This window comes from Leptosomus discolor, chromosome 12 (assembly GCF_034619465.1).
Source record: "Leptosomus discolor isolate bLepDis1 chromosome 12, bLepDis1.hap2, whole genome shotgun sequence".
NCBI classification, from domain to species: Eukaryota; Metazoa; Chordata; class Aves; order Leptosomiformes; family Leptosomidae; genus Leptosomus; species Leptosomus discolor.
In genome coordinates, this window is record NC_141402.1 from 1,627,564 (window position 1) to 1,695,976 (window position 68,413).

At 57.7% G+C, this 68,413-nt stretch overlaps 4 protein-coding genes across 4 annotated transcripts; 2 read left to right on the forward strand and 2 right to left on the reverse strand.

Moving 5' to 3' along the window:
• The first annotated feature begins 304 nt into the window (after positions 1–304).
• Positions 305–1,258, forward strand: LOC104349808 (olfactory receptor 8I2). Its single transcript, XM_009955450.2, has one exon. The coding sequence runs from the start codon at positions 305–307 to the stop codon at positions 1,256–1,258; it is 954 nt and encodes a 317-aa protein (XP_009953752.2).
• A 5,699-nt stretch (positions 1,259–6,957) lies between these two features.
• FEN1 (flap structure-specific endonuclease 1) lies at positions 6,958–10,034 on the reverse strand. Its single transcript, XM_086472258.1, has 2 exons — positions 10,002–10,034; positions 6,958–9,058 (listed from the first exon to the last, which is right to left on the reverse strand). The coding sequence occupies exon 2, from the start codon at positions 9,055–9,057 to the stop codon at positions 7,915–7,917; it is 1,143 nt and encodes a 380-aa protein (XP_086328384.1). The 5' UTR covers position 9,058; positions 10,002–10,034; the 3' UTR covers positions 6,958–7,914.
• Positions 10,035–10,939: 905 nt separating this feature from the next.
• TMEM258 (transmembrane protein 258) lies at positions 10,940–11,671 on the forward strand. The gene is made up of 3 exons (XM_086472292.1): positions 10,940–11,092; positions 11,199–11,372; positions 11,510–11,671. Exons 1-2 carry the CDS (start codon positions 10,995–10,997, stop codon positions 11,323–11,325), a joined length of 225 nt encoding a protein of 74 aa, XP_086328418.1. The 5' UTR covers positions 10,940–10,994; the 3' UTR covers positions 11,326–11,372; positions 11,510–11,671.
• Positions 11,672–19,293: 7,622 nt separating this feature from the next.
• MYRF (myelin regulatory factor) lies at positions 19,294–56,056 on the reverse strand. The gene is made up of 28 exons (XM_086472379.1): positions 56,039–56,056; positions 54,237–54,306; positions 53,992–54,079; positions 52,846–53,172; positions 49,153–49,214; positions 43,909–44,215; positions 43,260–43,432; positions 42,801–42,924; positions 33,500–33,695; positions 32,980–33,056; positions 32,622–32,732; positions 32,184–32,274; positions 30,471–30,671; positions 29,706–29,814; positions 28,960–29,069; positions 27,333–27,493; positions 26,721–26,793; positions 26,337–26,425; positions 26,052–26,120; positions 25,280–25,360; positions 23,851–23,936; positions 23,453–23,614; positions 22,335–22,628; positions 21,666–21,753; positions 21,251–21,325; positions 21,022–21,124; positions 19,659–19,733; positions 19,294–19,380 (listed from the first exon to the last, which is right to left on the reverse strand). Exons 1-28 carry the CDS (start codon positions 56,054–56,056, stop codon positions 19,294–19,296), a joined length of 3,507 nt encoding a protein of 1,168 aa, XP_086328505.1.
• Positions 56,057–68,413: the final 12,357 nt, after the last annotated feature.

Below are 68,413 nucleotides of genomic sequence, written 5' to 3' on the forward strand. Positions count from 1 at the left end.
TTACACTTTGGTAAACATTTTGGTATTTTTTAGCCTATCATTAGCACAGTGCATATAAGTCACGGCAGAATTATTCTGTTTTAATATCCGACTGTGTAATTAGCTCCTTCATCTGTTGGACTCGCAAGCTTGGGCTGCAGGCAGACACAGAGTTGCCTTGGATTTTTCTAAAAAAAAACCCCAAAACCACCATTTTCTATTGCACCTACCTTACGGATTAAACTCCGACGGTTCCACCGCATTACTCTCTTAGGGATTTATTTCACTGATTCATTTTATTTCCATGCAAATTCATCTTACGGAGATGCTGGAGGGGGGAAACCTCACTGTTTTGTCCGGTTTCATCCTCCTGGGCTTCTCTGACGCCCCAGAGCTACAAACCACCATCTTCACCACTTTCTTATCCCTGTACGTTTCAACGGTGCTGGGGAACCTGACGATGATCCTGCTAACCAACGCCGACCCCCAGCTCCACACCCCCGTGTATTTCTTCCTGACCCACTTTTCTTTCATAGGTTTTTGCCTTTCCTCCACTATCGTCCCCAAAGCGCCGGAGACCTTCCTGCTGGGGAGAAGCCACATCTCTTTTTGGGGTTGCTTTGCCCAGATCTATTTTTTCGTTGCTCTGATCGTCTGCGAGTGCTTCCTCCTGGGGGTGACGGCTTACGACCGAGGCACGGCTGTCTGCAAGCCGCTGCTCTACCCCACCACCACGTCCAGGGCGCACCGCAGCGGCGTGACGGCGCTGGTGTACACCACGGGCTTCCTCACCTCCTTGGTGCACACCGTCCTGGCGGGGAAGTTGTCCTTCTGCCGGGACAGGAGCATCAACCACTTCTTCTGCGAGCTGCCCACCCTCCTGCAGCTCTCCTGCTCCGACGCCGGCGCAAACGAGCTCTTGCAGGTTTCCAACGCCGCGTTTAACGTGGCAGGATCCGTCCTGACGGTGCTGGTTTCCTACGCCTACATCCTCTGCACCATCCTGCAGAGCCCTTCGGCCAGGAGGAGGCTTAAAGCTTTCTCTACCTGTGCCTCCCACCTGGCTGCCATCACCGTCTTCTACGTGCCGGGGCTGCTCGCCTACGTCCGGCCTCGCAAGGCGGGCGCGCGGGGTCAGGCGAAGCTGGTTTCAGCGCGTTACACCGTCCTGACCCCCACCCTCAACCCCCTCACCTACAGCCTGAGGAACAAGGAGGTGAAGGGGGCCCCGAGGAGGCTGTGGGTGCGGAAGCTGGTGCCGCATCTCTCCAGGCTTTGACAAGGCGCGTGCACCGCTTTGGTAAGCCGGAGGTGACGAAGGAATATGCGTTATCGGGCATTATTAGGTCTGCTTCCAGCGAAGGGGATCACAGGGCAAGCGCAGGGTATGGAGAACTAGCAATAACGAATCGTCAGCTTCCAACAACTTCAGTTTATCTTAATCGTGGTGCAGGACTTCACTAATTAATCAAAGTAACTGTCTTTGTGTTTTCCTAGCAGAACCGAAAGAGCACCACGAGGTTCTGGGTCGGAACTGTGCTAAACACAAGTATCGCCCACAAAAAGGGTGCTCAAAATTGGAGGTAAACTGTTCCTAATGTTTCCATTGTCTGCTTGATAATCGTTTTTTTCCCAAACGAGCTTGAAAAAGTGAGGATCTGCTTAAGCCGGCGGTAGATGGAGAGCTTCATCAGCAAGCACCAAGCCTCGGGGTTGGCTGCGGGGACCTAGAGCCGTGCCAGCGACTTGTCACGGGCACAGGCACGTTGGCACGCTGCCCGGAGCACGCCCCAACCCAAATCTCTTTTTTTTTTTTTTTGGGGACGTGTTGTCTTTACGTCTGCTAATCTTTTCCTTTTTGGACGATCAGTGACAGGCCCGTGCTTTGTGTGGCAGTTTGAGTTATGACCCTTTCGTATGTCATCGCACGGCCGAGGTGGAAAATGCTCTAAAGAAAACAGCAGACAAAGGGGGTTTTAACATACAGCTGAGACACACCTTTTACACTGAAGGACCTACACAATTTCTAGAAGAACACGTAGCTTGTGTAATGACAGAGGGAATAAATATTACGTTTTAAAATAAGCGTCTTTGTCAACCCTGGTCTTCTTCCTACAAGAACGGCAACGAACAATGAATGGATGCAATGGCAACCAGTTAAAACCAGCTTTAAGCTGGCACGAAGTGAAATGCTATAAAGCCTTCAATCAAAGTTTGTGATGGAGTTTCCGTGAAAAGCAGAAGCATTTGGACAATTTCCCCCAAGAAGCACAGAACGTGACACCTGAAGCAACCTTCTCGGCGTGAGTCAGGAGGGACGAGAATCGTTAACAGGCAGCAAAGCGGCTCATGGCTCCCTTCTGCTCTGCTCTGCCTTCCTCTCTGCAGAGGGGCACATCAGAGCGGGCTGGGGACGGCGCTGTAGCTGTGTTTGGGGCACTGGGTGGGGAAAAAAAAACCCCAGTTCCCCTCTCCTTGAGACATCAAGGAGTGCAACCACCGTAACTGCCGTGGCCAGCACCACCCGGGGCCTCCACCCACACCCTCTGCCCAGGGCTCGGGCCACTATTTAAGCTCAGCCTCAGGTTTTTAACCACTTTTAGTGCTGGGCTTGTCGCTGCGCTGGGTCCTAGGTCTTGGTCTTCAGCTTTCCTGGCTTGAATTTGGCCCTTGGTTTCCCCTGGCCTATCGATGGGAGCTGCTGCCGGGAGGCAGGCGGGTGCTGAAGAGCCGGGAATGAGGACTGTCACCCGAGCGACACAAACCCGTGTGCTGCCACACCGGTAAAAATCTCACCCCTGCAATTCCCCTCCTGCAGCAGGGAGAGGACAAACGATTTCTCTGCAGTAGCGGGACCAAACGCTCAGCTGGCGCCTGATTTTTTTTTTTCCCCAAAGACACTTATCCGTAAAGGCGGGGCTGGGACTTGCTGAAATGGAGCCCGCTGCTGCTCTCGTCCCTCGCGGCACGCCGGCCCGGAGCGTGGCAGGACGCCGCGGGCGATGGCCGGCGGTTCTGGTGACGCACCGGGCGTCGGTGAACGCGTCACCGTGACTCTTGGGTTTGGCGGCTCCCGTCAGGGCGGCCCACTCGCGTTTGGGACCGAGCGCCGCGCTTCGCTTCTCTGGTACCAAGCCAGGATTTTGCAGCTCTGTAACAGAGTTTTCACTTTACAAATGTTTAGGAGGTTCCCACATACCAGAAACGGCTGCCAGGATATTTCTAGGTGTTGGCTGCAGCGTGAAATGTTCATTTCCCTTCCATGAAATGAACATTTTTTTAATTATTTTTTTTTCTGAGAACACTCAAACCTGTTTATACACAAAACCCCAGAACCGACCCACCCAGCCCTGCTGCCGGGACCAAGCTCTCGCCTTCTGCCAAGGAGGAATAATCCTGCAGCACGGGCAGAAGCAGCTTGCTCTAGGCTCTGCAGCCCGTTTTTACGCCTCCTAGAGAAAAATACGGATTTCCTCCTGGGCTGAGCCCTGCCTAACACCCCCAGGCTACAGGGCTTGCTGCACAGCCCTGCTCTCCTCTCCCAGCTGCCTCCCCTGTTCGGTTTATAGACATTCAGGGCACAAGAGCAGCTTTTTGAATGTTTTCTCAGAGGTTTTACCACCGTAAGATGGTGACACGTGCCTAGAGAGCCTGAAGGGAACACCTAGGAATTCAGACACATGGAAATCACACAGTTTGGGTATATTCTGCTCCCGAGGTTTTGCCCTGAATCACTAAACTTGCGAGCCAGAACGCTGCGGGGGGTTTAACCTTACCCTGCCTCTGCAGCCTGTGCCCGCAATCCCGCTTCCCTGCGTAGCACAAAGAACCGGGAGCCGTTTTCCTCCGTTCTTCAAATCCCCCCGCCGCTGCCGGAGGCGGCGGCTTGCGGCCGTGCCCCTGGGAAGCGAGACGGCGTAACCGCAGCAGCTCCGTCAGCGAGAAGCCGCGGTGCGTGCGAGGCACCAGCCTGTCGACCAGCCGTCCCGACGGAGCTTGTGCAGGGGGGGGACGGCTTCAGCCTGTATTTACTTCTTCGGCCGTCGCCGATAAACCCCCCGAAGGCAACCTTAGCTGAGCAAAGAGCTTCACGCCGGCCGCGGAGGGGATCGCTGGAACCTCTCAGGAGAGCCTGGAAGAAGTTTGGCCTCGGGTCCTGTCCCCCAGCTGACCCAGCGAGGCTGGTGAACCTTTCTTTGCTCAGCGCTGACGTGGAGGGGGGGGGGGGGGGGGAAGTTTTCAGCTGTGCTGAGCCACGGGTGGGAAAGCAGCCCAAGGCGTGTGCTAAATCCTGTTTAACGCGCCGCCGGGGTTGGGAATTCGTTCTCCTGTTTGGGCTGTGCAAGTTGAGAGCTTTGCTCAAACCCTGCCGTTCAGCTGAAAGCACAACCCGAGGCAAACGGGGACACAAAGCGCTTTTTTTTCCCCCCCCCCCCCAACACGTGTGAAGTTTTTACAGCTCGGACCCAGAACCCCCGCCCCCCGCCCCGTTTCTCACGCCGAGAGCAGCCCCGCGGCTGCAGCCTCCGCAAGGGCAGCGAGGCGAGGCGCGGGCGCGTCCATCCCCGAGAGCACGGGGCACGTGCCCAAACGCCGAACCGCGTCTCTGTAACGGCGCTGACGATCTCACTCGAGGTTCAGGAACCGTAGCCACTGAAAAGCTGCCTGCTCTGTGCGCCCCCCCCCCTCGCCAGAACGGCAGGCAGCCAGTTCCGTAGAGGAGAGGCGCGTGAAAAGGCAGTTAAAGGTTCCTAGAAATGCTTCACCATCCCCGTCTCATTCCTTGAGCTATTCTCGGCGCCGCGATAACGCGACACGCAACAACGCGACGAACTAAACGCTGCTCAGGTCAGCAAGAAGGGGGAGGGTGAAGCAGGGGCAGGTTGAAGGCAGCAAGTTCTGCAGTTTCTTTTTCCTGCTGCGGACCCAGTTTACTTCCTTGCTATAAGCATTTTCCTGACTTTTACTTCCAAATATATATATATTTAATCACCTTTCTTCCCCTCACCACAAAGCCATTTCGCTGTACCTGTTCCACGTGGTCACAGTGAAGGTATTCCCAGGTAAAACAGGAATATTTCATTAAGACGCTCCTGTTAGAACAAATTATGGCTTTAAGAGAAGACACACCCCGGCTTTTCGTCTTTACTGCATTCTGAAACAAAATAACATAATTAATTCATGAAATCCAAGTGTCAGGTGAGTATCAGTTAACAGAGACCTTGGCCACATCGTAGGAAAACGTATGTCAACCCATTTTCACTGGCAGCTTTCTGCCGCTCATAACGACAGCTCAAAAGATAAGGATCTTTGTCATTTGAAACTTGTAGATAGTCTCGTGTAACCCAAGCGCACGGCCTCCTGCATTCCCTGCTATAAAACACACCACAGAGCCCACCCTGTATCACATCTGTTGTAGCACACCAGTAGTGCAGCCTACTGCGTGCTGGGAAAACTCACTGGTGACCAAGTAGATCTGGAACGGAAGGTCACAGGGGTGGAGGGTACCTGGGAGAGGAAGGAGAGGAAGGAAGGAGAGGAAGGAAGGAGAGGAAGGAAGGAGAGGAAGGAAGGAGAGGAAGGAAGGAGAGGAAGGAAGGAGAGGAAGGAAGGAGAGGAAGGAAGGAGAGGAAGGAAGGAGAGGAAGGAAGGAGAGGAAGGAAGGAGAGGAAGGAAGGAGAGGAAGGAAGGAGAGGAAGGAAGGAGAGGAAGGAAGGAGAGGAAGGAAGGAGAGGAAGGAAGGAGAGGAAGGAAGGAGAGGAAGGAAGGAGAGGAAGGAAGGAGAGGAAGGAAGGAGAGGAAGGAAGGAGAGGAAGGAAGGAGAGGAAGGAAGGAGAGGAAGGAAGGAGAGGAAGGAAGGAGAGGAAGGAAGGAGAGGAAGGAAGGAGAGGAAGGAAGGAGAGGAAGGAAGGAGAGGAAGGAAGGAGAGGAAGGAAGGAGAGGAAGGAAGGAGAGGAAGGAAGGAGAGGAAGGAAGGAGAGGAAGGAAGGAGAGGAAGGAAGGAGAGGAAGGAAGGAGAGGAAGGAAGGAGAGGAAGGAAGGAGAGGAAGGAAGGAGAGGAGGAAGGAGAGGAAGGAAGGAGAGGAAGGAGAGGAGTGTGGTGGGCGCTAAAACACGCCGGCAGAGCCAGGCTTTCAAACCAACCCACCCAGCGTGGCTGTGCCTTAACACCTCCTGGGAAACCCACCCCGAGAGCTCAGCCTGGGCTCTGCTCCTCCGTGACCACCCACCAGCAAGAGGATGTTTTGAAGCGGCTCCAACCGAGCAGGTTGTCCCAGCCGGAGGCAAAAGCTTGTGGCTCAGCCACGAGGTTTGGGGTTGAAAGCACAAGCGCTCGCAGACAGAAGCCTTGTTACACACGCCAACATCCAGCAGGGTGAGAACACGTGGATTTTAAAATCTCCTCTTCCCCTGCAGCACTTCCCTGGCGCAGATTCGGCGGGTGACGTGGCGAGTGACACCCGCATCGGCGCTTGTGGAGAGGGCAGATGCCGATGCCAAAGCACGCTGGCTGCAGCCACCCTTGTGGAAGCATCGAGGCTTCCTCTTCCCAAATTATCTCCAGGTTAGAGCTTGGAATTAAGGTTAAGCCGAGACCCTGGGAAAACCAGCAGATTCGAGCAGACTTGGACGTTTTGGGGGCTGTTCCCACACGCGCGGCAAGTTCAAGCAGCTCCACGCAGAAGCCAGAAGGAGCTGGCTTCAAAATCGGGATTATTTTAGCAATGTTAACGGAATTTCCCTGTGAAACAAGCCCAGCTGCTCATTTTATAACTTGGCAGAGAGTGACCCACCGATCCTTGATGTCTGCAAAGCCACTGTTAACACCAGGAGTAAAACTCAGACTTTCTCTGCTCCCGTGCTTGAGCTGTTGGCCGTTGTCACTGACAGGTTTCCCTCGAAAATGGGGATTTTTCCTTCACCTGAGCAGCCTTCAGCCACAAGGCTGAACCCACCTCTCCAGAGAACGAGAAACGCTGCATTTGTGGATAAATTTTATTCTGAAAACAAACCCCAGCACATCGCTTTGACAAGAGGAAAAGTACGCAAAATACAGAATAGAATAAGGAAAAAAAATAAGAGGCACTATCTTTTTTTTCTTCTTAGCCTGGGACCTGTCTCTGTGTGCACAACGTGGAAGGACGCCTCGTGAAACCAGGGAGGGAACACGCTTCCATTCGAGGTTTACAGACATTTTTTGTTTGGACATAAACAGCAAAATCCAGGCTTGGGGAGCTGCAGCCTCAGCTCAGCTGGTCCTTGGTTTGTGCACTAGGAGCGGGGCAGAACTTTGCTGCAATGGGGCTGAAAACTTTCTTTTTTTTTTTAAAAAATTTAACCAAGTGACTACAACAAGGGAAGGAAGACTCTACACCCAATCCTCATTAAAGGGAGAAGTTTCCCCCGTTATTTCAAGTCTCCTTCCCAACTCCAGCCCGCCTTCCGTTCACATCTCCCCAGTTTCTCCTTCAGCCTCTGCCGCTCGCACCTACCTCTGGGTGGATGGGTTGTGTCGGGCAGAAATCTCGCCCTCTCGTTCGTAGCCGCTTCGCTCTCTCAACGCTCAACATTTTTACGTCTTACACCGGAGGCGTTGGCGATCAGGAGCACTTCACCCCACAGCCTGCAGCTACGGTCCCGGTAGCTTCCTCCTCAAAAAGTCTCAAACTGCCGAGCGCCGCTCCCCGGTTCCTCACCCCCCAAGCCCCCACGCTGCGGTTGTTCCAGCTCTCTTCTCTCCCAGCCTCGCACGTTACTACCGCTGCACAGGAAGACGCCGATCCGATTCACTAGCCTAGCCTGGTTGGGAAGTGCTGTAGCAGCATCCTTCCTAGCACTAACACGCAGGACAGAAAGACAACTGTTTGTTACGAACCTAAAAGTCCCGGTTGAGCACAAAAACCAGTCGCGGGGGGTTGCGGGCGGCCAGTCTGGCTACTTTCCCTTTTTGGTCTTTGCGGCGCTGTTGGTCTTGGCTTTCTTCTTTGCTGCCCCCTTGGCCTCCGGTTCTTTGCGCTTGGCTGACGTGATGGAGCCCGTCACCTTGAAGAAGTCGTCCAGCCGGCCCTGCGTGCTGCCCTGCCGGCTTTTGCTCAGCCTCTTGACCCCGTGGCGGATCCGCTCTTCGTTGAACTGCTTCTCCACGCACATGAACTGGACGAGCTGCTCTTCGTTCGGCTCGGTCCACTTCAGCTCTACGGTGTCGGGGTCGATCACGTCAGGCTCTAGGAAGAGCTTCTGGGCTTCTTTGTGCAACCAGTTCTCAGGCAGAGGGTACTTCTTGGTGTCTATCTGCTGAACGATCTTCTCAATGGTTTTGTGCTCCCTGATGAGCTCCACCGCACGCTTGGGCCCGATGCCGCGGATGCTCTCGCAGTAGTCGCAGCCCAGGAGGATACACAGATCCACAAACTGCTCCCAGGTCAGGTCTAGATCCTGCAGAATACGGTTCAGGTGAAACTCCTGGATGGGCAGCTTCTTCGTCTCGCTGGCAGTAAGATGCCGCATCAGGACGGGACTGCCGAAGGTCAGGCAATCCATATCTTCCGTGGCAGCCGCATAAACCTTCCCAGCCTTCACCAGGGTGGCGCAGCTGGCTTCGGCCTCCCCCGGCGCCTCCACGTAGGGGATGCCCATCAGCGTTAGTAACTTCTTGCACTCGTTGGTGTGCTGCTGGGTCACCTTGACCAGCCTCTTGCTGTACTTCTCAATGTTGTTCTCCTCTCCGGCCTCCTGAGCCTCCTGCAGGTGTTTCTCGGCCTCAGCCCGCCGCTCAGTCCGCTTTGCCAGTTCCCCCGATTTCAGCTGCGGGGGTTTGCCGTCGAAGACGTAAACGGGCTTGATGCCGTTCTCCACCATGCGGATGGTCCGGTAGAACATGCCCATCAGGTGGCTGGTGGTCTCGCCCTCCTCGTTCTGCAGGACCTCAGCTCCCTGCCGCACGGCGATCAGGAACTGGTAGATGCTCATGGAGGCATCGATAGCGACCTTCCGGCCAAAGTAAGACTTGATGTCATTCTCCCGGATGGCGCTAGGAGCCACGTCGGCAATAAGCTTGGCCAGGCCGTGGATTCCCATCCTGGGGAACAGAAAAGGGGACGCGGGGATCAGCCTCTGCACCCCCGTGGCACCAGGGGTGGTGTACCACCTAAGGCAGGTGGCTGCCTCCCCTGCAAACCACTACCCCTCGAGCTGCAGCCTCCACTGGCTGCCACTACCCCACTTCCAGCCTCAGCCCACCGTTATCACCCTGTTCACCATTACGCCCCCAGTGCACCATTATCCACCCTGCCTGGGCCCATCATTACCCCCAGTTCCTACCTCAGCCTCTCCCAGCCCCACCATTATAACCATCCAGGCCCCATTACCCCCCTGTTCCTCCCTTCCTGCTTCCCAGTCTCACCATTACCCCCCTACCGACCATTACCTCCCCTTGCCGCAGCCTCCTCAGACCTGCCATTAACCCCTCTTCCCACTTCCCCCTCCCCCAGTCCCACCGTTACCTGCCCACCCTCCCATTATCCCCCCCAGGCCCACCTCAGCCTCCCCCAGACGTCATAATCCCCCCCACCCTCTCCAGTCACCATCATCCCTTCCCCAGGCCCGCCTCAGCCTCTCCAGTCGCCATCATCCCCCCCACGCCCGCCTCAGCCTCTCCAGCCACCATTATCCGCCCCCCCCCCCCCCCCCAGGCCCGCCTCAGCCTCCCCCAGCCGCCATCATCCCCCCCCGGCCCGCCTCAGCCTCTCCAGCCGCCATTATCCGCCCCCCCCCCCCCCCCCCGGCCCGCCTCAGCCTCCCCCAGCCGCCATCATCCCCCCCCGGCCCGCCTCAGCCTCTCCAGCCGCCATTATCCCCCGCTAGGCCCGCTCCAACCTCCCCCAGCCGCCATTAACCACCCCCCGGCCCGCCTCAGCCTCCCGCAGACACCATCATCCCCCGCCCCAGGCCCGCCTCAGCCTCCCGCAGACACCATCATCCCCCGCCCCAGGCCCGCCTCAGCCTCCTCCCGCCACCGTTACCCGGCAGCTCGATCCCGCCACCGCTCCCGCGCTCCGCCGCAATGCCTGCCGGGAGCCGGCGGAGCCAATAGCGAGCTGCTCCCACTCACACCCCCCCCCGTCCCGGCATGCCCTGCGACCGATCGCCTCTTCCGCTTCCGGGGGTGGTGGGGGGTGTGTGTATAGCGGCGGGAGCGGAGGCGACGTGTCGTGAGCGGAGCGGGACTCGGGCGACATGGTGAGGGCCGGGAACCGGGACGGGAGCCAGGACCGGAACCGGAACCGGGACTCGGGGCCGGGACGGGACGGAAGCCAGGACCGGGACCGGAGGCCGGGACCGGGACTCGGGGCCGGGACGGGAGCCAGGACCGGGACCGGGACTCGGGGCCGGGACGGGGAGCCGGGACTCGGGGCCGGGACTCGGGACCGGGACGGGACGGGAGCCAGGACCGGGACCGGAGGCCGGGACCGGGACTCGGGGCCGGGACGGGAGCCAGGACCGGGACCGGGCCTCGGGGCCGGGACGGGGAGCCGGGCCTCGGGGCCGGGACGGGGAGCCGGGCCTCGGGGCCGGGACGGGGAGCCGGGCCTCGGGGCCGGGACGGGGAGCCGGGCCTCGGGGCCGGGACGGGGAGCCGGGCCTCGGGGCCGGGACGGGGAGCCGGGCCTCGGGGCCGGGACGGGGAGCCGGGCCTCGGGGCCGGGACGGGGAGCCGGGCCTCGGGGCCGGGACGGGGAGCCGGGCCTCGGGGCCGGGACGGGGAGCCGGGCCTCGGGGCCGGGACGGGGAGCCGGGCCTCGGGGCCGGGACGGGGAGCCGGGCCTCGGGGCCGGGACGGGGAGCCGGGCCTCGGGGCCGGGACGGGGAGCCGGGCCTCGGGGCCGGGACGGGGAGCCGGGCCTCGGGGCCGGGACGGGGAGCCGGGCCTCGGGGCCGGGACGGGGAGCCGGGACTCGGGGCCGGCACCGACATTGCCGCTCACCTTGGCCGTGTCCCCGCAGGAGCTGGAGGCGATGAGCAGATACACCAGCCCGGTGAACCCGGCCGTTTTCCCGCACCTCACCGTGGTGCTGCTGGCCATCGGCATGTTCTTCACCGCCTGGTTCTTCGTGTATCCCCGATCGGGGGGAGCGGGCGGGCGGGCGGGCGGCGGGGGGGGGGGAATCCCGGGGTCCCCTCACCTCGCTCCGTTATCGCCTTAACCCCCGGGCTCGCAGCTACGAGGTGACTTCTACCAAGTACACGCGGGACATCTACAAGGAGCTGCTGATCTCGCTGGTGGCTTCGCTCTTCATGGGCTTCGGCGTCCTCTTCCTGCTGCTGTGGGTCGGTATCTACGTCTGAGGCCCGGGCCGAGGCGCACCGGTACCGCCGGGGGAAGCCCCATGGCTGTAAGCTCCCCGGGGTCTGCCCGCTCCGCGTGTGCCTGGGGGGGTGTGGGGCGGGGGGGATCCTGGCAATGGCCCCCTGTGACCCCCTGTGACCCCTGATCTTCCCCAAAAGCCACTTCTCTTCTGTTCGCTTGTAGGTGGGAAGCCCTGCAGAAGCTTTTTTTTTTATATTTCTTTTCTACTTCAACCCCAAAGCCCGCAGCAGGCACGGACTGTGCTCCTGTCGAGCAGCTTCTGGCAGCCCAACGAAGCAAACCCGAATAAAACCGGCTCTGGCACACACCTGCCTTTGGACTCAAGGCTTGTTCTTCTTTTTTTTTTCCCGCTTGGAGTGTGTGGAAGATCATTTCCTGACACAGCTGGTCAGGGGGAGGTGCCTCGCTTGACCTGCCCTTTACGGAGAGGGAGATGTGGTGGTTGGAGGCCAGCGTGGGCTTAGGGACCACGAAATGAGAGCTCTCAACTCTTGGCGAAGTAAGGAGTTCGGGGGGGTGTCAGCAAATCCACCCCCATGGACGTGCAGAGTTTGGGCTGTTCAGGACACGGGTTGAGAGAGTCCCTTGGGAGACAGTCCTGAAGGGCACAGGGGTTCAGGAAGGCTGGATGTTCCTCCCTGGAAAAGGAAGCCGTAACGGCGCCGGAGCAGGCTGTCCCCGTGTGCCGCAAGACGAACCGATGGGGAAGACGACCGGCCTGACTGAACAGAGAGCTTTTGTTGGAACTTGGAGGGGGGGGGGGGGGGGGGGAGGAGGGTTTACCACTTTTGGAAGGGGCAGGCAACTCGGGGAAGAGTACAGGGATCTCGTTAGGTCACACAGAGAGAAAATTAGAGAAGCAAAAGCCCAACTAGAACTCGGTCTGGCCACTCTCGTGAGAGATAACAAAAAGAGAGCCGAGGAGAATCTCCATCCTTTATTGGATGTGGAGGGAAATGTTGCCACCAAGGGCAAGGAAAAGGCTGAGGTACTCGATGCCTTTTTTGCCTCAGTCTTTAGCAGCCAGAGCAGCTTTCCTCAAGGTAACTGGCCCCCTGAGCTGGCAGATGGGGACAGAGAGCAGAATAAACCCCCTGTAACTATGGAGGAAGCTTTGCCACCTGGGCACTCACAAGTCGATGGGGCTGGAGGGGATCCACCCGAGAGTGCTGAGGGAGCTGGTGGAGGAGCTGACCGAACCCCCCATCACCATTATTCCCCCCCTGCCCACCTCAGCCTCCCCCAGACACCATTATTCTGCCCCTCAGGCCCACCTCAGCCTCTCCACCCACCATTATCCTCCCCCCGCCCCCCCGGCTTTTCTCAGCCTCTCCAGCCACTAACCCCCCGAGACCTTCCTCAGCCTCTCCATCTGCCATTAACCCCCCCAGGCCTTCCTCAGCCTCTCCAGCTGCCATTACCCTCCCCCAGACCCACCTCAGCCTCTCCAGCCGCCACTAACCCCCCCAGACCTTCCTCAGCCTCTCCAGCCGCCATTAAACCCCTCCCCGACCAGCCTCAGCCTCTCCAGCTGCCATTACCCTCTCCAGACCTTCCTCAGCCTCTCCAGCTGCCATTAACCCCCCCAGGCCTTCCTCAGCCTCTCTAGCTGCCATTAACCTCCCCCCCCCCCCCGACTTTCCTCAGCCTCTCCAGCCGCCATTAACCCCCCCCCCGACCCGCCTCAGCCTCTCCAGCCGCCATTAACCCCCCCCGAGACCTTCCTCAGCCTCTCCAGCCGCCACTAACCCCCCCCCCCCCGGCCTTCTTCAGCCTCTCCAGCCGCCATTAAACCCCCCAGACTTTCCTCGGCCTCTCCAGCCGCCATTACCCTCCCCCAGACCCACCTCAGCCTCTCCAGCCGCCATTACCCTCCCCCAGACCCACCTCAGCCTCTCCAACCACCATTAACCCCCCCCAGACCTTCCTCAGCCTCTCCAGCCGCCATTAACCCCCCCCAGACCTTCCTCAGCCTCTCCAGCCGCCATTAACCCCCCCCAGACCTTCCTCAGCCTCTCCAGCCGCCATTACTCTCCCCGAGACCCGCCTCAGCCTCTCCAGCCGCCATTACCCCCCCCCCAGGCCTTCCTCAGCCTCTCCAGCCGCCATTAAACCCCCCAGACCCACCTCAGCCTCTCCAGCCGCCATCACCCTCCCCCCGACCCGCCTCAGCCCCTCCAGCCGCCATGACACCGCTCCCGCGCTCCGCCGCAATGCCCGCCGGGAGCCAGCGGAGCCAATAGCGAACGGCTGCCCCTCCCCCCCCCCCCCAATCCCAGCATGCCCCGCTCCCGCCCTCCTCTTCCGCTGGCCGCGATCGCGCAGGCGCCGCGCGGTTCCCGCGACCCGCCGGGCCCCGCCGGGCCCCGCCACGGTCGTCGTCGTCGTCGGATTCTTCGCGTTTCCCCGGGCGGGGGGTGCCGGGGAGCGGGCGGGGGTGATCCCGGCATCTCCTCACCTTGTTCTGCCTCTTACGGCCTTAACCCCCGGGCTGCAGGTGCGGGGCCGTCCCCAAGCAGCTGTTGACTTGGCTCTTCATGGGCGTCGGTGCCTCGTTCCTGCTGTGGGCCGAGAGTATCGGCACCTGAGGCACACCGGTGCCACCGGGTGAAGCCCCATGGCTGCAAGATCCCCGGGGTCTTCCCTCTCTGGGTGTGCCTGGGGGGGGGGGATCCTGGAAATGGCGCCCTGTGACCCCCCCCCCGGTCTTCCCAAAAGCCCCCATCCCGGCAGTCAGCCTTCGGGCTTCAGCGTCGGGGCCGTCGGGTGCAGCAGCGGGGGAGCGGGAGCGGGGCAGAGCTGGTGTTGGGCCCCGGCTGAGGCAGGAGGGAATCGCGTGTGCTGCGTGTTGGCCTTTGCTCCGTGGCTTTAGCAGCGGCGTCTGGCCCTGGGGAGCGCTGTCGCACCGACCTCTTCCATCCCTCCTTCGGTTCTAGGTGGGTAAGACCTACAGAAGTTGTTGGTTTTTTTCCCTTTTTAATATTTCTTTTATATTTCAACCACGGACTCCGCTCCTGTCGCGCGACTTTTGCCAGCCCAGCAAACCAAACCTGAATAAAACTGGCTCTGGCACACACCTGCCTTGGGACTCGTGGTTTGTTGTCTTTTTTTTTTTGTTTTTCTTTTCACCTGGCGTTTCCAAACCGCTTTGATTTTGGCACAAGATCCAGGGGGCCGAGGCTTTATCCCAGATTTCCACAGCTTTGTACACCCAGAAGCGTTTCAGTGCCACCTTGTGTCCCAGCACAGCTAGGCTCCAGACAGTAAGTGCTTTCCGCTCCTTCCCGAGCCTGCTTTTCTAGCTCTTCGTTACCATCGCGTCCCCTCACCCTCTTGCTGGAAGGCTGTGCCCGTTGCCATCCCGAGCCGCAGCACCTTCGTGGCTCGGCAGCACTCGTGGCCCCTCGCAAATCGGAGAGGGGCAGGGACCCCGCCCCGTGGTGGGTCACCTCCCGGTGGCAGCGAACGCTGGGGACCTCCTGCGCCGGCTCCTCGGGTGGAAAGCGTGAGTGACGCTGAGCTGGTGGGTGACGTGAGGTGTGTCTGGGGGAAATGAGGTTTTGGGAGGAATGCTGGAGAGGGACAGGGCAGAATAATCGCGTAGCTGGATGCGCCTGTTGGTTAAGGAGGGAATTAACCGCCTCGCCTGTAAGAGGCGTTCCTTCCCAGCGTGCACAACTGTGTTTTTATAGAGAGCTCTGAATTTGTAGCCCAACTTTCCAAAGCAGTTAGATTTCAAAATGAGTAAGCAGGCAGCTTACAGCTGTAAAGCCCTAATTCCCTGTTTGGGAAGGAAGCTTTCCCTCCGTGGGTGCCCTCAGCAGCCTCTGGACCTCCGTGAGCCAGGGGAGCTCTGTTTCATACCTGTTGTAAAGCAGCCCCAGGCTGGGGCTGGGGACTGGGCAGGTCTGGAAACACCCGTTGATTAACGGCACGGGGCTTGGGGGAAGCAGTTTTACAGCTGCCGAACCGAAGGGCTGTCACGTCATAGCGAGGGAGGAACGCGCCAGGAGCCGTCCTTGGATACAAAGCAGTATTTATATATTTATTTATATGGGCATATTTACCTCCAGCGTAAAACAAAGTCTAAATAAGCCAAACAAAAAAAAAAAACCCCAAACAAACAAACAAAAAAAAAAGTGGGGAATCCGGAGACTCGGCACTCAAATTCAGCAAAATATAAATATAAATCAGAAAGAAAGGAGGGAAACCAGGCTTGTTCCCCACAAATAAAAACCGATAATCAATAATACCTGCTAAGAATTCAACTCTACAAACTCGCTGGCAATATACAGTGATTAAAGCTGTGACAGCAACATTTAAAACCAAACAAATTAGTGCTTTTTTTTTTTTTTTTTTTTTTCTTTTCCTTAATTCTCGCAGTGGTGGCATAAGTCTCTATTTACAGGCTTTAAGCTCTAACAGTAGGACAGAACGTTGGTGAATTTGCTTTTGAAACAAACTCCGGAACAGGCAGACTTTGGCAAGCGGCCTCGTTTCCACACTCGTCTCCCTTCCTGCCAAGAGTGTCTAGAGAGATGAAGCGTCTCGTTTCCAGCGGAAAAAAGAGGGTTTTTCCCCGCGCTGGACACATCGGCTCAGAGCTCCCTCCGTCTCACGCAGGGCAAGGCCTGATTGTTAACTCTCTTGTTACTGATTGGGGACGGGGAACACGTCTTCGGTTAGGGCAGATTTGGGGGGAGTCTTTGCCAAGAGCTGTTTCCGCGGGCTCGGGAGCGATCCCGTGACCCTGGAAGAGCGACCGAACCCTTTGGAGCTCGTTTCTCCCTTGGCCGCGCAGCGGCTGGTGGAACCGGCGTGCGCTCGGTGACGGACTTCAAGCCAAAAAGAGACCGTTTGCCCTCAAAACGGCATTCCGACTCCCTCTCCTGATGCCAGGGATTGCTTTGGGCCCGCTGCTGCTCTGCTGTGAAGCAGCTGGACGTGGGTAGGGCCGGCCTTTGCCCTTCGGGGGTCGCCTCGCCGCTCTTCGTAGGCCAACGGGCCGCCGTTTTTGAGGCACGCGGCGTTTTGCGCGCGGGTGGGAAACCGCCGTTCCCTCGTGCAGTCCTGTTCGCAGAAAAAAGGCACTGGGGATGTTGCCGTAGCCCTTAGGCACTTGGTTGGCCAGGGGCCCTCCTCCACCCCGTGGCTAAGCGTCGCGGGGACACCTGAGAGACTCCAGCTCCTCTCGGCCCACCGCTGCCAGCACGTCGCTACAGTCATTGATTGATTCCTGCCCTCCGGGAGCGGCTTTCCCCGCGGCGGGGCGAGCTGGGACGCGTGGGTCTGGGGCTGAGCTCGGCCGGGACCACCAGCGAGGGGGCGGATTGGTGGTGGTGGTGGTGGCAGGCAGCGCCATCAGCTCCGTCCCTCCCGACGCCGGCCTGTACCTCCCCAAGGGCGAAACGAGGGCACAGGCGTTCGGCCCGGCCCGCCAATACCAGGGAAACCAGCAGGGCCGAGAAGGCTGAGCTGGCATCGGGGAGCACGTGGCATCACCCACCCGAAGAAAGACTTGCCGGCCTGGGCCACTGATTGCCAAGTGGAGAATAAAAGCTGCCAAGAAAGTCACTTCCTAGCTTGAGGCCGAGCAAAAAAAAAGCTCGGGGCAGGCGGCGGGAAGAGCGCTGAGCCTCCGGAGAGGGTTTCCTTCCCAGCTGCAGGGAGAAAGGGAGAATCCTGCTGAGCACGGAGCTGACCTGCTTGTACGCCCAAGCCTTGGGACTTCTCACTTTTTTTTTTTTGGGGGGGGGGGTATTCCCCTCGCTTCGCTCCTCTTTGGCCGCCCAGCATTCCCTGCTCAACCCGCTGCTTCCTGCCTGCCTTGGCTTCGGTGCCTTTTAGCATCCAGAGAGCATCGCCGGCGGGTTTGCTGCCTGTAGGAATGAAGACCTGGCCTTGGAAACCGCCCTACAAACCAAGAGCCTTGGGGGGGCAGAGACGCCGACGCCTCGCAAGGAATTGCAGGGCTACGGCCGCTTCGCTGGGCCGAGCTCAGAACGTTCCGGGGTGGGTGACGGGAGATCAGCCTCCTCCCCAGACTAGGGAAGAGAGGGCCGCCTGGGGTCCGGCGAGGTGTCCACGGGAACCGCTTCTCTCTGGGTGAAAATAACCAAACCCGAACCCCAAACGTCTTGGCAGCTTGTTTCTCCGGCGCAGCGGAGCCAGCCCACGCGCTCCTCGGTGCTGGCAACGGCGCGGCCGGCAGAGGGGTTGCCGCCTCTGGCTCCACCAAAAGCCGCGGCACGCAGCAGCCAGAGCTCGATGCAGTTTCCCAAAACCAGTTTGGTTCGAGCTGCCTGGGGCAAGGCGTGCTCTTCTCCGAAGCCGGCTTTAGGGTGTGCTTCAGGAGAGGCGGGCGGCGTTTCCCCCTCCCCGCCCTCCCCCGGCGGCGGCTGCTGTTTCCTTAGAGGAACGTCTCTCAGGAGAGAGACCGTGGGGGTGGCTCAGACACCCCGGGAACGCAGGAGTCTCCTTCTTTAGCCAGACGGGGAGGAGGACGCGCTGGCCGGTCGGTCGGTCTGACGTGTCCCAGCGCGGCTGCAGCAGTCAAGCTTTAACGCGGAGCTTGGCAGTGACCCCCTTGGGTTTCCTATTCGAGACGCACGTAGCTCAACAGGGACAGAATTAAGAGACCCGCTTTGATACGGCTTAAAAAATAAAAATTCAGTAGTTTAGCAAGTTAAGAGCTTGTAACAGTAAAGTACCCCGAATACACTCAACAGAACTGCTTTCGGAGAACGGCGAGGGCCCGCTGGCACTGCCCTTCCCCTCTCTGCAGGAGGGGGATCAGCCTTTTCGCTGCCTGGCAGAGATCTGTTAGCCAGGGGGGTGCGGTGAAGCCACGTCACGCGTCCCCAGCGAGCCAGCCTTGCTCTGCAGGGCGCGCTGGGCTTTGCCAGGGCTTTCTCTCTCCCTTTTCCGCCCATCTGGGCGGAGGTGGCGGTGTTGACTCCAGCGCCGACCAGGCGGCTCCACACGTGCTGTGAGAGGCCACGCGCTGCTGCCAAATTGGGAAAAAAAAAACCAAACCAACCACCCCCACCCCAACCAAGAACGGGTCCCGTGGCACTTAATGCAGGTGACTCGGGGTCATTGTTCTCCGGTGGGTTGATGGGAAGTGTCCCCACGCGTGGTTTGGCCTGGGGACAGCCTCAGCAGCATCTTCAGTGGGGGGTCTTGAGTTTGTCCGTCCAGATACGGTGAAAGTTGCAGAGTACAGCGAGGAGGGGGACAGACAGGGCTAACGTCGAAGCTGCACCTTCTCTTATTGTCCACAGAGGACAGCCTGTTCGCGGGTCCTGGGGTCTCCGGGGTGGGGGGGGGGGGGTGTGTGTCTGTGGAGTGGGGCTGCGGGGGGTGGCCCTGGGGCAACTAGAAGGAACAGCAACTCCAGTGTACGACTTCCAGTACGTCCAGGCACAGCCTGCCTTTCCCAGGCCAAACTCCAGCGTTTTGCTCTTGGAAAGGGCTCCAGTGTCGAGCAATTCCAGTGTTGTGAAGAACCGGTGTGGTACCTCTGGGACCAGTACAGGATGGAGCTCCCACTCTGCGACGTGGCAGACCCATCCACGTTCACTCCAGTGTAATGCTTTCAAATCCAGTGTGGCAAGGGGAGGGAGAAGTGACGGAGGACACAAGCGTCCCCGTAAAGGAAGGACAGAGATGTTCAGGGCGGGGTGGGATGGTGGGAGTCAGTGCAAGGTGAGCCCAGGAGATACCACAGGGCTGGTTGTGTTCCTGTGGCTTAGGTCCTATGTTCTGCGTGTGCTGTGCTTCGGTACCTGCGTCACCAGCCGCAACCAAACCAGCTCCACGCTCCCCCTGGGAGACGGGGGGTAAGGTGGGGCTGGGGGCTAGTGGAGGAGGTTGTACAGGAGTCTCCCCAGTGTCACCAGTCCCCCTTCCTCTCTCCAACCAGAGGGCACTGGTGCTGCCAGGACTCACTCACAGAGCCAGTAAAACTGAAAATAATAGTCAGTGAAAAGGTGTCCCATCTGCTCGGGAGCAGCGCTGCAGTTGGCTCGGCCCTGTGAGAGAGGGAGAAAAGGAGCTTACAGAGAGGGGTAGGGCGCGTGCTCCGAGGAAGGGGGGCGGGATTCTGCCTGAATTCTGTGCTAGGGCAGGGAAAAAATCATCCCCCCACTACCCAGGTAACTGTGGAAGGCAAGAGCCGTGATGGAGAAGGCTCCCAGCGCAAGGGAGAGGGCTGTGGAAGGCTCTCGGCGCGATGCGGCTGCTAAACCTGCCGTTGCTCTCCTGCTCAGCCCTGGACAAGAGGAAAGACCAAGCAGCTGCTGGTACTCACCGGCTGTGCTACTCTGAAGTGGTAGGTGAACTCCCGGAAAGACAGCATCACGAGAGGCCAACGGTGCGTTGTTTCCTGGGGAAGAAAACAGAATATCTGGGATGAGGTCGGGGCTGAGCATCAGGGGATGTTCTCCGGGGCAGGCTGGCAAGCAACCGCACAAGCCCGCGCTGTCGAGTGGAGGAGCAACGTCTCCCAGGTCAGCGATGGAGCTGGACCGCGAGGGGCGAGGAGGCACTCGAGGGTAAAGCAGGGCCTGATGCAGCCTCCGCGCACGCAGACCTCCAAAGTCCCCCTGCAGGGATTTCGTTGGGACACGTTAGGGCAGCTGGCAGCCTGGTCTTTTCCCCGCAAGGGATGGGAGGATTTCAGGAGTGGCTACGTGTGTCGGGTTCACAGACACCTCCCTGCTGGGGTCGCAGGGATGGCTGAGGGTCAGCGACGTTCCCCGGTGCAGATACAGCTCTCTTTGAGCATTAATTCCCTCCAGCAACTCCCGTGCTGCCCTGTCCTGGGTTACAGTGTAAAATGTGCCAAAAGGAAAAAAAAAAATATTCTATGACCATCTTGAGGAGCTGTTGAGGCCAGGCGGGGCGGTGCTCCCTGCCTCCCCCCTCTGGACTATCTCCTGTTCATGGGCACAACAATGCCTTATCGCCTGACCCATCGGTAACTCGCTCCTGGGCTATCTCCTGTTCATGGCCCATCAAGGAACTGCCTCACGACTCCCTATCCCAGTGTGAGATGCTCCGCCCGGGGGGAAGGAGCCAAGCAGTCCATGCCAAATAAAAACGGAGATCTCCAACACCCTAGCAGCCTTCTTCCACTGGATTCCCAGAGGAGTTTCCCCCCCCCCCACTGGAGTTCCAGAGGACATGAGCTACCTGCCGACCACTGGACCTTCGGAGGAAGACCAGACCCTTTTACCTGATCGCTGCTTCCACAGAACTACACCCATCACTTCAGGAGGACTGCAGCCAGCATCTTATCGGACTGCTACTGCCACCCTAACAGGGGGTCAGGTTGTATTCCTGACTCTGTCAGTGTAAACCAGGGGGTTGTTTGTTTTTCCCTGCCTTGTGTTATATCTATATATATATATTAGTAAAGAACTGTTATTCCTATTCCCCATATCTTTGCCTGAAGGCCCGTTGATTTCAAAATTATAATAATTTGGAGGGAAGGGGGTTGCACTTTCCATTTCAAGGGAGGCTCCTGCCTTCCTCCGCAGACACCTGTCTTTCAAACCAAGACATGCCCTAAGCCCTGCAGTCGCTTCTGGAGGGATGGGTGTTGTGCTGGGGTGACACAACACGCGTGGATTTTGCGAGCCGTCCCCTCCCCTCCCTCCCTCCCTCCCTACCTGTGCGTCTGCGGCATCGGCGGAGGTGTTTGTGCTCGCAGCCTCCTGGCAGGGCTCGCTGGAGACAAGGCCACAAAGGGAGATGGACACAGCGGAGGAGGAACTGGGGAGACAAGACACAGTAAGACCCTGCTGTCTCTTCCCCAGGAGACACCGTGGCCACGTGGCACAGTATCCAGCCAAGCTCAGGGGTACCGAAACACCTCAGAGATGAGCCCTGCCCACTCACTTCATCTCCAGGGTCAGGTTGGTGTTCACGGCCGTGAGCTGGCTGACGGGGATGCGGTAGGTGACGTTTCCAGTCCTAAGGACACAGAGAGAGCGTTAGACCTCACCGCAGCGTTTCGGGTGGCTGTGAGACAGCCAGGACGGGACCCAACGTCTCTGTTGGGCTGCGACTTCAAAGGGGAGGGCTTCCCAGGCTAGTTCCCAAGGCCGAGCTCGTCGCCAAGAGCAATCTCCCTGCGCTCCGAGGAAAGGACTCGGAGCCCCGGCTCCTCTGTCCAAGGAGCAGCATGGGCTGCCTTGGGGTGATGGCAGAAAACGGCCTGAGGCTCCAGGAGCTGCCCATCTGCTGCTTCCCCTGGGAGCTCCCGCGGTGCCGCTGTCACCAAAGCGCTGGCAGGCGGCTTTGCCTCGCTCACCTGCAGGCGTCGGTGGCTGCGCAGTACCGGGACTGGATGGCCATGTCGATCTCCACGATGCGGATGGAGCGCAGCACTGGGCTCGGCCCTGCGGGGGGGGGGGGGGGGGGGGAGAACAGGCTGTTTAGGGACAGCAAAGGGCTGGCAGCTGGGGTACCCTGAGTGGGAAGGGCTGGAAGGGATGCCTGGCACTGGAACCACCTTTCCTCGTCGCCCTCTCGTCAGAGAGGGGGACGGATTGCTGCAAGGTTGAGCTAACGCGGCGTCCAGGCACGGAGAGCCAGGAGAAGGGGTGCCCCAGCCTATGCCAGGGGCTGGTCACCGAAACTCCTTTCTCGCTGCTGACAGAATCTGAGCGTTTCTTCCTCTAGATCTGACTTAGAAATGGCTGAGATGGGGGTAAGAACGGAGACGCCGGTACGGCAGCCTCGGAAGGGAACTAGCAACTGGCTAACCAGCATGGAGGAGGAAGGGCAGGGCTGGAGGTTGAATCTGGCTGCGCTGGGAGAGCTGGGGGCAAACAAGCTGCAGCACGGGGGCCCAGCGAGAGCTGGGCAGGACAGATGAGACCCAAGTAGTCGAGGGTACCCAAGTGGTGGAGGATACCCCAGGAGAGAACCCAGGACCACGGTGTCGCTCCAGGGAGGGAAGAAGATAGGGTCCACCTACCACCCGTGCTGGGATCCTCCGTGCGGGGCCACTCGCTCACCGGCTGCTTGATGCTGCGCTGCTGCCGGCTCTGCCCCAGCGGGGAGTTGCTGCGGGAGAGCGAGAGGTTGGAGATGTACTTGGATTTGCCCTGGATGTGGGTGAAGGGGGAGGAGGGGCTGGCATTGGGGCTGCCGAAGCTCTGAGACCTGTCAGGCGTCTTTGGCCATTTGGTGTAGGAGGTCGCTTTCCCGGTGATGCCCCTGGATTTGGCTTTGATATTTGTCACCGGCAGGAGTGAGGTCTGACTTTGGTCTGCGAAGAAAAGGGAGAGGAAGGTTGTGTTGAGAGGCAGAGAGAGGCTGGCAGCACTCCTGACCTCCGAGAACAGCTACCGGCTCTGAGTTCGTCCTGTCCCCGTGTCACCTCCCGCATTACACCTGCCATGAGCAGCTGAGCCTTCCCAGCCTCCGTGCCTGAAGGGGCCGGTGGGATCCTCACGGCAAAGGGAAGCTAGAACAGGCCAGGGCGACAAAACGGGGGCACAGCCCTCTGCTCGGGTAGGGCACAGTGTTGAAGGCAAGGTTAAGGCATGACTGCAGCGGGGGTTACGGCTCTGCAGCGAGTGCCTGAGGCGCCTTCCCTCCCGCAGCAGCGATGATGATGGAGCAAGCGAGTTTGGAAAAGCCCTGCTGGGGCAGCCAAGAGGCAGCAGACCTCCTGGCCTGCCAGAACCCTGCTCAAAGCAACTGGAGGAACCAGGTCGGACCGCAAGCTATGGCTGCTCGGGCCTGCCGGCCAGCCCGGCGTAGCCTCTCGTGACTTCGTGCTGGGCAAGCAGGCAGCTCCAAAGACCTTCCAGCCCCCACTTACCCCTGGCAGCACGATCACGGATGTCTGAACCACGCTGTCCAGCCTGGCAGTCCCGCTTTGCCCCGCAGCTGCCTGCTGGGGCAGGTCTCAACCCGGGCAGCGGGCGTGGAGGAAAGCAGGCACGTTTTTGGCACCAGGCTGCACGGCCCTTTTCGTCACGTGCAGAGGTTAAGGCACGAGGTGAGACGGGGATACGAGGTGATGCAATGGTGAGACAGACCTCGGTGTTGTTCCAGCACCTCCTGGGTGCCTGGGCTGGTACTTACCTGTCCGGTTAGTGGCATGAGTGGGGCTGGTCTCAGAGAGGGCAACAGAGGAGCTATTGGTGGGAGCAGCAGAGCAGCACGTGGAGAAACACGGTGGGCTGAAGCAGGCTAGCACGCTGTGACCATTTAAGCCGAAGACTAAGTCACGTGCGTCCTCCGTGACTGCAGGGCAAACAGCAGGGACGCGCGGAGTAAGTCAAAGGGAAAGGCATCCACCGGGAGCAGCACCAAGTGCCCCCGGCACCCCTTCCACAACACCAGAGCCCCGGGACCTCCCAGCACGAAGACAGCGCAGTGCCAGCAAGCCCCTGGCACGGAGGGGCAGCCACGCTCATCGCCCTGCACCACCGCCCATCACCGTCTGCGTCTGCCAGGCCCTTTGCCCCGCCGCGACCTACCATGGTGCGTGGGGGTCCTGCCGCTGGCTCCCTCCGACGCGGCTGTGGATCGCACCATCTGCGTTTTATCAAAGTTCTGGCTCGACCTGAAAGGCAGGAAGATACAGTGAAAAACTCTACCCCGGGGTACAACAGCGTCACTCGCATGTGAGGAGAGGAGCGGCGGCTGCGGCAGCGAGTAGGGCGATGGGACCAGGTACACGGAGCAAGAGCTGGACGTGGAGGGCGCAAGGGTGAGGAGGAGCAGAGAGTGGAGTGATCTGGGGAAGGAAAGGTGGGAGAGAGGGACGCGAGCCGTGAAGACAGCAAGGAGAGCGAGGAAATGCCGCAGCAGATCGAGTGGCAGTCGCGTGTCTGGCAGGGACGAGTCCCAGCTGGTTCAGAGGACACCAGCGATGCTCCCTGTGGAACAGGGTGTACCCAGCGGGCTTGATTTCCAACAGCGATCTCCAGGGTGGATTTAAGTGCTCTGGTCTCGATGTGTTAAGCCATAACAGGCTCCAAGCACACACCGTTCCCTGAGGGAGGTGCCCCTTATCTCTCAGAGACAGACTGTTCCTCGCTTTGTTTTTCAGAAACACGCACAATCCCACCCAGATTCATCTAATTTCAGTCGTTTCACTGAAGCTACTAAGGTCTGAGCTGAGGACACCACAGGCGCCTCCCGAGGGTAAGGCAGATGTGAAAGGGGAGGAACCGCTGCCTGCTGCTCTTTTTCTCCCATGTCTGCCCAGGAGCCCAGAGCAACACCACTTCTGGGCACCAGCTACCACCTACAGAGATGCGGGATAAAGCCAGGCTCTTGCCTTCACGCGCTGCAGCTGCCCACTGAGCGGACATTTCCACCGAGCTCCTAACAAAGACGTCAAGATTTTACCTGTCCAGACCCTGCCCAGGCACAGGAGCAGTTCGGTTTTACCTGTCCCACGTTTTGCTTGTCCTGTCCCCATGTCTTGCCTGTCCCCTTAGCATCGCTCAAGGTTTCTCAGAGATAGACGGAGCTTTCGCTCGTTTAGAGAAACCAAACTACCGCTTGGTCACCTGCAAGACTTACCTTACTACACCGTTATTTTCCTGGTGAAAGGAGACGCGACACCGGTCTCCTGGAGGGAATATGGGCACCAGCCTCTGGAGCTAACCTTCCTCCCAGCCCAAAACCTCCCCGCCATCCCTCATGTTCCTCCGCTGCCTCGTCAACACTTTCCATGCGTGGCTTTATCTGGCATCCCACAAGCAATTACTTTTTTAATAGCTCCTTGTGCAACACTTCCTTCTGGAGTCTTGCTTGCTGGAGTGTATTCATGTCCCCCTCTTTGCTTTCAATTTTGCTTAAGATTTTTGATCTTCTATGGTGCAGATGGAAGAAAGAAGAGGAATTGAGAGAAGGGATGCAGCAATTAAATAACAGTATAATGAAACAGTAACATACCGTGGACATAGAGCGACCGGGACCCCAGGACCCCTGTGCCGAAAGAGGGCCAGGAGACAGGCAGTGGGCACAGCAAAAGAGCTACAGGACAGTGAAGGGAGAAGGGAAGAAAAGGCAGGTGGGTAGAAGATGAGGAGGATGGGGGGAATGAAAGAGGATATGGAAGATAATGGACATGAAAAGACAAGAATGGGAAGATTAAAGACGAAGTGGAGAGAAAACGGGTTGGATGAGAGATGTAACGAGAACAGGAGGGAGAGAAATAGGACAGGGAGAAGAGAAGGAGAAAAAGAGACTCATTATCTGGTAACACGAGCTCCCAAAGGAGCGAAGCGTGCCAAAACTGAATGCCCAGCACGGGCTGCCCGTATGCACGCTGGCCGGGCTGGGGCCGTTCCCTCCATGCTCTCTCCACACTAAGGACACTGTGGGCAGAGGAGAACTCTTGCCTAGTACAGACTGGTCCAGCCCCAGTGCAATCAGTGGGATGATGCTGGTTTAGTCCAGCTGAAGAGGCACCCAAAGAACATTCAGACCGGCCACGAGTGGGTACGTGAGCAGCCAAACCACAGGGTGTTTTCTTTCTCTTCTCTGTTTCTGACCTCTTGCTCCAGATACTTTAACTGACATCAGACTGGGATGTGCGGACGCGTTTGTTGGCTTTACAGCTTGACTCACTGGAACCGTGCTCAGTAACCCCACGGCGGCCGCTTTTTACGCTTCAGACTCCCCCGGTCACCACATCCCTCCCTCAAAGCCCAGAAGCACCTACCCATCGATATCCACGAGGTCCTCTTCACTGCGCAGGCTCAGCACGTAGAGCGTGGACATGGACACCACGCTGGGGGGAGAGGGAGAGAGAGAGAGAGGTGCAGGCTGAGGACAGGCATGGGGCAAGGGACGCGTCACGGTCCCGAGCTGCTTCCAAGGGATTTCAGCCCATGAAAGAAGCCGTAGGTCCACAGCCCCTCGCTACACACCCCAGGGATGGCACGGGGCAAACCGATGGGCTGGAGAGGGACAGCGGAGAAGCGGCAGCCCGGGCGTGCGGTCTCACCTGAATGCCATGATGATGACCAGGGCAATGATGGTGCCTTGCAGGAAGCGCTGGCTGATGCAGGCCTGTTCTGGGACAACCGACGGTGACTGCAAGAGAAAAAACCCCAAGATCAGCTCAGGACTCCTCGCTATTCTCACGCAGATCCCACCCAGCCCATCCCAAGCTCTCTTCCTGCTCCCCTGCAAGCCCTGAACACCCCTCAGTGCAGAAGCCATATCACGTCTTCGTTAGGGATGGGCAAAAAGGAAGGAGAGATGGTGGAAACGGGAGCAGACCCTCTGCAGCCTGTGTGAGAAGGCACAGGAGGACCATGCAGATGACCGTTCTTGGACAGGCCACCTTCCACCGCACAGCGTTGCCTCTTTGGGAGCGGTCCCTTACCTTGCTGGTCACTTTGTGGGGCCTCTTTTTGTGAGGCACGCTTCCCGCGCGGCTGAACTGGCTTCCAGTTTGACTGCAAGGAAAAAGGAGGAACAGAGCTGAGCTGTGCAGGGACAGCACTTGAAGAGATTCCCAGGGGAAGAAAAAAAAAAAAGGTGTTTCTCTGGTAGGGGAGAAATCTCTGTGTGGCATGACAGTCACAAACCCTTGTCACTTCACCTGCTCGGGGGTAGGTGCAGTGCTGGTCTGTTGCCCAGAGAGCCTGAATTCTGCCCCAAAACCTGCATGAGCTGAGCAGGGGTCAGCATGACAGATCTGGAAGCAGGAGAAACTCTTTGCCCTGAGCAAGCCGCTCGCTCACTCTAGGGAAACGTGGAGACAATTTCATACTGGGGTTTTTTGGGCTGGTCTAAGAGCAGGCTGTTGGTACGTGTATGCCAGACCTGCCTCACCAATCTCAGCTCCTTGAATCTACTCCAGGCCAAATGACAACGGCCAACACCCCACCACTCCGTCCCACCTCCCCTTTCCCAAACCAAGCTGTGACTCCGGGCTGCGTGGGCTCGAAAGGAGACGTCCCTTCTGTCCCCCATGCCCTCAGCGTGCCCGTACCTGAATGCCCCAGAGCTCACGGTTGACTTCATGCTGTCCAGCCTCTTGAGCTTGGCCAGCTTGTGACTCCACCTCTCCAGCTCATCGATGCGGGTCTCCAGGTTGTCTGTCAGTTTGCACAGCTCCTTCACGGCTCCCACGTTCTCCATGAAGATGCGCTCCTGCCAGGGAACAGGCGGTCAGCCTGAGCGGCCTGGCACGTGGAGGCACTCCTGCTTCCATGGATCCGACCACCCTGACTGCTCTCCCGTGCCCTGCCCCAGGGGAAAGGCTACACAACACCCAGCTCTGGGGGTAGGGAATCATCCAACATGGCACAATTAGATCTCTACAGCTCCTGGATGCAAGAACAAGAGATACCTTCTTCAAACCCAACCAAAATGAGCAACGTTGGCGCAGGATCCCTGAGGTCTCCTGCTGGCGCTAATCCAAAGGGTCCTCCTCAGTCACAAAGGACAGACACAAAGTCCCCACCTTCATCAGGAGCCCTTGGTCAAATCACGTGAGCGATGCTCCCCATCTACCCCTCCCCAACCCTCTGGCTCTTGCTCTACGGTGCAAGCTGCTGGAGTTACTCTGCAGCGTTGTCCAACAGCCAGTTGATCCAGACCAACGGAGAGCCCGAGTTCAGAAGCCTCGGGAGAGCAACCTTCCTCCTGCAGCCCCTCTGGTAAAGGCAGGGCGTTCCAGCACAAGCGTCTCCCTCCGGCACAACCGCAGCCACATCCCACGTGGTGCCGTGGTATCACCCCTGCCCCTTATCCACCCTCGGGCTCTGCCACTCGGCTGCTTCCCCACGCGGAGCTCCCCGAGGCAGAACATCTCACTGGTGTGCTGGTCCAGCACTGTCCTCAGAGGACTGTGGACACCATGGAGAATTTGTAGCAGCAGGTAGATGCCTCTTGGAAGAGCTCGGCTGGAGCAGACCAGGCAGCTTGCTATGACAGGCTGCCCTGCCGCGTGCACCAGCTCCTGTTGGAGGGCTGATGCTGAGCTGCGGCCCACGGAGGAGGGCTGCACGCAGAAACAAAGGACAGCAATGGCCTGGCCACGTGCAGGGGGGACGGGAAAGGTCACGCTCCCGGCTACTGCTAGCTGGTGATGTAATTGCAGGGAGAAACAAGGCGCTAAGGTCAGTCCTGGCCATTCCTGCTCTGGACAGACTGATGCAGGAGAGAGCTGGCAGCTTTGGGAGGCTGTCACCTCGACGTGTGCTACGGGAGGCTGTCCCCGTGATGCGCAGAGCAGCAAACAGGCTGCCACAGGTTACGGAGAGGTCAAGCGGCCAGGTGCTCTGGGTTATCTTGACATAACCACCTTATCTTATCTAGAAAGGAGAGATTATGACTAAGAGCCTCCCTACAGGAGGCTGCCAACAAGGAGCCCTTCCTAGGGGAGATGCTGCCAACTTTCCCCAGCATCAGGCTCCTTCCTCCCTGCTGATGTCTGCTGTTCCCCCAGGGCTGCTCCTGACATCTGAAAGACCAGCCAGGTCTGGAACTCGTATGGGTGATGTTGGCCTAGAAGCATTTCCCAGGCATCACAGTTTCCCTCTTTCATTTCCAGCTCCACAACTCCCTGGAGCCACGTTCAACAGCCTCCCCCGTCCCTCCTGGCTGCCACCAACCTTGTTCACCACCAGGAAGTTCTCAAGGGTCTTCCCATTGGAAAAGACCAGGTCCCCCGTGTCCTTCACAGCTTCAGGGAGGATCTCCTTTACCTCCTGAGCAATGACGCCTGCGTGGAAACAGCAGAGTGGGTCAAGGTGATCTGGGCAGCGGTCGTTGGTCAAATCACGTGAGCAACGCTCCCCATCTACCCCTCCTCTGCCTCTCCCCAGCCCTCTGTCTCTTGCTTTACAGTGCCCACGCCGTCTTTGGCAGGAGCCCTGTTCACTGGGGACAACACAAGGCCTGTCCTCCCCTCACCCCAGCCTCTGCAGGGCCAGGCAGAGCACGTTGGAGGCCCTGTGGCCTGGGCAGCCCATACAGGCTCAGCAACAGGAGGGCAGGGGCTGTTCGGACAAGGTTCTGGTTCCCAGATGACGTGGACAGGGGTATTTGCATCACCCCACTGTAGCGTGTGGCTGTACCCCTGGAGAATCCTTATCACAGAAGCCCTATAAGCCCCCTGTGGGAAGTGCCATCTCCTCTCCCGCTTACTAAAGAGGGAATTTCACGAGATGCCTAAATTTCAGGTGCTGAGAAGTGCCCTCTCTCCTACCCCGTGCCTGCGGGGCTGGGTACGGCCGCCAGCAAAAGGCAGGGCAGTGCCGCTCGGCACCACGAACAAACCGCCGCTGTAGGTTGCAGAGCGCGAGGCCCCGCGCTGCAGACGCCGGCAGGTCACCGTGGCGTGACGCCGGAGCCGTACCTGTCTCGGAGGCGTTGTCAATGCCCACCGTGGCCGCGAACTCGGGCTTGTAGTTGTAGTGCACTAGCCGCATCCGGGAGATCCTCTTCAGCTGCTCTGTGGTGTCCACCTGGGACAAAACAGACACTTGCAACTCCTAAGCCGGGTGCTGCTTCTAAAGTTCCCGTAAGGCTGACCCTGAAGCAGCAAAACCCACTATGTGTCATGGTAATACCTTTGTGAGACGGCCCTGAACCCTGCTCAGACCACCCATTGGGACAAACACCATTTGCACTGGGGTTCATCTCCAGTTCTTGTCACTGGACAAGTTCCTTGGATAGTGAAGCCTGGAGGAGAACGAGTCCCACTGCACAACCAGTCGCAGGGCAGAGGCAGTTCCCGTAAGTATGAGATGTGACTGTACCCCGCTTTTCTGGACAGGTACGTCCAGCTGAGAGGACTTCAGAGCAGAGCTGAGCCTCTCACCCAGGCCCTGGCAAGCCCCGGTGTGCTGTCTGATGTAGTCACCCGGTTCCAGGTCTGTAACTTCTGCGTTTGCTAGTTCTGGCTAACAGTGGAAGAGTCAATGTTCCCTAGGACTCGGGGGACAGGCTGTGTTTGGGACAGGCAGACTCCTAAGGCGCTTCCCATCTGGTCAGTAGGAGCTCAGGTTGCCCATAAGGGCCATGCTAAACTCAGCAGCTGAAGCAGGCTCACAAGGACACTCGCGCTTTCTCTTCAGATCCCTGATCACCCCAAGCCTACCCTGGTTTGCCTGGCTCTTACCTCCTGGATGTCCTCCTTCACTCGGACGTCTGAAGGGTGCATCAGCGAACCCATGACCTTCACATTGCCGTGGACCACCAGGGCTTCATCGGGGCGGTCCGTGTTGATGCCAACCCGGCCGTGGTGAAAAACAGTGTCAGGGAGCTGCGCCCGCTGCCAGAGCACGTCGCTGTCGCTCTCAAACTGGCCTGGGTTGGAGGCCTGTGGAGAGGCAGGAGAGCGGGGACTGAAAAGCAGCAAAACCAGGGAGAGAAACGCTGCAGCGCTGCTGGGCAGAGGCTCTCTGAGATGTAAACAGGGTGAGGATGTCAGGGGAGCCCCACGGACCCATCCCTCTACGCCCTTTGCAGAAGGACTCTATAGCAGAAGAGCCCGCGGGCAGCGGATGGGACGTCAGAGAGCCCCAAGCTGCAGCAGCGTGCTGTCCCCTTTAGTGTGGGTGGGACACAGCTGCGAAACTAAGCTTGGCTTAAGCAGGAGCACCCTGATGGCACAGCAGTGTCCTTGCCCCAGGACGCTGGGGACAGGGAAAATCTCGGCTGAAACTGGAGCATGTTCATCCAGGTACCGTAAGAAGTGGGAAGGGGGCTTTTGGGGTGAACAGTCCAGGTCATGAGATCCCGGCACGGGTGCCCTCTCCAGCCCGCAGCGCGTTGAATTACAGCCCTAGGAAGACCTCGAGGCCCAGCTGTGGCAGCCCCAGCCTCACAGGAAGGACAGCGGGACGTCGGACAGCCAGCCGGCAGAGGACAAGCAAGGCCACAGGAGGCGCGAGACAGAGCTTTGCAGCAGCGCGAAGCGAAGGGACAGGGATCCACTGCCAGCCCTGGGAACAGATCCCAGCCTGCCCTTACAGCAGAGACAGCCTTGGTGTCCATCTGCGGGCCCTGTCCAAGCCTCTCTCTGCAGGAACGGAGGCTGTGCCTGCTCTGCTCCTCTCCCTGAAGGAATATCCTCGCTCTCTTGAGCCGTCTGCTATCTCAGCTACCAGAGCTGTTCCAACCAGAACCACGCAGGACAGCGGTCGCTCCTGGGTCCCAAATCCTGGGGTTCTGCCCTGCTGTTGCGGTTCTGCGACCCACTCGCAGGTTGAGATGGGGCGGTCCAGGCTGCCTGCAATTCCCAGCAGCTCCGCGCTGGAGGCGGCATAATTCATCGTGGACTTCTCGTCTGCAGACTCTGAGGTCCCTCTGTTTGCGTTCTACACCCTGCCTTCGTGTGCCGCAGCTGAGCACTCTAACAGAGCCCCGAGAGAGCCTGGGGATGGTGCCTGTCTCCTCCTGCTCCTCTGCATTCCCATTTGAGTGCTAGCACGTGCAAAAGGTGCTGCCCTGGGAAGGTACCCAACCTTCCTGCAACTGGAGGCCTTGTCCCTGCTGCAGAGTCCCAACAATGCTGTTCCCTCACTCCCAACAGCTCTACCCCAGACACTGGTCCAGCCTTGGGAGAATAGGACCCTTTCCCTGTCCTGCAACAGGTTCTTGTGTGCCCTGAGGCTGCTCTGGCTAAGCAGGCATGGAAAGGCTGGAGCCAGAACGCAGGCGTGGATGGGGATAGCTACAAGCAAGTCAGTAAGAGTTTGGAGAAGGTGGGAAGGGTCTGGGTGAGGGGGGAAAGCACTGAAAAGCCAGGGGAAGGTAGGAGGATTGCCCAGGACATCCAGCAAAGGACTGCGGGGCACCCGCAAGGGGCTGAGGGAGGAGGGGGACTTACTCTGACGATGATGCGCTCGGAGATGTGGGCCGCGAGCGTGTAGTTCTGGTTCTGCGCGTGCGCTTGCAAGGCCACCACGAGCATGAAATACCTGCCAAGAGGGGAGAGAGGTCAGGGTGCCATCCTGCACCGGGAACTGCTCAGTCTGCCTCCCGTCTGGAGGCCGAGGCACCGATTTGTCGTGGTGGGCTTGGCACATCCCCTCTTCTAGTGCTGTGGGGCACAGGCGCTGCTGTTCCCAACCCCTCCCGGAGTGGGGGAGACCCTTCTTGTGGCCACAGTAGATGCCTCCTTTCCTCCACACAGCCAAGGACGGCCAATTCAGGACCTGTCCCGCAGGTCCCCCTCCCTCCAGCCACACTCCCCAACCTGGGGACTGCCACATCCACAGGCCTTAAGTGGCCAGAACGGCTTGGAGAAGGCATCTGTGCTCCTCACCTCTGGTCTGGGTTGGGTTTGCCTTTCTTCCGCATGTTGTTGGCTGTGGTCTCGCTGAAGTGCAGCCGCCCCACGGTGACCTTGGTGACCTGCTCTGGAGGCAGGTTGATCCTGGGGAAGGGAAAACAGAGGAGCGAGTGAGGACATCGCTGGAGAGGAGGTTCTTTGGCGAATGGCCATCTCCTGGTCTGCTCCACCGAGGCAGGTCTATGAACTGGGCACAGAGTAGGGAAGGTAAAGAGAGGAAAACTTCGCTGTGGGAAACAGAGGAGGAAACTAGAGCGTGACACCCACAGTACTATCCTGAGACTTCTGACTCGGCCCCTTTCCACATGAACATGCCCCCGGCAATACTCACGTGACAGGGTTGAAGGGCCGTTTGCTGCGGTCAGACTGCGACTGCTCTATATTGATCGACTGGTTCAAGGCCTCTAGCTGGAGAGAAAGATTTGGGCAACGTGACGAAGGGCAGAAAGCTGAGACCTTCCCCTTCCCACCTCCTCCTCCTCCCCAGCACGGGCCAGCTGTCTGCCCAGCCCTCCTATGACTCCTGACTTGCAACGCCCAACTTGAGCGTGGTCATTGTCCAAGCGTGGGCGCCTCCCTTGGCAGTGGGGCGGTTGAGGGTGAAAGGATCTTCCCAAAGTGCCTCTGGAGTCAAAGGTAGAGGGAGAGGCAGCCCTGAAGACACCCAGGCAGTGAATGAGTCCATCTTAGGACTTGTATTTCAAGAGCTGCCTTGCTCTGGCCTTCAGCACTCTCTTACACGCTCCCCTACAACTTGGCGCATGAAGACGTGGTGTTGCCTGACCCCAGCCGTCTGCCAAGCCCCCCTTCTCCCTGCTGGGTTCACTACTGGCCCTTAGGGTCCCGCTTGCCTTCACTCCGTGCAGCTTCAGGTAGAAGCACTCTAAGGGTTTCAGGCCCTCGGGGGTCTTCACATACTTGGGATCTCCAAGCATGCCGATGTAGACCGTGACCTGGAAGTGATTCTTCTTCTGGCACACAAAGGCGTCGTCACCCACGGAGAAGTTGAACCCCTTGTCAGCATCTACGCGGTACGTGAGCATCGGGCTGTGGAAAAGGCAGCAGGCGTTAGACCAGAGCTCCGTCCCGTTAGACGGGCGTCAGACCAGGGCACCACGAGAGGCTCATGCTTGTCAGGGCAAGGATGAGCCGCACACCCAGAAGCAGAGGCCACCAGGGGTGCGCACGGCACAGTACACAGGCACATCCCGGGGTGCAGATGCAGGTGAACCGCCCCACCAAGGGGTGGGAAGGGCTGGGGGGGGACACACAGCTCACCTCCACGTCCCACCACACTTGAAGAGCAACTGGGTCATGAACCGTCCCACCTCACCGCAGCCTGCGAAGGCCGCCTTTACTCACACATACAGCCACAAAATGATCCTGAGGCACCGCAGGCGCGTGGGAGGGGAAGGAGGAGGGTGGTGTCGGGGCGAAAGGAGCAGCCTCTGCTGCTGTCCCTCCTGCCTTGCACTGACGCTGCTCTGGGGCGCTCGCAGGGCTGAGCGGCACCGGCAGGCGCTGCCTGACGTGACCCCAATGCTAAGCCCGCGCAAAAACCCAGCCTGCTCTGTGGGGATGAGAGCGCAGAGAAGGTCCCTACCTCCTCGAAGCAGCAAGCTTTGCTTTAGGTGGGTCTTCAACTGGAAAGGAATAAGGTTCTTGTGACCAGGATTTGATGAGGGTGCTGGGGCAACCACCCCTCTAGATGCTACGCTGTAGTATTAATCCTATAAATGTATTTGCCCTAGGTTACAGTGTAAAATGTGCCAAAAGGAAAAAAAAGTATTCTATGACCATCTTCAGGAGCTGTTGAGACCAGGTGGGGCGGTGCTCCCTGCCTCCCCCCTCTGGACTATCTCCTGTTACTGGGCACAACAATGCCTTATCACCTGACCCATCGATAACTCGCTCCTGGGCTATCTCCTGTTCATGGCCCATCAAGGAACTGCCTCACGGCTCCCCATCCCATGGTGAGATGCTCTGCCCAGGGGGAAGGAGCCAAGCAGTCCATGCCAAATAAAAACTGAGGTCTCCAACACCCTAGCAGCCTTCTTCCACTGGATTCCCAGAGGAGTTTCCCCCCCCCCCCACTGGAGTTCCAGAGGACAAGAGCTACCTGCCGACCACTGGACCTTCGGAGGAAGACCAGACCCTTTTACCTGATTGCTGCTTCCACAGCACTACACCCATCGCTTCAGGAGGACTGCAGCCAGCATCTTATCGGACTGCTGCTGCCCCCCTAACAGGGGGTCAGGTTGTATTCCTGACTCTGTCAGTGTAAACCAGGGGGTTGTTTGTTTTTCCCTCCCTTGTGTTATATATATATATATATATTAGTAAAGAACTGTTATTCCTGTTCCCCATATCTTTGCCTGAAGGCCCGTTAATTTCAAAATTATAATAATTTGGAGGGAAGGGGGTTGCACTTTCCATTTCAAGGGAGGCTCCTGCCTTCCTCCACAGACACCTGTCTTTCAAACCAAGACAGTATTATACTATGAGCCACAGCGGGCTAGCATCTCCTTTCTGAGTGCTGCTCCAGAAAAGTGCAGCTGCTTAGTCCTGGCTCAACACCCCCTGGAGATCCCAAGCTCCACAGCCTGCCCAAAGCCTGGAGCAGACCCTTGCATGCTGCTCGCTGGGAGAAGCAGCTCAGGTTGACCTGAGGGTGGTTTCCACACCTCTGTTCACTTCACCCATCGCATTCCCAACGTCGCCGGTGTGCTGGATTCCTGCCGAAACCACAACCGCCCGCTCTGGCTGCTGCAAAAAACTTCCAGCTCCCAGTGGGCATGGCCAGAGGAGGAGGAGGAGGAGGAGGAGGGGAGCCCTGGCTGCCCGATGAACACACACCAGCTGGGGAAGTTTAATCTACATCTCCTTAATGGGCTGGTTACCATAGGAACGAGGGAAATATGTGGCCTTTGCAGCAAGTCCCCTTTTCTCTCACCATCCAAAAACCCCGGCCTGGGCTGGTGGGCCCCCAGGCACTGCCTGCTCTATGCTGGGGGGAAGGAGATGCCTCTCATCCCCAACTCCCCGTCAAGCAGTTGTAGCAGAATACCAAAATCCCATCGTTTTTAATTAAAGAGCTGTGGATGAGGTAAAGGGGAGCTCAGCCTGGGCTTTGACATCAGGCTTAAAAATTATGGAGCCCTCTCCCACAAAAGCAAACCACTTCTGACTTCCACCTTGAGTCCTTAATACAGACAGACGGACGGATAGCGCCCAGAGCAGTGGGAGGGGAGGTGGACAGACTGACAGCGACAGACGAGGCAGCCCTCAGCAGATCCTGGGAAGCAGGAGGTAGGGAAGGGTCACTCTTGCTCCCCTGGTGTCCCTTCCTTTCTTCTGGGAAGAAAGCCATTCTCCACACACACACTTGAGGGGTTAATGTGGGTGAAAGCTCTGGGTATTTCCAGGCAGCCACGACGACTCATTTCTTGCTCCTGAGGGACCTGGGGCTGCCATGCAGTGCCCCGAACACAAACCAGACGGTGGGAGCAGAGCACTACCTTAGCCCAGAAGCATGAGAGGAATTCCCCTCCGCTCTCGCTGTCCTCCCAGCCTCAGCCCTGACTTCTCCTTCTGGCTGTTCTTGATGGGAAGCTGCGGAATGGGCTGGCCTGAGCACCCTCCGCGCTCACCCCAGGGGTGCCAGAGCCCTTCCCGACTGCTTTCACCAAGACCTGCCTCTGCCTGCTGAGCTGCCCCTGTCTGCCCAGGACCCCTGAGACTTCACCGCTCGCCCCACTGGTTTTTAACAGAGAGACAAGGAGAGGGAGGGACTGATCGAACTTCCAAAGCACGGACGCTTCCAAAACACGCTCTGGTTAACATCACTCGAACTGACAGTGGCTAAACACATGTCGACAGAGGGGAGACATCAGGCTCCCCTTCCTCTGTCTTCTAGAAATGCCTGGTCCCTCCGGATTCCCCTTCTCAGAGGCTCCTTTTCTCTAAGTTTTCCTGATGGCTGTGGCCGGTGCAGCCCCCTAAAGCGGGATCTCTGCACTGGGGTAGATCGGAGGCAAGAAGCTGCTTTCAGGGGATCAGAGAAGCCAGGGATCTCCCCAGCCCTCTGCCTTCAGCCCATCACCTCTGGCTGAGCCAAGGAGCTGCTCTCAGATCCCCTCCCACTGCAGAGCGGGTTATCCCCTGGATCTCTTATGCCGGTGCTTTTGTTCTCTCATGTTGTAAATCCCACCTGGAAGCAGCAAACCCACTGCCCTCCTGCCACGTGGTGGGGGGGACATCACTGCCCGAGGCACCATAAGGATTCCAGCGATGCCCTCCTGCCACGTGGTGGGGGGGACATCACTGCCCGAGGCACCATAAGGACTCCAGGGACATTTATAAAAAAACCCCATCCTTCCCTTCATCTTAACCCACGGAGACCTTCCTGTCACCGCCACCCTGCCCCGGTCCTCGGGCAGCAGGCTGGCAGCGTGCCCCTCGCGAGACGTGCTCTCTGGATGGGTGGCTGCTGTGAGTGGGGCGGTAGGAGAAGGAAGGACAGGCGACCCCAAGGCAGAAGAGGTTCGTGGGATTAAGGATGACACCAGCGACTGACAAGTCGACGGCCCGGGGGCAGCCGAAGCCATGCTGGCTTTTCCCAGGGAGAGTGCACGGGTCAGAGGGCAAAGTGTCAGGAATGAAAGGTCTGGGGTCAAATGGATTATTTGAGCCAAAACGCCCCCCCCGCCCCCCCCCCCCCGACAAAAGCAGATTAAGGCAGGACTCAGAAGGCCAGGATCAGAGGAAGGGAGGTTTCTCCCAATCCGAGTGAGGGTGAGAGGTTACCAACTCCCCCCCACCACTTTGAGGAGCAGGGAGCACCGTCGCCCTCGGCATTAAAGTGCAGAGAGAAGGGAAAGGCGCTGCAAGGAGGAACGTGTCTCTGATGTAAAGGGAACTGTGTTGGGATCTGTGGCTGAGAGCAGGACTGTCAGAGGGATGCTCACGTGCCTCAAATGTTTCCTCTCTGGAAGAAAAATCTCTCTCATTTCTCTCTTCCTTCCTGCCAGGTTCCCCCAATATCTCAACCACTCCTAAGACGCAATGTCTGGAGACCCCCTAATTCAAGGACCACTCAACTAATTCCACGCAGTCCCTGCTTTGTTTCTCTTCCAGGATACAAACACGGGGATGGAGGAACCTACAGTTGAGCAGCACGATGCTGCCGTCTCACCCAGTCCCCGTTAGACTGGCACAGCCCCACCGGGGTGTCCATGGCTCAGCACCGTACGTGGTCCCTTCAGCTGCCCGAGGTACACTCGCAGCACGAGAGAGAGCGAGACCTCAGTGATCCATCACCATGGGGTTAGCCAGGCTGGTCAACAGGGCCAACCCACGGCGTCACCTAACCCAAGCACACCCAGCAGGGCTGGACCATGTCACGCTGGTCTCCATCCCCTTGGCGAGACCCAGGATCTGCAGCGAGGTCAGGGGTGGTGCTGTTCGTAAGGACTTTTCCTCCAACCAAGGAGCGCAAAGCCTGAAAGCTCCGGTTTAGCCCTCAGCCCTGAGCTTCATGAGCATGGAGGGCGCCAGTTTGCTTGATGGGAAGAGCACGGCACCAGCCCAGTTCCCAGGATCAGAGCGGAGAGGCTCTGGCCTCAGCATGGAAAGGTTTCTGTTGAGCGCTGCACTACCCTTCGCCAGCTGCCTTACCTCAAACTGTAAACAAGCAGGGAGAGGGAGGAGGGAGCCTGCTGGCATTTATCAGAGCGCGCTGTCAGGGAGATGAATTACTCCTGCTCCCAGGAGTAAATTAGTGAACCGCCTGGTTCCAGGCCTCTTCGGCACCACTGCTGGAAAAGCAGCTCACCCTTTTGAAGGTTCAGCGAGTCTGAAACCACAAAACCAGTGCAAAAGGCCAAGAAGAAATATATTATCAATAAAACTAACCCAGAGACTTTGGTCTCCTTCAACCAGCACGGATTCCTCAGCCCACATAAGCAAAGCCTGAGACGCAAGCCAAGACACAGATTTCCAGGCACCTCCACTCGAATCCATGCAGCCACCCCTCCTTCTTTTCCTCCATTTCCTTAATCCAGCCTCCTTCTAGGAAGTCTGTGTCAAAACTAAACCTGTGTAGCTCGTATGAGCCTGGCTTCCCATCGCTTTTCTCCCGGCAGAGGGCTGCTGCAGGGCCACTCCACTTCTCCATGCCTGCCTGGGGACGGGGAAGCTGTTGCCATTCACACGACAAAATCCAGGTCTCTTAGGAGGCAGAAGCAGCTACTTAGGAAGCACAGGGTTAGTTCAGATCCCCCCCTGTGCTGTCCCCATCTCATCAAGCCACAGCAATGGCTGGGAAGGAGCCTGGCCCCAAGCTACAGCCCAGACCAGCAGAAAAAAGAGAAATGGTTGAAGGGCCCCAACTCTGTAGCTTTCTGCCAGGAGAACGAGTGACCAGAGATGAAATTTTTCCACCTATTCCCAGACACGAGATACAAACATGATCCGATGTGACAGCTACGCTCCCTGCGTAAGAAGAGAGCGCTGTTAAATGGGCTTGAACGGTGCTGATACGAGCTGGAACAAATTCTCACGGGGCTACGGATCATCACAAACCATGGCAGGAAACTCTTCTGAGGAAGAAAAAACTTTCAGCAACAGGTACCAGTGGACTCTGCGATCTTAAGGGTCTTTTCCAACCTAAATGGTTCTATACCAAGGGACCTAATTTGGTGTGTGCAAGAGGAGGAGCATGTGGGATATCATTTAATTGTACTTTTTGCCCTCTAAGATTGCACTTAGCACGGAATGTTACACATAAACCCACAGGCACCAGCATAAACTCTTCTGTATAGGTTCAAAAATGTATTAAAGTACTGATAAAGCAATTATTCCACTAGCCCAACAGAAAGTGTCATGCCTAGGTGCCGAAGCGGAGTTGGATCTCTCCCGTGCAGCAGTAACCTCCTGCTTTCTCTGAGGCAGAACAGGAGGAAGCACGACAAAGCTGAGAAATTCCCCTCCGTGGAGGCTGCGAGCACTTGCTCTGCTTAGTGGAAACACCACGGGCTGGATGCAGGTTCTTCTGCCTTGGACAGAGACGGGTGGACCTGCAGGGATGGCTTTTGAGAAGGCAATCTGCATGCTCCAGGGCACAGAGCCGCTCTTTGTGAGCAGCAATCGCTACCAAACCACTGACAAGCTCTTGACTACCATGCTGGGGTCAGAACCTGAACAGCTTCCGCTGGCATCCCTCCTTAACCGACCTTCCTGGTCTCTTTTCTTAAGAACAAGAGTAGGAAAGATCAGATGATTCAGATGATTCAAATTCCTGGGGCTGTGAATAGGTTGCGGGCACCTGGATCACAGGGGAAAAAATATGTTCCCTCCAGGAAACTCTAACAGCACGTACAGGAGTCCGCTGGGGTAGTGTGTACCTAAAAATTAATCGATCAACCCTTGACCTTAACCCTTAATTCTGGTCAAATCCAGCACCACAACAAACTGCACGTGGGTTCCTAAAATCTACATGAAGTCAGTTAAAAGGAATTTATTCATTACACAACGGGATGATGACCTAAATGCCACAGAAGTAGGTTTGCTCTGGCTGTCGCCCTAAATCCTAAAAGCAGGTATTAAGCAAGTGATCCCAAGCACAGACCCGAAGAACATGGCAGAGCAGGGCTGGGTTTGCAGAAGTTCAGAGCTGAGCTTCGCAGCCCTTCAGCCCTTTCTCAGTGCCCAGCAGAAAACATCGCGTAGTTTGCCTCTGCCAGTCGGCCTGTATGACACCGGGGTGCACGGCAAACCTCTGGCACAGGGTCTGTAACACCTGCAAACGGCCCGTGACAAGCTGAAAGGGTGGTGACGTGTTTCGGATGAGAAACCATTTACCCAGAGCAGGTAAACAGTGAGGTGGGAGGAAAAGGGGGGCCTCACTACGTGGGAGAGAAAAGCGAGGCCGTGCGAAAGGTCCGCTCCTACGCTGCGCAGGGCTCTTTGGACCCCGCTGACTACACAAGGTGCGTTTGTGCTTCTGCCACAGAGTGAAAGCCCCGCGGAGATTGATGGTGGAAGAGAGGCCGCTCCAGGGACCGACAATCCAGGCTGTGACCAAGCATTGCCCGAGCTTGAGAAGAGGCGTTTGCTTCTCCTGGCGCCTCCACTTCTCAGAAGCCTTTTGACACGGGGCAAAGATACCGAGGGTCACAAGCTGGAGGTGGGACTGGCACAAAAACGGGGTCTGGGAGATGCCAGAACAACATCAAAAATGAAAGGTGGCTTCATCAGGTAGGAAAACAGCGGTGCCACAGCTGCCCGGTGACACCCAGGCCCTGGTTGGAAACCAAACGATGGAGATGACGTGTCCAGGCAGTGCTCGGAGGAGGTGGGAGCTGAAGGCAAACACTGCCCTGGGCGGGAAAGCCGGGATTGGGGACTGTGGTGTGTGTGCACTCAGCGAGGAACGGTCAGCTTCCCCCGTCCCCCAGTCTACAGAGCAGGAAACTGGTGGTGGAGAGCAGGGGCAGGGCTGCAGGACTGGGTTTTGGAGCGGCTCACAAGTTCCCAGAAGTAGCTGATATTCCACCTGAAGGTGGGAGATGCTTCCTTTATGGAAACAGTTTAGTAAACCAGAATTAACCACCTCCCCGAACGTCCCCTCTTCCCGCTGTGGTTGGGGAAGGAGCCACAAACGCAGCCCTTGCGAATGACAGAACGTCACCAAAGAAGTAACCGACTCCAGCAGCCACTTCTCCGCAAGGGAACGAGCCATAGTCACCACCAGGTCTGTGTTAAAGATGGTACAAGGACTAGGGCTGGCGGAGCGGGAGGTCTGTGTGCAGGAGGGCTGGGGCTTGCAGCGGCAGCTTCCCTGCACGTCACAGATCCTGCTCTGCCTCCACGACTGGCCTCGCTCGGGGGACCTTGGCGCCCACCCTGAGCACCATCCAGGCACGGTGTGATACTAGCCTTGGGTTACTTGGTATCGTAGAGAACAGAGCACCCCTTCCTCTGTGACCCCTGAGAGGACCCTCACCAGCGGTGCAGAAAGAGGAGGAGGGGAAAGGGGGGGTTCGTTTGCTCGGCGAGCGGTTCCTGGAACCCAGCCTGCAGCTTGCCAGCTCTCTGTCACCCCCAAGGAATGCAGGGAGGATCCCGAGCGGTTTCCTCCTGAGCACTCCTCTCGCCCTGTGCAGCTTGCCCATGCACTGCCTCCACCCTCCTCTGCCCCAGCCTCTCCTTCCAGCTCCCAGCCCCACACAGCACTGCAAACCCCCCAGCCCCCCTTCCCACCCAGCCGCTCTCTGCTCCCCCACCTGCCTTGGCCACCCCAGCTCGCCTCTCCCACCCACTCCCCTTGCCTCTCTGCCCCTCCTGGCTTCCCAGCTTTCCTCAACCCCTTCCCTTTTCCTTTCTTTCTCTCCTCCTTTCCTCCTCTGCCCATCAACCACTCCCACTCCTCCTCAGGCTCCTTCCACGCTGCTCTCAAGCTGGGCTGAAGTGGCTCTAGATCACCTCCAGTCATCCGTGCTATGCATTGTCTAGGAAATTCTAATACTTATTTTAAAATCCATGGCCTTGGTGAGCATGGGCAGGAGGAAAGGGCACTGCTGGTCCAAACCACGCTCAGGGCGAGGCTGTATTTGCCAATACAACCCTCCACAGCAGACCGAGGTCTGAGCGGCCGCTGAACTGCCACCAAAGCTGCCGAACTGCCACCAAAGCTGCCAAACTGCCACCAAAGCTGCTGAACTGCTTTCTTCCTGCTCCTACAGAGCCAGCCCCATTTCTTAATCCTCCATCGGCCCTGCAGAAGTGCAGAGAAGTAACTTTCCCAACGGCGAAGGTAGAGTGGGGAGAGTATCTCCCACCACAGCACAGGCAAGCAGAGATGGTGACAAGGACAAGAAGTCCAGGACAATCCTTGTCCCATCTTGTGAGTGTGATGCCCCCAACCCCAGTATCTTGCCACCCGTCCCTGGAAACATTCAAGGTCAGGTTGGACGGGGCTCCGAGCAACCTGGTGTAGCTAAAGGTGTCCCTGCTCATTGCAGGGGGGTTGGGCCAGATGGCCTTGGAAGGTCCTTCCAGCCCAAACTACTCTACGATTTTATGATACATGAATTATACATGAATCTGTGATATATGAGTATGACTTTCTCCAAAGGCGGATGAGTTACTCACAGTTCTTTGTAGTTGGCATCGTACAGAGTTGCCCACTTGTTCTGCTGATGCGGCTGCCACTTTATAGACTGGTAGTTGGGATCCAAGTAGGAGCCGTTCAAGCTGTCGTTATCTTGAATCAGGCCTGCGGTGAGGGGCAAATACCTGCTTCAGTCGCTCGGACAGACTGTCCAGCTGGGGAAGAGCCCAAGGGAGCGACTGGCACTGCCTGTGCGGCCAGCCTGAAGCGGGCCTCCTGACTGCCGCGGGCACGAGATCTGAGCCGGCACCAACTCGCCGCCCTGCTCTCCTCCTGGGAGCCCAACCGGGGTGAGCCCCACTGGTTGGCACCCTGCAGTGCCCCCGTGCCCTCCCTCCCGAGCACCCTGGCCCCGCGGGATGCCCGGGTTGGCAGCAGGGGTTGGTATGCTGGGGTGGTATTAAGGGGTGGGGGACTGGGGGGGAGCAAAAACCACGTACCTGGTGAAAGCGCTCCCGGCTGGTGCCAGGGAGGCGTTTGGACTCTGTCAGGGTTGAGTGGCACGGACTCCATACCTGGCTCCTGCTTTATCAGCCCGTTGAGCATCTGTGCATTGAGGGTGTTGGGGGGTGACTCGGAGTGTTTCCGCTTCTTGGCGGGGTGCACCGGGAGGCTGCCGAGACCCACGGGAAAGCAAAGGCTGAGCAAGGAAGCAAGAGGTGGGGAGGTAACAGCCCCGCAGCCCCGTGGACCAGGAAAAAGCTGGGATCTCGCATCAAAAAACCCCCAAACCTTCACGCAGGGAGCCCCAGGCTCTTTCAGCACCATCACCGCTCTGCCCGCCCACCCCGTGACGGCCGAGCGCTGCGCCATCCGTGCACCGAGCCGCAGCTTTGCTTTCCTCTTGTCTGCCCCCACCTCCCAGCTCCCAGCCAGGCACTGCAAACCCCTGCCCCACACTTGGGGTCGTCTCCACCTCGATCCCGCAGAACCAGGCAACGCTCCTTAACTTGCAGTTAAACCCAGTAATTTGGCTCATGCCTTCTGCAAGCCTCCAGCCCCGACTCCCTCACACACACACACCCCCCCACCTTCCCCCCAAAATCACACAAATCACGCTGAAAAGCCCCCAGCGCCCTGAGGTCTTACTCTGCTCCGTGTTGCTGGAGTAGCTGGTGCAGCATCTGCGACTGCTGGGCATGGTGGAGGTCGGGGGGTGCCATGCCCTGCCCGATGCCGTACGGTGGCATCAGGGGCTCAGCCTTCACGTACATGTCCCGCTGCAGGCTGGGGTAGTGAGGGTTGTGCTGCTGCTGGTGCGGGTGAGGGGGTGGCGGCGGGGGACCCTGAAGGTGGGGGGGTGGAGGTGGAGGTGGCGGAGGAGGGTGCTCCAGGCGAGAAGGGGGAGTCATGTGGCACATGTTTTCGGGGGTCATGGTCCGGAGGAGGTGAGGATCTTGAAAGAGAGAAAGAGTAATAGCTGTTAGACCAGCAGGTAGGGCCGTGGGCTGAGAGTCCCGAGCCCAGCTCCAGCACAGCCACAGCACTCCTCTCCCCCTGAAGCCGTCCTAGTCCTGCGTATCTCCACAAACCCAGACCTCCCTGCCGCTGCTGCCTGGCCTCAGCACGGCTGCGTCCCCTCAGCCCCCCCCATCTTGCCTTGCAAGGGCCACCTCGCCCTGCACCCACTTCTCCTCCCAGGCTCCTTAACGGCCCCAGCATCCCACAGACGCCTCCAGGGTTCCCCAGCCCGAGAACCAGAGCAGTGCTCCCTTTCTCCTGTCAGCAGCCTTGGCTGTCAACTGCAGACCCAGTCTCTCCAAGTGGTACCTACAGGTCCTGGCTGGCCAGCTGATGACAGGGACACGCAACGCTATGAGACCAGGCGTTTTGAGAAGAGGTATGACTGGGAGGGGTAAGCACAAGGGAAGCAGGCAAGGCTGAGCATCTCGAAGCTCCAAGAACCAAAACTGAAAGGGCCACCCGGCCCTTAGGCCTGGAAGATCCCCACAAGCATTCCTGATATTTGCTAAACCGACGTTATCTCGTGCGGGTGCTCTGCAGCGAAAGCACGTCTTTAGGAGTTAGCGTTTGGGTTGGCTTTGTATTTCCCTTCGAACAGAAAATCCGTCACCCACAATATTCCCCGTAGCAACAAGGAACTTGCATGGACCAAGAAAGAACAGTTAGGGGAAAAGGTGCAACGGTGAGCAACAGGGTCCAACGAGAGCAGAGGCAGGGAGGAGAACAACCAGAACTGAATGACCTGAGCACCTCCAGCTCCTCCGTATCACCAGCGAGGATTTCTGTGTGGGCATTTGCTTGGTTTGTTTTGTTTTAAATTTAAACCAGAAGGAGACTTTGATCTCTAAATTTAAATAAACAAAAAGGGACATTCAAATGTGATCCTACCTTTCCCCTCCTCTATTTGGAACTGGATGCTAAAGCCATGCCATGATTAGGGTCGATTTGACTATATCACCATCAAAAGAAATGCTTGGTGTGTGGAGGGGCATGCAAATCCATCTCCCCTTCTGCAGCTGCTTAGGCCTCCAGCTGGCCATCAGCTCCACGCACAGCAATGCCAGGGCTCAGCTGAGGGCTTCAACTAGGACCAAAACATTTTTGGAGGCTGAGTGAAAAGTAAAATACGTAAAGTAAAGCAACTTGGTTGAATCTCACCCAACGTGCCTCAAGAATGACTAGAAACTAGTGACTTGACCAGAGGCAATAACAGGAATAATTTTACTAAAGAAAACCAGAAGCATTGGTGAGAAAGTTGGTGTGCTGGCAAGGCTTGAACAGGCTCAGTGCTCATCTCAGACGGAGCAGGACGTGGTGTCTGTCTTCTCTGAACTCGGGTGTTTGTATGACACTGCCTGCGGCACTGAAGGACTGGTCGCACCAGTGACCGCACCGGTGATGTTTTACCACCACTTTCATCAAAACTCAGCCATAATGACAGGATTAAGCACCCACTCAAATTTTCTGGGAACAGTCAGCGTAGATGTGGTTTCAGCAGCTTATTTTTAGGTTTTAATGAGCCCTAAAAAGAGACTGAGCTTGTACCATGAGCAAGTGGAAGGCAAAGATCTGAGTCTGATGAATTGCAATGATCTCTTATGCCAGCTTCTCTATCCTCACTGCAGAAGCTGTAAAGAGGAGAAAGAAACTGCAAAGACAAGAAACTTTTCACCTGGAAGAGGCTTCTTTAGCAAAATCAAACCCTTCCACAGCTCGATGCTGCAACGTGGTGAAAAAAATACAGGAAAAGTAAAAGAACAATCACCACCATCAGCGCAGGACCCGTGAGAAATGGGCTGACAAAGACTGCAAGATCTATGCAAGAAAATCTGTGCACAGAAGGACCTCAGTACTCAAGATTTTACACGTGAGAGAAACTTTTCAGAAGAGTGCACACCGAGAAATATATGACCTGAGGGAATTCACAAATTTTCCCATGAAAATCTCCGAGGAAAATGTGAGCGAACTCGGTGTAGATGAGTGGGAATTTGAGGTATTAACAGGCAGCTCCTGGAGAAGCGGGGTCACAGAAGCCTCGTGTGGAAGTTCAGCGTTCGTCCTGCAATGGAGTCCTTCTCTCCCGTCCTAGCGTTAAACCAGAAGATCTCGCTACCACTCCAAAAGCCTGTGCTCGCTAAGGAGCTTGACAGCACCGTCCTTTAAACGGCAGCAAAAAGATCAGCTAAACTCACGTCACCCTCCTGAGCCCTCCCCCGAATCCAGCGCACCAAATCTGCGCCGACAAAGCGCGCTCAGGCAGGTTTGGTCAGAAGCTGGTAGCAAGGCAGGTGCTGATGCCCAGCGGAACCACGTCACCTGAGAGAAACTGGAACTGAAAGGTCCAGGCAGTGACACAACGTGCAGCCAAACCACCGTCTCAGGACAGGAGCGCTTCGCTGCGTTTCCCTGCCTGTGAGAAACACGCAGCCTGGTCCCCAGCCCCACCAAACAAGCTTCCACCCACCTTTTCTTCCACAGGACAAAGCTCATCTGTTTTCACAGCCTTTGCCTAACGGCTGGAGGGGTGTCTGCATCAGTCTGCACGTTCAGGTGTCCCCACAGGGTACCGAGGCCCCTGCAGAAATGAGGGACCGGCTCCTGGGGCATAAGGAAACGAAGGGGTGGGAAGGGACGGTGACTTTGCAGGTGTTTCAAGTGCAAGACAAAGCTTCTTTGCAGCCCGCTGTGGACATCTGATGAAGCACCAGCGAATTGTAGGAGGGAGAAAACACACGCGGGGACTGGCCAAGCCTGCTGCAGACTATGGGGACATGGAGGGGGACAGCAGGGAAGGTATCTTCTGGGTCTTTGCCAGGCTGCTCGCCTAAGCAGGTGCCACCAGCCAGCCTTGAGCCAGACACTGGGCTGGATGGACTTTGGTCTCCGAACAACCAGTCAGTGGCTGACTAATGAGGCCAAAGCACTTGACCAGGAATCAGAAAACTCCTCCCGTTGCAAGGTCTGGAAAAGCGAAATGGATTTACGCCCAGCCCTCCCTACAGAAGGCTGATGGGGCAGGGCCGCTTCCACCCACCCTGCTGCCTTCAAAGGCTTTCTGCGGCCCGCCAAGATCTCTCAGTGCCCTTTTCCAGCACACATCGAACTGGATTCCCCTGCCTATGCTCACAGGCAGGGTCCCAGCTTGCCTTCTGGAGCTGTCTAGGGACAGCCTAGCATAGGGCTGCAGGGAGGAAGGCAGGTCTTCATCCTCAGGAGTTTGGAGATCAGGACCAAAGAGCAGCCTTGCTTTCACGCAATGACCAGGACTGGCAGGTGACCTCCTCGGGGTTAAGTATCTCTCTGCTTTTCAGGCGGGTAGTGATGGTGCCACGACATCCTCCTGACCCGGCTCAGCTCCCGCCATCCTGACAAGCCCACGTAACTTGGAGCAAAGGCTAGCACAGCTCAACAACGCAACCGGCCAGGCAGCTTCGGCACGGCTCAGCCCAGCTGATGGAGCTGCTCCAACAGCCTCGGAACAACCCTCGGAGACCGAACCCGCACGGAAGGACCGCCGCTTCGGGGCTGGGAGAGGAGCCTCGCGTCCTCTCCTGCGCCACGCTGCAAGAAACGCATCTTTACGTCATCTTAAGTGAACGTCCTGACCCTGCGGCGCCGTCAGCCTCGGCACTGGAGGCTCGGCTACAAGCTGGGAGACCTTGGGCAGCTTTCAAGGGGCAGCCCATGTGCACGGGCGTCCGAGGACATGCCCGCGCAGCAGACACCACCTCTTCACCATGTCCGCGCCACCATTTCCACAGGCTTCTACCCAGCGTGGGGACGGGGAGCTGATGCATCTGCCCAACACAGGACCCATCACGCTTTGTGCTCCCAGCTCCAGGGAAAATCCAAGTCCAGGAATCTGACCCTTCCCTGGTGAGGAAGGAGCTGCTTTGTGGGTGCTCTCCGGAGCCTCCTCTCCTCCCCAAGCAGAGGTGCTGCTGCTCTGCCAGCACGTCAAAGCAACTCTCCCTGTGGTGAGCAACCCGGCCTCTTTGTTATATTTAAGGAAGGGCCAGGAGGAATTCCAGGGATTTTTTTAGCAAGATAAACAGAACTCTTGACCTCTTCCATCAGAAAAAAAAAAAAAAAAAAATTAAGAGCAGGCGCTGTTCCTGGTGGGGAGCGGGCTGGAGTCTGGGGAAGAAGGTGCTGCTGCCGAGGGGGAAGGGAGACCAGGAGCAACCTTCCTTCCTTCCTCACCAAGGAGTTTCTTCCACCAAAGAGCAGTGAAGGTCACCAGAGGAACCAAATAACCCTCGGTGGCTTCCCCAGGGGGAGCTACGAGGACCTGGCAGTGACCCTGCCTGCACCTGGAGGGGGGACCCAGCTCTCTCTGCCCTTTGTAGGGGGAGCAGAAGACAGCCCCCCCCCCCCCAGGATCAGCTGGCCCCACTGGAGAGGAGGGAAGGGCTGGGAAGGAACTTACTGCTGAACGGCGGGTTCATTTCTGTCTCCCCGAGCCGGGCTCCATTTCAGGGACGCGCTCACACGCCTTGCCTCTCGCTCACCCGAGGCGGAGGGCAGGACAAGGAGGCTCGCAGGCTCCACATCCCACCCTGCCCGGGGACAAGCCACACCGCCGATCTCTCCCTGTGTAAGTGGGTTCCCACCTTGCCTTCTCTCCCGTTCCCTTTCTCGCTCGCTCTCCCCCCTTGCAAAGACTAGCAGCCGAACAATAGGCGAAAGTCTAGGGATATTTACTAACTGATAATCTCCCCACGTATTGCAGCCGCCTGTTTTCTCCCGACTGATAAAGATTTCAGAGCCAACCACTTTCACAGAACAAAGAGGGGGAGGATGTTGGGTTCAGGGTTTGGATTGTTGTGGGGTTTTTTTCCCCCTCCTCTCTCTCTTTGAAGCACTTACCGTTCACCTGCTGAGGGGAGTAGGCTTCTGATCCAGAGTCCGGGGGAGAGTCAGGTAAAGTGCTGCAGAACAAGAGGGGAAGAGAAGGGAAGGTCATTTTAAACCAGCTTCCAGCACGACCGATAGGTCCAGTTTGATCAAAGCACCCTCCAGGCTCCCGTAGGCAAATCCCAGCTGAGCCCACACCAGATCCCAGTCACCCCAAGCATGTCCAGCTCATGAGCTCGGTACTACCATCGCTGTCACTGCTACCCTGCTCCCCACAGCGGCTCCCTGGCCCTCAGGAGCCGGGACAGACATTTTACGGACCTGCTGGTGGGACCTCGATGAAGCCAAACACAAATTTATCTGTTCCCTGGCAAAAAGACCTTGGGCTTCCCCATGGGTAAACGGGAGGCTCTGAGGGAGCTGGCCTGGGACCTGGGATCTGCAGCACAAAAGCAAAGGTTGGGAAGCCCATGGGATGGATTCTGGCGCGTGACCTGTACGAACCTGAGCACCACCACAGCTGCTGGCTGTATCACCCTGGCTCTACTCCAGCACCGCCAGGAGCAGGATTCGACCCTGACTGCAAAATGCAACCCAAGAAAAGGGGGCAGTTCTCAGCTGCCTTCCCCAGCACACCCACGGCTCGGGGACAGCAGAACTGAGGACCAGCCCTGGTGTGGGTGGCAGCGTAGATGCGCTGCAGGGAGCCACTTGGCTCCTGCGTCCTTCCCTGTTTTACCTCGAGCCAGCACGGACTCCAGGCAGCTGGGCTCTTCAGCCATTGCCAAAGCACCTCCTTGGAAATGCACTTGAACCCATTTTTCTTTTTTATTTTCTTTTCCCAGCCCCTCCTCAACGCGCATCCCACTGCGGCAGAAGCTTGGGCCTCCCACATCTTCAGGCCGGGGTAACGTTTCCACCACCCTGGTGCACAAGGACTTGCCTGTCTCAGACTCTGGTTCTTCTCTAGCAACGTTTTGGAGATCAAGCACATGGAATAAGTTGGGGTCCTGCTCCCAGCTAGACTGAGCCACGGTCACCGCAAGCCGAAGCTGGAGCAGAGGTGGGCAGGGAGGTGGTGGCCGGAGCAGTGGGGGCCTGTGCTCCAGAAGAAGGCTCGTGTCACCTTAGCGTTTGCAGAATGCTCTGTCCTGGGGAGGTCTTTGACAGCAAGATATCATGTCTGCTCATTTATATCCGCTCCACCGCTGGTGACACAGCCGCAGCAAGCCCCAGCAGGTTTCAGCAGCCCAGCACCCTCAGCAAAGTCTGCTCCATCTAAGACAAACACGGCTCTTTTCCTCCCCGCCTCCTGACACCTCGTTCCTCATCACAAGTGGATTTTCAATGGGGCTCCTTTTCCATTCCCCCATCTGACACCATCAGCTTTGTAGCTGCGAAACAATCCCAGACAAACCAGAGCTTCTTGGACGAAAGCTGGCCAAAAAGCAAACACAGCCCCTAGGGCTGCGAGGAGGACACCACGCACATACCTCTCTGAAACCCTGCTCCTGACGGCACCCACAACTACAGCTGCAGACCAAGACACCCACCAGGACCTTCCTGCACCAGAGGAGCCCAAGACCCAGTAAATGGGTTCTCCATGGTCAGCAGTAGACAGCAGTAGCTGGAGAGGGACGAGGTAGGGTAACCCCGACAAAAACCCCTCCCCATACTTCATCCTCCACCTTCGCTTGTAGCACCTTCCCACCACTCCCCTCTCACGCTTGGTCTGGAGCATCTCTCACCAGCCTTATTTCCAGGCTCCTTGCCACACTGGCCATGACTTCATACTCCATCTCCTATGAGTTTATCAGGATTTGTGCCTCAGCAAGCCAAGCTTTGGCCAATAACAAACAGATCCAGGACAATTCAGGGAATCGTGGAGGCTGGAAAAGGCCTTGCAGCAGAAAGGTGGGCACTGCAGAATTCACACAGGGAGGCAGTGTGGCTGTGCCCTGTCCAAGGGAAGGGTTTGTTGGTATCCAGCATGTGAGACATTGCTCCTCCGGGAAAAACCTAGTACAACGGGGAAGAGTCATTCGAGGATGCTGAAGAAATGCTGCCATCAAAGCTGACCCAGAGTTCATCTACATCCAAAGCAAGGTCTTCACCTCTAACAGCAAGCTATGATCCTTCCTCATGACCTCTCACATCCTGGAGAACGCTGGATGCGTGCAGAAGAAAGGGACATGACAAGGCATCAGGTCACGCTTTTGGGCACGGTTCCCTCTAAGCTGCCCGTAGCCTTCTGGGTACAGAGCAAGTGAGAGTTCCCCAGTCTGGGAATAAAATAAAGGTGGATTTTGTTTAGCTTGCCTCTTTCTGGGAGATCTTTCCAAGTTCATCCAAAGGGCCAAACTCATCCCAATGCAGCTGCGCTATGGCCGAATCAGTGGTTCAGTGGGCTGGAGGCTTCCAAACCTGGGAATCGCCACCGCCGTACTTGCTGGCAACACTAGAGGGCACAAGGCAGAGGGAGAAACGCCAGACAGGGGCTTGCAGAGATGAGCAGTCCTGGGGCCATCCTGGCCTCCTTGTCCCTTACTACGTCCACCATCTCCACTGGAGAGGGCGCAGAGGTTGGCTGCGCAGAGAGCGCATCAGGGCCACCCACCACTTGTGCTCCAGAGCCAGGTTGGACCATGGCACAGCTCCTCGTGGTACGGCTGTTGCCAGCTGCCGGGGCCTCCTGCTGATGAATCTGCTGCTGCACGCTCTGATTTTCATCTGCCCAGCTTCAGATCGTCTTCTTGTTTCACTCCCCTACGACTGGGGGAGAGCAGCATGGACCAGAGAGGTGCGTGAGGAGGAAGAAGAGACCAGACGTGTTCTTCCCTTCAGGTCTCCAGGCAGCAAAGCTTTATTCATGCCAGCTCCTACCCCGGACACCACCCTCTCAGCGTGCCATGCCTGCCAAAGCGCTTCCCTACTGACACGGTCTCCGTCTGGCTCCTTTGGCCACTGTGGATGGCAGCTGCCATGGCGCTGCGCTGCCTGTCGCTGCCAGGGTCATTCCCTTCCTGCCTGCTCCAGGCAAGGCCATCCCAGAGAGTAGGAACCACGTCTTTCCTCCTCCCAGGATTCATTGTCCAGTTGAGTCCATCAGCAATACTAAACCCCAGTCACCCTGTTCTTCTTCAGCAGGACTGCATCCAGAGCTTGTTGCAAAGGTGTACAAGCTCAGGTGCTGTCTTTTTCTTCTCTTGAGCGGAGCATCTACAACATCAGGCCAAGAGAAATTCATCTCTCTGCCCAATTTAGTTGACATCTTCCCCTGGGATAGTCATGGGAACATCCTGGAGACTGAACTTTGTCTTGTTCAAAGTTATTCTTCGTCTCTTTGTCCTTAAAAGAAATTACAACGCGACAATATTCTCCCATCACACGCTTGCAGATGTGCAGCAGATACCTTGCTCACCCAGAGCCGATGGCTCTACCCCTGCCTGCAGACACGGGGGATGTTAGTGACCCTCTCTAACTCAACGCATGCAGACAAGATCTACCAAGCAGCCTTTCAGGAAACTTCAGGACCTACACTTGTACAAAAGCATCTCTCTGTGAAGCAAGGGCTTAACGCAGACTGACGCTGCCAGCAGTTAAAGCACCGTGGGACAAACTCCACCAACCCTCCAGGCCCCACCAGCCTGGAGGAGCACTTGTCCCACCATTGGCCCTTGATTCTGCCACCCCAACCCCACTTACCCAGGTGCATAGGAGGCCTTGGGCTCTGATTTGATTGGAGGGACCACGTTGTTTAGGCAGTGGCCACCAAGGTAGCCCTTGGGCACCACCATGCCATTGTTGTTATTGCAGTTGAGGTGAGCACCGTAGCTGGGTCCACAAGGATTGGCCAGAAGAGGACCATGTCGGATTGGGATCTGGCTGCCCGGGGGAGGAAGGTGGAGGGAACCGCTGGAAGTGGGGTTGGTCACATTGGCGATGGAGCTGGCAAGAGGCGCGTTGATGGTGGTTGAGCTGGAGGGCTGGGGGTGTGCATAGCTGGCTGAAGCAGGGATGTCAGGGAAACAGCTGAGAGAGAGAAGGGGAGAACCTCAGCAGAGGTAGACGGTACTTTCTGCCCACCCCTCCCCTCCCCAGCCATGCAGCAATGGGGATGGAGCCACTCGGGTGCTCTGGGACACCCAGGAAAGAGCAGAACAGGCAGCATTGTGGTGGCACCAGCAGGAGCGTACAGGGAGGCAGGTCAGTCACCTGGGTTGGTGGGACCAATGCAACCCCACGGGTGCAAAATCCACCTGTGGAGCTGTAAAGGCCAGAAGGGCCCAGGACACACCAACCTCAAAGCTTATGAAGACAGCAGGATCTGCTCGCCGTGCTTCAGCTTACAGACTAGCCCAGGGAAGCCGCTTTGTCACGTCAGCCCCGAAGATCCTGCTCCCACCCTGCCGCCCAGATCACCTTGGCTGCTATCCGGGTCTGCTCCCCCGCCTCTTTGCCAATGTCGGCACACACGGGGAGACCCCTTCCCTTCTCCCCACTCGTGTTGCGCTGGGGATTCAATCTTTCATGCTGAGCTCCTCGCCGCTTGCTTTCCCATTGCTCAAATGAAGGAAAAGTCTTTTGCAGTGCCCTCAGGAGGGGAAAGAGAGCAGACAGAAGAGACTGGGGAAATTCAGAGGCAAGAAGCCAGGAGAAGCCAGGAGGAAGAACTGGAAATGCGTAAGGGAGCAAAGAGCCACAAAGGAGGACTCTAGGAGGGACAGAGGTGCAGCCAGGGTGCACAGTGATTTCTAAATGATTCCTCGAATTGCAGGGCTGGAAGTTGCTCAGCTTCTCAGAAAACAACAATGAACACTGTTCCTGCCGCGAGGTAAGGGAAGCACTTACATATCTGGTGAGTCCTCCTTGCTGATGTACTCTTCCAGGATGCTTGTGTCGATGTTAGATGGTTCCAGAGCTCCATTAATGTCGTGGCCTGCCAGGGGAGAGGAGGTGGAAGCATGAGCCGTGAGAAGGACACGAAAGACCCTTGCTTCGCAGGTCAGAAACACCACCAGACCTTTGCAGAGTCAAGAAACTGATCGGAGAAGATCAGCAGATCCTTCAGTTGGAGGACTACCGTCTGTCTGTACCCATCTGCATCCCAGTGTAAAACCAGACAGAGAGGGGGGCGCGTGGGACAAGCCAGGGTGGTGACACTACCTGGGGAGATGGACACAGAGGTGGGGTTGGTCTACAGCAAACAGCGTGGGCTCTGGCTGTAGGACACACGGGCTTCCCAGGGCCAGGCTCAGGACACGTGGGAGAAGGGAGATCACGGGGTCAGGCCTGAGCTATGCAAGACAGAGCTCGAGAGCCAGGTCTTGCCCAACCACCACCACCACCACCAACTCGGCGCTGACGTGGCCTGCAACAGCTTGGTGAGCGAAGGCGCAAGAGCCGCTGGTCTCACTGGGACTGATGGAGGGGCTCCCCTTTCCAGGTCACAGGAGAGAGCAATCCCTGGGAGCGTTCTGGGAAAACTGGTTTCTTTCCCTTTGAACCCTTGCCTCTGCTTTGCAGAACGAGCTGGAATTTCTCCGCTGCTGCCATGACAGCTCTGGATCAGCTCCCGACCCCGCAGGAGCCCTCCTCCCTCTCCTCTCCTACGCGGGCAAGCGGTGGACTTTCCTCTCCTTTCTCCTGGAGGGCTCCTCCTCCCCTCTCCTGTTCTGGGGAAGCTGGGCTGGGTTTTGTTGACAGAAAGTGCTTTCTTTATCTGTCTCTGAAGTGGGAGTCTGCAGCCCTCTGGGGTCGGTGCCAGCCCTCGGTGCCAAAGACACTGCCAAGAAAGTGGAAGAGAAGGCCCAGCTCCCCCCCGCCCCCGACCTCCCTGAGCTCAGATAATGAAGATGGCCCTTCCTGAAAGACCCCGCAGCCCCACGTCCCTTGCCCAAGAGAAGACCCCGACCCCCGCCTCCCCCCCGCAGCCCGTGCGCCGGGGAAAGGTCAGCCGTTGAACCACAAAACCCAGAACGGGGGGTTTCAGCCCAACCCCCGGCCAATTGCAGCTCTCCCCTCTGCAAATCCCTTTCATACCAAGACAAGCAAATCGGCAGAAATAAATCCAGCTAGGAATTCTGCCAAACGGACAGGGTGTGTGCACGGACGGAGGGATCCCTGGCTAGAGGAAAAAAATCCTGGGTAGCCGCTCGCTTGCAAGACACCTAACCCTTTGTGCACCACGCGGCGCCACGGCCGAGCCCGGGGGTCTTGGGGGAGAAGGTGGTGATGCTCTCCCACGCGAACTCTTGCTACGAAAGGATGCACCTGGAGCAGGGACGTGCCATCCTGCTGCCAGGCTAACATCGTGGTGAGAAGAAGACAGGGCAAGCAGAGCCTGTGAGGTCCCGAGCTGTGCTCGCACCTCCCTTATACAGTTGCAGACCCCAGGTGAGCACAGGGGTACTCCTTTGGGACAGCCACATCCTCTCCTGAAGTTGCAGTGATGGTGCCGTGGTCCTGCTTTGAGTGTCGGTTGGCTAGAAGAGCTCACAAACGGCCAGCACCACGGCTGCTTGTGCCCCTCGCTCATCCCCAAGGACCTCTGCTATAGCCTGCTCCCGACACTTCACCACACGTGGCTCTGCTGAGGCACCTCTTCTAGAAGCAGCCGTTCCTTGGCCACTGTGACCCCTTCCCATCAGCTGAAGCCCTTCTGCCACGGGCTGAGCACTCCCCCAGCTCGCTCTTGGCCAAAAAAAGACCGCGCTATAAACCACACGATGCGTTTGGTGAACGTTCGCTGCAAAAGTTATCAGAAAACTTGCCTTTATCGCAAGTTCCAGGGTTGGGACCCAAGTTCAAGGAAGCAAAAAAGGCACTTTACCAATTTTGCTGCCTTTCCATAAGCCTGTCCGAGAAAAGGCTGACCCCAGTGGGTTTCCCCTCACACCTCTAGGAGCTTCTCCATGGTAGAGGAGGAGCCCAGGACCTATCCAGAAAGGACAGGAGGCCCTCAATAAACAGCGGTGTGCTGGGCTTTCCTATTTCTTTGCTACCTTGTCTTAAAAGTCACCTTCAGGAGCCCTCAGCTGAGACCCAGGCAAAGGGTGAGATAAGCGCCGTGACGCCAGAGGTGTGTCAGCTGCGCTGCGGTGGAGCTGGGATGCGATAACAGCCGTGGCGGGGTCCGGCCGCGCATGTGCGACGGGAAGGGGCTGCCCGCTGAAAAGAAAGGACTTTCCTCTGCTTGGGGACAAGCGGCGCTTGTGCCAGCCAGGGTGAAACGGGGATGTCGGGGCAGTGGGTCTCGGTGGCAAACCTGCCCAAGGAATGTCCCACCGCCCGTCACTTCCACGCAGGCTGGGCTCTTACCAAAAGCCAGCTTAGGTGATTAATTAAAAGCTAATACTTCTCCATAGAGTCACGAGCTCCTAACGACACCAACAATGCTTCCCTCCCCCTCCACGGTGGGGATTAGGAGGAAGCAGGAAGCCACCAAGGAGGGACCCTGGGAAGCTCAACACCCACACGGCTCCGCACGAGACAGACTCCCACGTCTCCTCGTCCCTGCAAAAGAGAGACGGAGGAGCCCAGGGACGCTCTGAGCTCCCCGGCGCTGCCGGCGTTCACCCTCTCGCTGCGGGAAGAACGGCGGCAATCCCCGCGCAGCGTCTCCGATCTCCAGCCCGGCCTCTGCACCGGCGCCTGCTCCAAAGAGTACGCGAGAGCTCTTGTCACCCGTAATCCCTCCGATGTCCCCGAAGCTCGGCAGGATGAATTCTGCCTGCCACCCCAGAGCAGCGAGGCGGGAGAGGTGCTGCAGGCACCCGCAGAACGGCCCCAAGAGCACCGTCCTGCGAAACAGCTTGTTAGGGCGCTCTGCGCGCAACGAACATCCATCCCAGGGCTGGAGGGTACCAGGACCAAGTAATTCAGCCACTTCTAACACACCGACCTCCCTGGACGGACATGGGCAAACTCTTCGGGGACAACCTTCTATTTCACGACTCCTTCAGCCAGCGCTGCTGCAAAGAAGCTCCCAAACTTGCCAGATTCCCGTGCCCTGTCGTCCTCTTCGCCCCCACTTCGCCACCCCGCTCTCACACCTTGTCACCCCTCCATCTGCTCTGCTTTCGAACCCCTCCCTCACAAAGAAGGAGATCCCCCAAAAGTAAACTTTGCCTGAAGAAGATGTTAAAACTGCAGCACCCTCCTTGTGAGCAGAGCCGGGCGAGCAGAGGCCCCCGTACGTGTGAGAATGTCAGGAATCCCAATGTTTGGACTGGTTTTCTTTGCCTTCCCCAAACCTCCAAACACGATGAGCATCCAAACGGAGGTGCTTGCCGCACCGCTGTCTCCTCCCTGCCCCTGCTCCGACAGTGTGGGTCTGCCAGCTCGACCCTCCTGCTGACATCCTCTTGGTTCAAGAACGTGCTCCCCGTCCCATTTTCAGGTGCTCCGCTGCATCCCGCTTCCCATCAGGGACGGGCACGTGGCCACAGGGCTCTGAAAGAGTTAACGGTGTCTGGCCCCCGTAAGTCCTCATATTTACAGGTCTGAGAGATTAAAACCAGAGTTTACCTCGAGTGATAGGCTGATAAGTTTATGGTATTTCTATTTATAACAGTCCCTCCCCCACCTATTCTTGCTCTGTTGCCTGTCTTCTAATCCTGCCTGGGTCACCTGGGGGTGGGAGAAAGGGAGAGAGCTGAAGAACTTCATCCTGGGATCTGCTAACGAGAACCAGATGTGGGAACCTGGAGATGACAATGAGGTCAAGTGTTTTCAGGGGCTGGGGAACATCAGCGGCCAGGAGGAAGAGAAGAAGCTGTGCCAAGCCCAGAGCCTCCCTGAAGCCACCTAGTTCTGGGTTTCAGGGACCCGCTGGGGGTTCACAGGCTTGAATTACAAAGGAAGCACCGCGCTCCGACCCGAGCGCTGCGAAAGGCGGGCAAAAAGCCACAGACCCCGGTGAGCCTGCCCGCCGTGCATTGCCGTGCCCTGCCACCTCCGCCCGGCCTGCTTCCCCCAAAAAACCGGGAGCGAGTGACAGCCTCCACCGCGGGCCGCTCCTCCAAAACACTTGCCTGAAGCGCGGCGGCCGTCACCGGCTGCAGCGCTGCTCCACGTTCACTTCAGACGGGACAAGGAGGGCTCCAGCGGCACCGGGGCAGCCAAGCCTCCCTCCCCGTTGCATGGCTGCGACGGGGGCGAGCGCCTGCGGTTCCAGGGCTTTGGAGGAGCGCTGCTTGCCCTGCCTGTCGAATCGAGCGACGTGCTGGGCAGCGCCCAGTGTGCAGCGCAGCCAGGAGAGGGGGCAGCCCGCAGGAGGTGGTGGCAGCGGCCCTTTGCTTCGAAGCCCTTGACCTACAGATGGGCCAGGTCCGCGACACCGCTGCGTGCCAACCTTCACCTGAAACCTGGCGCAAAGGGCACGTGGCTCGCTCACGTCCGCAGCGGGCTGGGGAGCCGGCAGGTGCAGTACAGAGGAGACGGGAGGCTGGCGGACGCGGTGCTGGTGGTACCGCACAGGAGGCTGGAGCGTGCTGGAGAGCCCACAGCTTTTGGGATGGTCCTTCAGCTGGTTGCTGGAGAGCCCACAGCTTTTGGGATGGTCCTTCAGCTGGCTTGCTGGAGAGCCCACGGCTTTTGGGATGGTCCTTCAGCTGGCTTGCTGGAGAGCCCATGGCTTTTGGGATGGTCCTTCAACTGGTTGCTGGAGAGCCCACAGCTTTTGGGATGGTCCTTCAGCTGGTTGCTGGAGAGCCCACAGCTTTTGGGATGGTCCTTCAGCTGGTCGCTGCAGCCAGCAAAGCACATCCACCTGCCCAAGGAGCTCCGCTCGGTGCCCTCCCTACACGAAGCACATTCGGGCAGGGTGCTTACAGGGAAAGCGAGGCACCGAGCGCCCTGGTGATAAAACCACTGCTGGACAGGGAGGCAATAACAAAACATCCAGTGGGTGCATGGTAGAGGAGACCCCAGGAGCTCCTGGCTGCTCGTCCCACATGGCAAAGTGCAGCATTCCCTCTCCCAGCAGCTCTCCAGCACGTACTGGAGAGGGTGCTGAGCGTTGGTGGGACACATAACCGAGCAGGACAAATGCAGCCAGCCTCAGCAAACGCTGCCGGGCGCGAAGGCTGATGTGGCACGCTGTGCCGGGGTGGCTGGTGCCACAGCAGGGTGCAGAGCATGGCCCCGAGCACGTTCCTGCGGCCGTGCTCAAGGGGTTGTGCAATCGGCAGGTCGGGCTGCCACATCGGCACATTCCCGGGGCCTTGAGCTGCTCGGCATCCCCTTCTGCTTCCTCCCCTGTTTATCCTTCGGCCCTGGCGGATTGGCTGCCGGCCTGGCCGCGAGCACGAGGAATCCGTGCCGTGGCTAGCTAACCAAACACCGCCTAAGCCCAGGGAGCTGCAGGGCCAGCGCTCGGCTTCGGATCTACTTCCCCATCCGCGGGAGCCCGGCTGGCTGCGCCACGCAGGGCGAAGCCCCAGGAGCACCCAGCACGACAGCCCAGCATCGCTCTGGCTCGGGACGGCAATCCCTCCCGCGCCCGCCCTGCCTGCAGCGGGACACGGTGAGGGGCCACGACAAGCTCCTGGCCCTGCCCGGAGACCTGGGCTACGCGCCTGCCAGCTGGGGAGAGGCAGCCCCGGGGACACGGCTCCTCGTGTAAGGGACAGAGGATCTCCCCATCGCTCCACGCGCCCAACCCTGGGCTGCCCAGAGGGTTCGGAGGGTGGAAACATCCCCTCTGGCGGGGGGGACGGCAACCCCGCAGCCCCTGCCTCCCCCCACCCCCCCCCCCCAGATACCGGCCCAGCATTCCTCCTTAATTAATGCTCTTTATTACCTGACTGTAACGATAACCAGTCGCTCCCAGCAGAAGTGGCTCCTGTAACCCGAGTGGGATGCCAAGCCAGACCACTCCCCCGTCTCCCCCAAAGTGCTCTCAGGACCACCCCAGAGCGAAGCCCCGGCTCTCCGAGGCACTGAAAGGGGCCCCCAGGCCCCACGGTTCCTCCATGGGGTGAGCCCCTCCTCACGCCAACCCCTCTATCGTCATCCTTCAGCCCCCCCAGGACAGCCCGGTGGGGTCTGCACGGGCTGCCAGCGGGGCAAACTTTGACGTGGCGTCAAGGCACGCAGCTGCTTGACTTCAGGGGCCTTCACTCGAGCTGATGGAGCTACGCTGAGCTACACTGGCTGGTTACTCCCTCCTAAATACTCCCCTTGAGCAGTTTCAGTCGCATAAGGGCACCCTTCTCCCGCACACGTGCAAACGCAGCACGTGCCCCTTCCCATCACAAAAGGTAGGGCTGTTCCAGGCAAGGCAGAGGTACAGCCACCACCCTGTGTCCCAGCCTGGGGACATTCCCTTGTCAGCCCATCACCAAGGACAGCCCCGTCCCTCCAAAGCAGTAGGACAGTTCGTGCATCACCTGCTCGTGCCAGAGCAAAAAACCCAAGGTCCAAAGTCACACCAGAAAGACAGCCAAGGCTGAGCGTTGGGAGGCTGTGGGACAAAATCCTGGGGAAAAGACCAAACTCAGGGCTAAAGAGAGAGGGGGGGTCATGAGAATTTGGGCGTTACCCAGAACTTGTGGGCTCCAGGGAGCCTAATTTGCGTGTCACGTATTTGAAATGAACTAATGAACGGCGCGACCGAGACGGGCTTTGAACATACACACTCACACGCCTTTTCCCCCCACATCTTCTCCATGGAGAGGCCAAGACTGGACCCAGCCCGACTGTGCCAGACCCCTTCCTCCCTGGCAGCTCTCTCTTGCTCTCGGTGAGCTCCCGGACAGCATCCCCGCTCCCACGTCTAACCCCACTGCAATCCTCTTGCTGCTGAGAGGAGAAACCACCCCATGCCAGCTAGAGCGTCAGAAGAAATGGAAATACGGGACTGGTGGGATTGAGCCAAGACCCCAGATTTACCATAGTGAGTAAGAAGCGTTACGGGGTCTTCAGCAGCCAGGAAGACCCTGGAGCAACCACCTGGCTGAACAGCCAGCCAGCACCAGCGGCAAAACACTCAGAGTAACGAACCCTGCTGGTATGAGGTACAACCGAACCACCGCCGGCCCGCAGCTCGGTGTCCAGAGTCAGCAGCACCATCCCCAGCAGCATCTCCACGTCCCTTGGGAAGCTCCTTCTGCTCTCACACAGGCCCCCAGTCCCTCTTGAATTTCCCCATCTCCTGTCTCCCCGAGCTGTCATCCCTCCAGACCCTCCCGAGCCCCTTCTCCTTCCGGCTCTCCACCCTTGTCCTGGCCTCTCCCCCGCCCTTGCCAGCTGTGAACCTTGGCATGGATGGAGCCATTGTCCTCCGGGCATCGGGGCCGAGGAGGAGGAGGGGAAGGTGTGAGAGGGGACACAGTGGAGCGTTTGTGTGTGTCCCCGCAGCCGTCAATGCCCTGCTTGTCCATTCATGCACTAAGATGGCAGGAACAGCAGCACCCACACAAGCGTCGCCATTTGGCGGGGTCCAAGGTGCCTGCCCAGGGGGGCACATTGCCCCGTTTGTTTGGAGTCCCGCAGAGGCAGAAGACAACGCCTTTATCTCCCTCTCTGGACTGAGGGCGTTGGAGGGCTGGCAGGGGGGGACAACGAGACCAGAGAAGGCCACTTCATCTAGCATCTCCCCAGTTTGGGACTGGCAGGGAGGTACCGCTGCACGAGGGCGGCTCTGCGACCCTCGCGCCTCCGCTCCCCAGCCCAGGAGGACGAGAGGAACGGGGAAAGGCTTTTCAGCCTCTGGCTCCCTTCTGCTGAGGCTCCTTGGTGCTGGTGGGCTCGCCTGACCAGCTCCTCTGGCCCTGCCACGTGGCCACCCCTGTTCACCACACTTTAGCGGGCTGCAGTTAAAGGACAGGACAGTAAAAAAGGAGACAGAAGCCAAAGCTGCTGCTCTGGTTTGCTCCTCTCTGCAGCCCACTGACTTCACGTAGACTGCAAGTTTTGGGGGACAGGAGTGACCTTTTTCTATAGGGTAACACCTCTGTGCAGGAGCTCCCTGTCACCATCGTGGGAGTGAAGGTCCAGCGCAGCTCATTTTCGCTGTCAGCATCAAGTTTCTTCAGGGTGAATTATTACCAGAGCATATCAGCAATGCAAGAAAAAAAGAAATCATTACCAGCTCCGTGCCAGCGTTTAGCAGAGACTACGACCCAGCTGCCCAGAACCTTGCCATGGTCGGTGGTGACTGGGAGAGGCAATAAAGACTCAGAGAGGCACAGGGACTTGACGAAGCTGATGGCATGTCACGGCTGGTCTGCTACTGTCAAGGAGAGAGCCCAGGGACACAGACTCTGGACACTGTACTCACTTCAGGGCCACCAACGCTTGTGGCTCCTGGAAAGGCTCTTAGGAAACTCAGGGATCCAGGAGCCACTCAGGAGATCGCCTTCAGCCCAGTTCTGCAGAGGTGAGCGCCACACACATGGGGGACTCGCGGCTCGGAGCTGCGCCGCCCCTCCTGGAAACCCCCTCCCAGCACAGAACAATCCTTAGGCAGGAAGATTAATAATCAAACAGCAACAGAATACAAGCCTACAGGCAGCCAAGCATCGCCTGGAACACCACGTCCAGATCGGGCAGCTCGTTCCTCCTTTCTAACTGGGAGACAACAAGGTCTCTCCTGTCCAGTCTGGACAGCCTCCAGAGGAGACTGAGCGTAAGAAAGCAGAGCGATTTATCTAGATGGGACTTTTGCCAGGGCTTGGGGAAGGCCATCGCTACTTTTGTGCGAGCAACACCGATCTTTCACAAGCAGGAGGGTCAGGTCATCGGGCTTTTCCTTCTCACCCAGCTGGGACGCGCGTCCATACAGCACTGGCTCTCAGCGCTACGTTGCACTAGCGTTTGCTCCGGGATTGACTCCCACAAAAATCACAAAGGGCACCAAAAGCTTCTTACATCGTTGGGTTTCCTCTACCGTCGCCGCGGGAAACCCTCATCTACCTCGGCTGCACGCGTGGCACAAACCTCCCAAGCCCCAAAGCCGCTTCCCAGGATCTTAGAGCAGAGCAACGTGACCAAGAGAAGTGGAGCAGCCAGGGACACAGGTACAAGGCAGTCAGTTCTTCCCCCCAGGAGGAAACAAGGAGGAGATTCAACACGTCCTGCTTCAGCGGTCTGAGCCTTACTCGGCAGCTGGGGGGTATAAGCGGTGTGGCTGCAGGTACTCCCGCACGCTGGGCTAGACAGCGGCGGTGGGGTTGTCTAAACGGTCCAGTCGGAACCCTCCTGCTCAGTTGATTCACGGGCTGATGTGCCCTGCTTGGGAGTTCTTCCCCTTCCTTGCGCTCCCGAGAGAAGGACAGACCAAAGGACACAGTGGGGACTCTTTCTCCTTGATTTCATCCACCTTAAGACAATACCAAACATCATATCCCCGAATCACGCAGGCCGCAGAACTTTACTCAAGGTGTCCCCACCAAACCCAGAGTTTCTCTCGGTAGAGGACACATCCTTTGGACAGAGGCAATTCCGAATTAGGCTTCAGCGGATTAATTCAGCTCCGGAGGAAAGGGCCACACTAACCCACTTCCACCCTTTAGTTCCCCATCTTGGCTTGCACAACGTAGCTCCGTACCCTGAACCCCCAGACTAAAGGCCCCTCTGCTCCAAGAAAGCCACTTTTCAGCTAGTTTGTGGACTAGCTCAGGCATCTTCATGCTTTGCCTTTTTCTGAGCTAAGCTAAGCTTCTCTAGCCACCCACAATCAATAACAAGTAACAATGCAATTAAAATGATTACTTTTTAAAAAAAACCCTGGAGATTACTGCCAGGCTGGCTACTTCCATGGAGGCTTTCAGACTGAAACTGAGGTTGCTTTTTTTTAAAAAAAAAAAAAAAAAGAATTCGTTGTTTGCATTTTCTGACTAACTCTGAGCTGTCTCCTGCACCGGAACACAGTCCCTGCACCAGGGTTTTATCAAACAGTTACCAGACAATACAAATCAGATACCAAACGTGCTGCTTGGATCCCATCCACCCTGCAAGCTCTTCTGTGTCTTCTGGGTCTCACTTCAAAGCAGCGTGCTGTCTGGAGCGGCACAAACCAAGAGGGAAGGTGCCTGGCACGCTGCTCGAGGACACTGTGTGGGGAGGGCAGCACACGGAGGGGAGGATGAGGAGGTCACCCTGGGCCCGGGAAGGTGGGAGGCGCTGACTGCACGTTCCCACAGGCAGAGGAGCTCCTCGGGCTCACAGAACGAGTCGTCTCCACGCGTTAGACCGGTGGAGGCCAACACCGGGACTGAAATAAGGGCGAGATGTGCCCAAAGCGAGACAAACCTCACTGCAGAAGCATGAGGGATGGATGATGACGGGTAAGGGCTTCTCACAAAGGACTGAGCGCAGGGGGGTTGTATGAGGGACGTTACGGACCTGCGAACTAAATCGAGAGCCCTCTCCTGGTACCTGTCCCGGGCAGACCTCTGGAAGCCATCCCTCTTCCACCTCGGAGGACAACAGGCGGTGACTGCCGCTGCTTCCCAGCACCGCTCACCCAGCTCCTTCCACCAGAGCAGAGATCACACGCCGCTGCTGTTTTAAAGCACCTGCTGGGGAAAGCAGCGTGTAGGTCCTGCGCAAACAAGTCTGTCTTGCTGCCAGCCAGAACTGTGACAAAGAGCCGAGTTATGAGGGAAGAGTGGGAAGGCAAGGAAATTACACAAATTGTATGAGTCATTAGATCAAAAGATTAAAAGACCTCTTAGAGCCTTCTGTCCAGGCCAGCATAAGGTCATTCATTCCCAGCTCGCTCCTTGGGGCTCTGGCCCGTGTGGCTGGACTTTCATCACTTCCATTTGGGAGATGATGCTGCAGCTCCAACGCTCCTCCAAGTCTGGCTGCCCTCCTCCGAGCCCGACCTGAATGCTCCCTTTCTTATCTCCACTCACCGCCAGCGCCCCTTGTGCTGAACAGCACAAGGGTTTCACAGCTGGGCCATTCACTGTCTTCTAACCACAACTGCTCACAGGCCAACTCCTCCGGTCCTGGCTGCCGTCAGCCTGACATTGGCTGTCTCCTCCGACTGTCCCGTGCACAGCAATCCCTGCGCTACTGCTTCCCACGGCCACCCCAGCATCTCCCGCCGCCAGGAGGCTGTCTGTCTCCCTTCGAATATCTATCTTTGGAATCACTCTCCCCCTGATGCATCTTCTTTTGCTTTCCCCAAAACCAAAGGCCATAGCTCCAGCTGGGCTGAACCACAGCAGTGCAGCTGACTCCATTGGGAACGGGGCAGAAAGCTCGGCCTTCCTGCCAAATCCACTTCTCATCTTCTCACTCAATGCCCACGGGACCTTCGCAGCATCTTTAGGTCGTTAAATACCCTTGTTATAGAGGTGCCCCTGCCACAACACGCGCTGAGGGCTGCTGGGCTGGGTGTTGTTACCTCAAGTATCAGCCAGACAGCTCCTGCCCTGCAGCGTTTACAGCCTTGAATTTCTCCAGTGTGTTTCACTTAATGCTGAACGACGTCCTGAGTAGAAACTACCCCCGTGAGGAACTGACAGGGAGAACCTGAGAGAGATCCAACACCGACAGAGCTAAAATACGGCTGTTAGTATAGAGGCATCAAAGAGCAGAGGGGGTTGCTAGCAGAGACCCCCAGGGACCGGTCCCCGGGCCAAAGCCATTCAGCGTTTTTTATTGCTGTTCTCCACTGGCAGAGTTTGAAGGTGGCACGCTTATTGGTGGGAGAGCAAAGAAAGTTAAAAAAAAAAACCCACCTCATGCTTACAGAGGGCCTCAAACCTGGCTCCTGCATAGTAACAAAGCAAAAGGTAAGACAATTTCCCGGAAAGTTGCAGGTACAGGCTGGGAAACTGTTGGGAAAAAAAAAAAATAGATGAAGTGAAAGGCTCCAGTTTTCAGGGCTAAGCACAGCCAGGCGTGCTCCCGACCGACAGCGACTGCGGAACTCCAAGCACAAGGGGGCTATGGGGCAGAAGACGGAGAAACGGCCCTGGCTTTTCTGCATGCCGCTGCTGGAGTTGGTGGCCCACCTCTGCTTGTCAGGAAGAGGGGGTGGAAATACCGGAGAGGCTTTGGAAAAGGTCGAAAGAACGCTGCACGGGATGCACAAGAGGCTTTAAAAGAGTCCCTGCCTGGTCTGTTTAATACCAGGACGCTGAGCAGTGGTTGAATCCTCACGTATATGAGCTCACGTCGGAGAAAGGAGCCTGCTGGGAGGGAGTTTCGGTCTTGTGAGGAGGATATGGCAGCCGGAGTGCAAGATCTGACAGCGTCAGCCGTGAAACAAGACGTTGCTCCTAGCAGGGAGCAACAGCTTTTCCCAGAGAGGCAACGCAAGCAGGTCAGGGTCCATCTGCTCCTCCGTGCCTGCAAAGCACAGCCCCAGCAGGCCCATGGTCCTCACGTCTGACGGCAATAAATACGAATATTAACATTACCGCTCACTATCCTTTGGAAACTATAAAAAATTCACACTCAGAGAGATGCTCTAGGAGCAATTCTACCTCTCAGAGATCTCGGAGGCCCCTCCTAGCTGCAGAGCGCACCGTGCTCTGAATCGAACACAACACGGAGGCAGCAGACGGCGTCTCAACAGCTACAAGAAGCTCAGGGAGACAAACCAAACGTTCTCTCACAACCTTGGCCCACTCACTGTTCGACTGTCCTTCAGGATCTCCACGTCACTGAGTTATGGACAAAGGTTTCAGAGGTAACCCAGTGGTTTTAAAAGCTGATTTCGGATTTTCAGCAGTTCAGGAACGCTTTAGACAATACTTCCCCGTTTCCTTGTCCCCACTGTAGTTCACTGATCCTGCCAAGAGAGGTCTATTGGCAAAATTCATTCACAGCACATGATACTGCAGCTCCGTAAATCGCGAGTCGCCCATGGAAGGGGTGCAGGGAGAGCACTGACTTCGTCCCGCTCCCACCAGACACCTCCCTCTAGCACAGCACGCTGGGTTTATCCCTCGCCCCACGTCTTTCAGCCAGTCCCCAGCTGCGAAGGGACCTTCCCTGGAAGCCGACACGCAAATGACAAACCATTCCTTCACCTCAGAAAGTGCTAGCATTCATTCGGGAGCTAATCTCCTTCCAAAGGCCGTAGGACAATTCCTCACTAACTACGAACGACACTGGGAGCTATGAATGAAAGGTGACTTAAAAGGCTGGAATGGCTCTGGTGGTGACCGTGACCAATTCGGGGGGGGGGAAGCTGAGCCAAGAAAATAAATGACCAGAGTTTCAGCCACCCGAAACTCCCCCAAGACAGCAAAGGCCACCTTGCTGGGGTTTTCTAAGCTTTGTTTCCCACTTTTCTTTTGAGATAGACCAAGGTGTGTGTTTGGAACAGCACGAGTGTACACTGCAGCCAGGATCCATCCCCTGCCAGACCCCTCTCCACTTCTTTCGCAGGTTCATTGGGCGAATTGGGGTCTGTCACGCTAGAAAAGTTACTTTCCCCTTCTGCAGATTCCTGGGTCTCTCCTAGAAGTCTGCTCACACACACGAGGCTGGGGAAGAGCAACGCCATGTCGCTAGTGAAGTATGTTAGTGCTCATGCCCTAGGGCTGAATTAAACGGGACTTTCAGCTTAGTGTGCCTCCCTCTAGGTGCTCGGTGGACTTTCTGGAGCTCTGCCACCCAAGCAAATGGGGAAACAGGCTGCAACTCTCCTGCAGAGGCCGGCCATCCTGCCACCATCCAACCCACAGGGTTCTCCATAGGGCTGGAGCTGACCTGGCCGGAGAAGGGCGCTGGGAAGGTCCTGCCGGGACAGCGCTGCTGCCCGTGGTATCGCCGCCACCTGCGCCCATCGCCCCTGCCCGCACACCCAAAGGGAGAGCCGAGCGGGTGCTGTCCCAGAAGGACAGTCCACACTTACTGGGTGACCAGCGTGCTGCTGCGGTAAAGCCAACGGGGAGGCTGGGTCGCATCAACAAGGGCATCAGCAGCAGAGATAAGTCATTATCCCACTCTGCTCGGTGCCTGTGAGGCCACACCTGGAACACTGTGGTCAGTTTTGGTCCCTGCTGTACAAAAAAAAGATGTGGACAGGCTGGAGAGGGTCCAGAGAAGGGCCACAAACACGATCAAAGCCATATGAAGAGGCTGAGAGAACTGGGAAGAGAGCCCTGCTTATCCCTCTGGAAAAGAACACACAGACCTGGAGAGCTGCTGGAAGAAGGTGGCAGACCCAGCCTCTGCCTCGACAGACGCAGAACTTTCGTTTATAGAGAACCACGCTAAGACCAGCCAGCAAGTCAGATCCATGTGCTAACTGACCTGTATGCTCTGCTCTTGTTGGAAAATTCTGTTGGTTTATTTG

Excerpts from the sequence above, each read along its gene's own strand:
- TMEM258 (XM_086472292.1), top strand. The coding sequence starts at position 10,995 with ATGAGCAGATACACCAGCCCGGTGAACCCGGCCGTTTTCCCGCACCTC. Across the intron at positions 11,093-11,198 it reads TTCACCGCCTGGTTCTTCGT|CTACGAGGTGACTTCTACCA; the intron begins GTATCCCCGATC and ends CCGGGCTCGCAG.
- FEN1 (XM_086472258.1), bottom strand. The coding sequence starts at position 9,057 with ATGGGAATCCACGGCCTGGCCAAGCTTATTGCCGACGTGGCTCCTAGC.
- MYRF (XM_086472379.1), bottom strand. Across the intron at positions 23,615-23,850 it reads CAGGACCCCCACGCACCATG|TCACGGAGGACGCACGTGAC; the intron begins GTAGGTCGCGGC and ends TTTGCCCTGCAG. Across the intron at positions 22,629-23,452 it reads TCATGCCACTAACCGGACAG|ACCAAAGTCAGACCTCACTC; the intron begins GTAAGTACCAGC and ends TTTTCTTCGCAG.
- LOC104349808 (XM_009955450.2), top strand. The coding sequence starts at position 305 with ATGCTGGAGGGGGGAAACCTCACTGTTTTGTCCGGTTTCATCCTCCTG.